Raw genomic sequence first — 72,089 nt, 5'->3', positions numbered from 1 at the left:
TTTAAAAGTCCTCATTATTAGATAAAGTCTAAAATCTTACATGCTAAGTCATAATTATTAGACAAAATGTTGAAAATATGATTTTAAAAGTCCTCATTATTAGAGGAAATGTGGAAAGAGCTTTGGGTGTCCATTGCTCTGTTAAAAGAGCTAGAAATGCAGTCCATTTACCATCATTACTAGAGGAAATGTGGAAAATATGATTTTAAAAGTCCTAATTATTAGATAAAGTCTAAAATATGACATGCTAAGTCATAATTATTAGATAAAAGGTTGAAAATATGATTTTAAAAGTTCTCATTATTAGATAAAGTCTAAAATACAACATGCTAAGTCATAATTATTAGAGAAAATGCTGAAAATATGATTTTAAAAGTCCTCATTATTAGATAAAGTCTAAAATCTGACATGCTAAGTCATAATTATTAGACAAAATGTTGAAAATATGATTTTAAAAGTCCTCATTATTAGAGGAAATGTGGAAAGAGCTTTGGGTGGCCATTGCTCTGTTAAAAGAGCTAGAAATGCAGTCCATTTACCATCATTACTAGAGGAAATGTGGAAAATATGATTTTAAAAGTCCTCATTATTAGATAAAGTCTAAAATACGACATGCTAAGCCATAATTGTTAGATAAAATGTTGAAAATATGATTTTAAAAGTCCTCATTATTAGATAAAGTCAAAAATATGACATGCTATGTCATAATTATTAGAGAAAATGTTGAAAATATGATTTTAAAAGTCCTCATTACTAGGTAAAAGTCAAAAATACGACATGCTAAGCCATAATTATTAGATAAAATGTTGAAAATATGATTTTAAAAGTCCTCATTATTAGGTAAAAGTCCAAAATACGACATGCTAAGCCATAATTATTAGATAAAATGTTGAAAATATGATTTTAAAAGTCCTCATTATTAGATAAAGTCAAAAATATGACATGCTAAGTCATAATTATAAGAGAAAATGTTGAAAATATGATTTTAAAAGTCCTCATTATTAGATAAAGTCAAAAATATGACATGCTATGTCATAATTATTAGAGAAAATGTTGAAAATATGATTTTAAAAGTCCTCATTATTAGGAAAAAGTCAAAAATACAACATGCTAAGTCATAATTATTAGAGAAAATGTTGAAAATCTGATTTTAAGTCATAATAGTGTAACAACCTTCACCACACAAAGTAGTTTTAACAACCTTTTGGCCACGTTATTAAAACGTTGTTAGAAGGTTGTGTACGTTGTGTCAACGTTCTGTGTCTGCTGGGTCAATGCTTGGAAATGTCCATTCACAGCAAGCAATATTTAGCCAGTGAATCATTTAAATGAAGTTACTGTACTAATAAAAACAATATCATCTAACACATAAACATTGTGAATATGAATAAGATAAGATACTAAGAGACTGTAAGATACTAGGTGAATTAAGTTTTATGTGCATACCCTAAAAAAAAAGCTTAAATCTGAACCTAGATTTCAGAATCAGCACTTTGACATTTGCAGTAGGCCTCACAATTTTAATAAGCAGGGATATTTTTTTGACTTCAAATAAATAACCCTTTACGAGCTTGGGACGTTTGCGTTGTAAGAATGTACCTTGAGAATTCAGATATCCAAATGCTGACTAGCTAGTTAATGTTTACTCATTGAAATCACTTTTTATGACGTCATGAGCAATTCAGTTCTTTATTATTAGCAATAATTGTGTAATCATTGATGCCGTCTCAACTATTGCTGCAGTTGAATGTGTCAACATGGACGTAGCTGGGCGTAGTTGTGCCTGGTCGTGGGTTTAATTGGTGCAACAGGTGAGAATATTTATCAGAAGGCTGGACATAGCTAAGCCCAGCGTAGAGCTTACACCCAACTTTCTACACCCAAAACACCACTATCACCACAAACACTTCACTACATTTCTGCCTTTATTTCTACTTAATGTTTCTTTCTGATCACCAGAGAGGAATAGAGAAGGAAACTAATTTTTTAGGAAACATTTTTTTTTATTTTGCCTGAAGGAACAACAAGCATTTCTCAATCATTGACCTTAGTTTGTAGGAGAGAATTGAGGTGGGGAGGTGCTGTTCCACTGGTAGTTGTGAAAGCCAGCATTTAAACCTTTCATTTGATTCTGGCCACAACCGGGAGCCAGTGTAGTAAGATCAGAAGGGGTCTAACATGAGTTATCTTAGGCTGGTTGAAGACGCTGAAGTGTGGAGGTAATGAGTTTTGATCTGTGTTTTCTGTAGAGGTTCCAGTCTCTCTCAGCACTTCCTGAATCTACAGAAGTACCCAACATCCCCTTCAGTTCTCTCTTCTCTTTTGATGGCCTGAGAGAATCGGTCCGTCAGCTGGGAGAGAAACTGGAGGATTTCTGCAAAGAGGAGATCAAAAAGATCTCTGAGAGAGGTAAAGTCCTGGAGATTCATCTGCTCTCAGAAATTAGTCCTCCATCACCTCACATCATATTAGAAATGTCTTAGGAAGAGATGCTTTGACATGTGAATTACTGTCAGGTTGTGTTAGAAAAGAAGACCCAAACATGCAGTCATGCAGAACACAACATTATTTAGGGTAAATATCTGAAAGACGAGACCAGATCACACTCCAACCAGCAGGGCACAGACTAAAGGGGGTTAAGGGGTCAAAAAGCCAGGTAGACAGACAACAGTGCACAGATCATCTCAGGACAGAAGTCAGCAGTAAGCAAGGGTCTGTACCAGTGTGTGGTCCAAACCAGAGGTCAGAGCAGGAGCCAGGCACAAAACCAGCCAGGTGAAGCAGCACGGACCGCAATGTAAAGACAGACCAAAGTCAGGGGCAAACAAAACTCACAAAGACAATATCAATAAACACACACACACGAAGTGGGAAGGACACACAATAAATAGGAAGGAGATGAGAAACAGGTGACCACAATTACCAAAATTAAGACTGGACAGGGGCTAAACGAGAAGTGTGTTAAAGTGGGGGGGAAGAGGCAGGACAAGGGAACCACCTGGCCAACAGATGAAGCCATGTGCTGAAACACAAGAAATAGGCCAGGGGTGTCCAATCCTGCTCCCGGACGGCCACTGTCCTGATGAGTTTAGCTCCAACCCTAATCAAGTTCCTGGCAGGTGTGTTGAGGCAAGTTGGAGCTAAACTCTGTCCCTCCAGGACCAACTTTGGACACCCCTGACATAGGCTATGTTCAGACGGCCAGCAAAAATCAGGTTTTGTTGCATATCCAGATTTTATCCAGATGGGTTTTTGAATGTCTGGACAGCAAATCACATTTAGAGGTGGTTTGAAATGCAATTTCAATCAGATTTATACAGATGCGTGACACTCTGGCTGCTCAAGTTGGATTTCAAAGTATCTTTTGATTACACAATATATCCCAGTCTGCAATGAAAGTGCATCATCTCGCTCTCCAAATAAGCGCCCTGTTGAGTCAGCCATGGAGTTTTCCTGATCTTATTTGATTACTTGCGATTAATGATGCGGACAGTCTGCCTGAAAAGATCTGATTTGCCTGCGGTCTGAACATATTGCCATAGATACACAAAACAAAGACAATTTGGACAGGACTGCCAAGGCAGAACGAGGCCTGACAATGACATGTCCGTTTGTTTTCCGCAGTCACATGCACCAACACTGTTCCCAAGACCAGGAACGACTTCATACAATGTAAGTCACTAAGAAAACACTCGTGTTCTTCCTGTAGAAGGTGTAAGAAGACATGATAAGAGTTTTATAATTGATCATGCAGATGATGATTTCACAGGAAGTCTGGTAAACACTGAGACCATGAAGAGTTCAGCTACAGTTTATAATTCCTGATTCTTAAGAGTTTCATCTCCTTCAGGTTCCCATCGGATCACTCCAGACCCAAATACAACGAACAAACGCCTCCATCTGTCTGAGAAGAACAAAGTGATTACTCATGCCTACATAGAGCAGCCCTATCCTGATCATCCAGACAGATTTGTTGTTTGGGAGCAGGTGTTGTGTAGAGAGAGTGTGTGTGGACGCTCTTACTGGGAGATTGAGTGGAGTGGACGTGTGTCTATATCAGTGTCATATCAGAGCATCAGCCGGACGGGGTGGGGTAATGAGTGCTTGTTTGGGTGCAATGATCAGTCCTGGAGTTTAGATTGCTCTCCTGACAGTTACACATTCAGACACAATAGCATAGAGTCTGTTCTTCCTGTAAAGCCCATCAGCCGTAGAGTAGGAGTGTATGTGGATCCCAGTGCAGGAACTCTGTCCTTCTACAGCGTCTCTGGAGACACAATGAGCCTCATACACACAGTCCAGACCACATTCACTCACACACTCTATCCTGGGTTTAGTGTTCCTCTAGGATCATCAGTGAAACTGAGTTGATGAATCAGAATAGACTGATGAGAGATTCTACCCATAATGCTTTGAGCTCATGATAAATCAGTCTCTTCAGGATTGCTGGAAGAGCTGCTCCCTGTAGCGAAAGACTCATGTCCTCTATCTCATGTCCTGAGAACCTTCACTCTTCCTGTCCTGTTTCCCCTGTAGGCCAAACAATCTCTTGCCACAATCACCAATCGGCCGCCCATGATCCTAATCATTGCACTCATCAGCTCCTCTTCTTAAGCACATGCACACATTCTGTAGGAAACATACTTCTTACCTGCTCTACTCACCTTGCTGGAATCCCCTTTGTCGATTCCAGCGATCTTCTACATTTGCTCCAAGCTATCTCCCGTGAATTCAACTACTCATCTGAATACTTACCTGTACTTACCTCCAACATCTCAACTGCTTCTCTGTGTGTGTGTATCCTCTGCTGTCCTGGTAAAGACAACCTAGTTAATCATCCATCATCTTCTCACTGTCTACTCTCGATCAACACAACTCTCTCTGTATCTGGGTTCACTTACACCTCTGTGTTCTCAGTCTGATATATCCCTGACACTTCTGTTGTCTAAAATATGTATATTTTTTAAAAGTTGTCTGCTCAATTATACTCCTTTCTGCAAAAAAAAATGGCATGTAAACAAACATAGTTTATTTAAAGAACAATCTGACCTAACGCCTGTAAAGTCTGGGGTACCACAGGTATTTGTGTTAGGTCCTCTGCTGTTCTCACTATACACGCTGCCCCTATGTTATAAGAAAACATTGGGTTTCCACTCTTATGCCAATGATACTCCACTATATATTTCTTCTACACCAGCACTTTCACAATTATCCAAGTGAACTCTTTCCCTGCCAGCATTTCTTTTAAATGTTGCCAGCCAACGCCAGCATTTTTGATCATTTTCACTGAAATGTGATGGTCCCAGAATATTTTGATGAATGAATATCTAAACATACAATAGATCAACAAAAAAGAGCTCTGTTTTTAAACAACAAAAACATTTTATTCTAGCTTCATGCATACCTTTTTTTTATCAACAGTTAAAATGTGCTTTTTTATGAAACCTACCCACAATTTAGAGATAGCCCTCGCTGCAGACTCGTATAGACGTGACGTATAGACGTATTGCACGGTTTTTAAAACGCATGCCATAACGTGGTGACTTGAGTTAGGCGGTGATATCACGTGTTTTGACGTCTTGTATGACATCCCACGTCTTTAAAACGCATGCGAAAATTAATCGAAATCGAACCGCAATCGCTATTTGGGTTATGTGCGATTATGAAAGCGCAAAGGCTGCGATTTTAATTAAATAAATGAATGCCCAGCGTGTCAGTGATCAGTGCGAGTTTGAGTTTGATTATAATGTGCGTTTGAAAAAGCACCACATGTCAAACATCTTCACAAACTAGTAATGCGAAGCGTTCATAAACCTGTTCAACAAACTACGTTTAATAACCCGTTTTAACTCCCTTCATATCATCAGTCGAGTGTTTGTGAGCTGATGTGGCTTCTCTTCACAGAATGAGGCAGACAATCAGCACTGAATACTTTATTATTATGAAAATACCCGAGAAGGCTTGAAGAACTCAAATACACCATATCTTGATGCAGTCGTGTTTATTGTTGTCATATTTAATTAAAGCGTTTCTTTTTATTCAGCTCTGCTAACTTACACTGCGCTAGCTTCACACACATTAGGGATTTCCTGACTGTATTACTTCTATGAGGGAAATGTGGAGTTTCTGCTCGAGGGCGCCCTCTGGCTTCCAGTATGAATGAAACTTTTTGGTAACAAATAATACTTCTCTCTAAATTTATATGACAATACATATGTTTTTCTTCAATGTACAGGAGATTTTATCCCCACAGTGGATGCAAAAAAGGCTCATATTTCATATTAAAGACATAGACTTTAAGAATTTGATATCACAAATAAAAAGCACAGATTTTTATAATAATAATATAATTTTTTACAATTAATCCTTAGACCTTTCTAACGATTTTTAGTCATAGGCTGTCTGCATATTAACAGGTACAAGTTTTCTGTAAAATATAAATATTATTATTATTATATTGTTATATTTATTTTTAAATACTCTTTGTTATTTTAACAGTAATATTAATGTAATTGTAATAGTAATAGTAATATTAATGTTTTTGTAATAGTAATATTTCTTCTTTTGTTAAATATATTTTATTTAGCAATTATAATAATAATTATTATTAGTCATATTAATATATAAACACAAAATGTTATATACATACTTTTCATTTGTAAAAATTTTAATCGCAATTTTAACCAGAATAATCGCAATTCGATATTTTCCCCAAATCGTACAGCCCTAGATTTCCAGACTATTGTCCCTATTTCGTTTTCTAAATATAAAATTAATAATTTCTAAATGTATATAATAAATATATAATATATTGGATCAGTCTGCCAGCGCTGGCGATGGTTTTTACTCTTGATCTGCTGGAGTTTAGGTCTGCAGTGATTGGTTGTGACGTTGTTAGGCGGGAGTTGCCATCACAGCGCCCCTGCCTCAAACTGCTTGACTAAAAACACCTGGAACGTTGGCCTTGATTTTTATTTTTACTTGATTCTTTGATGTTTTCCGAGGGCTGGCTTGCCAATCCTAAATATAAAGCCTGGTTAGCAAAGATTTGAAATTTACAAAGAGAGCTATTTGCAAACTTTGTGTCAAATCATTTGACTTCTCCAACATGGGGGAGGCAATTGTAAGCCATATGCTAGGCCAAAAGCATCGTCGTCTCATCATAGCGTCCACCACACAGTCTCACAACGTTAATGGGCCAGACCAGTGCTTTAAGTGGGCCGGTACGCGGCCGGGCCGGTATACACTTCCAAATATAGCTCTTGAGCGTACCGCCACCTCTCCGTGCGCCCAGAACGTGCTTTTAGCGTACCGGTACGCTCATTTGCGAGCAGAGACTACATTGCCCATACACCCTTGAGTCTTACAAGTGAAAAGCGCATGCGTCGCTTTTGCCGCTGTCAGCGTCAACAACTCAAAGTGGTCCGGAGAGGGTGTGTGAAACGCGCAACCATAGCTGCTCGTTTAAAATCTATGGTTAAAATACAAAGCACTTATGCCGCGGTCGCGGTCACAAGTGGTGACGAGGACGAGAGTGGCACCACTTCTACCGATGACAACAGCCGCATGTTGTAGCTGGGTCGTTCCTGTTACAGTGACTTTTCTGTCTTTATGATTTACTTACTCATATTTTCTATAAAATGAGTCACATAAGAAATGGCTTAAATTATAAATGTAGGTCTTCTTTATCACTTAAACAGATATAATAGGTATTAAAAATGCTATTTTGTATTTTGCACACCTTTTTATTGATATATGCATTCAATTTTATCATGTCCTCAGTGCAAAGTAATCAACTTCCACAAGAACTATAAACCATGAAATGATGAAAATCTCAAAATATTTTAGATTATGTTATAGAATAGGCTAAACTACCTCTAGTTATACATATAAATCATGTGAAATATTGTTTTTTTTTTGTTTGTTTTTTTACAATTGTCTTCATTTACTGTGTCCCTGAAGTCATCTTCCACCCTGTAAGTATGTATTTCTCGACTTCCAAAAAAGACAATTTTCAGGAAATTACATACTTAGTTTTGTACGGTTGAATTCCAGCAGGAAAAACTAATTAAGCTTCAACTCTCACCTCTACCTTTTTTTTTGCAATGTTATCCTGCTTGTCCCACTCTTAAAGTTCCACCCTGTTAGGCTCTGTTATGAAGAATGTTTGTCCGGTCAAAAAAATGTTAAAACATATCTGACATAGTTATAAAAGTTCTGTTTATCTGTAAAAGGTTAGTTAGCTAAACGTTGATCCCTCAAAGAGCTACGGCTAACTTATCTTAAAATTTTCCACCCTGTTGATTCCGCCCTGTTAGATCTATAAACCTAACAGGGTAGAAATTCTAATAGAATAAATCGTATTTAGTGTATATTGCAAATTCTATAAACACATATATGCATATATAAATATTACATATAAAACCATGTTATTTAGGTGCAGTGCCACACATTACTGATGGCAAACCATGCAGGACAATGAGGGAAAACTCATCCACTGTTATGGTCTTCCACCCTGTTAGGCGAGTCATTTTTAAATAATAATTTGACAGCAACGTTAAATGTTTTGCATACTTATGTTTTATTTTGGGAGGTGAGGATCATTAACAGCATATACAATATATGTTTTTGAACACATTTTTTTATTATTTACCATCCTGTTGGCAAAAATGGGTACAAAAAGTACCTGTTCTTAATAATCAAGACATTTTGTTATTGAAAATACCATGATGGCATAAGGGACATATACTATCCAAGAAAAACTTGTTATTGTTTCACATTTACATTATTAACATTTTGTGATAACTATGTATATGTCCCTGACAGGGTGGAACACCTTCACGGCCTGTGTCTGAACAATGAATCTACCCATAATTATTATTTTTTTAGTCCCTGAGCTTGACCAATATGTATTCGACTAGTTAAACATGTCACCATTTTGGTAGAATGCTAAAAACATGAAAATCATATACTTTTTTTTCAAACATTTATGAAACCAAAATGTTACCGCATACCAGGAATGACCCAGCTATAGTTCCTAACTGTGTTGCTATTTGATTAGAAAAAAGAAAGAAAAAAGTTAACATTAGCCTGCATGGTAGCCTCATGAGGTGCCGTCAATGGTCTTGCTTTGTAAATAAACCCTTATTGTAACAAATGATATATTTACACAATTACAAGAACTATATGTAAGTTCTAAGGCTGAGAATAAGTTAGAAAGAGCTTTAAAATACGGACCTTCTTGAATTATTGACTAAACAATCCCCCCATAACCACGCCCGGCACAGTACCGGCACTTTATTTTTTCCACTTAAAGCACTGGGCCAGACCAAGGTGGGACCAAGACCGACCACATCAAGTCACAAAGCCCATAATGTACCGATTGGTCAAAGGTGAGCATTTGAACTAGTCAGTCTAACGCTATCCTTTAATTAACTTAACTTACTACTTAACATCAGCAGGAAGTCTAGAAAGCTGACAATCTAAAGCTAACGTCAGCTTATCAATTCAGTAACGTTACCACACCAAGATAATGATGTGAATATAGTGTTGCTGAGAAGATAAAGGCCATTTCCAGAGGGAATATGAAGTATTTGGAGCTGCAGCAGTAGTCACATCCAATAATATCCATAATAAAGGCCTGTCGTCTCACGACGGAGTCTCGAACGTCTTCACCGGCGGCCATCTTGTCACAGGGCTCTGTGGCTCTTGATGTAAGGCGAGTAATCTGAACACAAATACTCTTATCTCGCTGAAATCTGGACGGATTTACAAATGGTTTGGCTTCTTACAAACATTATTAACGTGGTTATAATTATGGATGCTTGAACAAATTATGAATAATTTTTCATAAGTATGCAGTGTCATAACTACATCTCTGACGTTTATAACAAACCAAACAGTTTGAAAATCGGTAGAAAATTGAGCAAGTTATGGTTATTTACCCCTTAACTGTCACCCCCATTTTTGGGCATAGACATGAAAATGCACTATGCAAACTTAAACAGCTGTAATTCATGAATGAGACATAAGGTTGGTCTCTTTTGAAAGAAGACACTTTGGGAATTATTGTTAAAGTGGAATAATTAAAATGTATTAATATTTCTAAAAGTTATTAAAGTTTAAATATATTGTTATGAAAATGTTATGTAATATTTGTTTATTATATTAAATATTTATATATAAAAAAATAAATGTTTCAGCTGAAGATAATTCTTCATGGTTCGGAAACCTGTAAGGTCAACAAAGGACTCACAAGGACTGTTCCAACCACAAAAGAATATTGCCCGTAATGAACTACACAGACCCTAGTGGCATGTTGTTTCTGTGGCAGCATGACATTCGTCACTACAGACAATCAACACAGAGCAAGTGAAATGTGCCTGTAACTTTTTCCCAAGTTACATGACTAGACGATGGGCTTATGCTAAAAAACATAAGCTACAGAATGGACTGATGAAGGTTTAAATTTGTATTATGTGGGAGTTATTAGAACTCCCAAAGGGGGGGATTGTGGGGTTACAAATGTATACATTGTTATATCTAGGTTCAAATGTAATAGAATATAACTGAAAACACTACATTTTGAAGTAAACTTGAGGACGTCAGGCCGTGTAAGTGTTTGAGACATTAAGTCTTTTGTCCTTATGCACTTCACGACTATTTACCATGACAAGTTTAGAGCAATACTGCTTGAGTGATTGGATTAGCATCTCTGCATTTGAATGGCACTGTTCTGCTGATTGAATTACGGCTGATGAGACAGGAATGTTTGGGGTGTGTCCCTATTTTGAATGTCTCCTCCCCTGCTGTATAATCTCTCCCCCTTTGGAATGTATATAACCTATCAAGTATGCTGTTTAAATCAGACTGTTTTCGGACGACCTGCAGCACAGAGAGTTCTCATTAAAAGAATTACTTTTGTTTTGATCCCGACGTCTCCAGGGGTCCGTTCTTCGTACCTCGCTTAATACATCTGAGATGATTTGACAGATCCCAGATCTTTTAATCGTGATAACTGATCTCTGGCTAATTTGGTTCTTCAAATGAATTTGCGGATTGGATTAAAATATCTGGATTAAATGATCTAAGATCACTGCGCGTTCTTGTGTTCCCTGAAGAGGGCAGATGCATCGATACTCGAAACCACGATCAGCAATGCAGCGATTGGCTGGCGTCAAGACAGCAAAGTAATGACATCATATAATTAAAAAGCCACCTGGCAAAAACTTGACAAATTACACAAAAAACCCCCGCGAATTTCTGAACCTTTATAAGGAAACAGCCAAACCAACATAAAAGTTATAATAGATAAATGATAAATGTTTTTTTTTTTAACATGATTACCAATTATTTATATTCACGATTTTATACAGTATTTGTACACCCTTTACATTGTTATTTCAATGTTGTAATTCAATTTTTTATTCAATTTGAAGCAGATTTGTAACATGACAGTATTCAAGTTTCTTATGGGTCAAGATCAAATTATCCTCTCTTGCGCTGCATCAAGCCATCCCATAATATCCGTGATCACTTAATGCACGGCTCAGATTAACTGTACAACAGGTGTGTAAACCAATAAAAATAAAATTATATAAAGTAATTATTCCATCACAAATAAATCGCTCAATCAAGTGGCTGTGTCTATATTATTATATACATTCTCATATACATATACAATATAACATTTTATTATTATTATTTAAAATGATTATTATTGCCCCTGGTTCAGTAATGCACTCTTGTAATAAAGTAGCAGTGGCTGGGACAGATTTTAAGTATTACCTCAAGATGCATCTAGTCCTGTTTACATGAAATAAGCCGCTCGAGCAGGTTTAAGTTTACGGACCTGTTACTATGACAGCAAGTCCAGGATGAGCTTCGAAGAACCAAACAATCCAAGATCATGTCAAATCGTCAACAATCAAATCCAGCTAACTGAGTTAGCGATGTACGAAGAACGGGCCCCTGGTCTCTACTTCAAAAAACAACAGAAGTTCACAACACAGCCTTAATTTCAGCTTGATATCTCAAAAAATGAGGTTTCTGTGAGACTTTCAGTTGTCACATCACAAATGGCCACTAGGAGACACCCTTGTTCATTGTTGATTCTCAAAGGTCACTTAGTTGCTTAAACTTACATCTGACACCACAGCACAAACACAGAGATTTAAAAAAAAAAAAAAAAAAAAACATTTAATTTTTTGTTTTACTTTTACAAACATTTTCACTATTCTATACAAATTGCAACAGAAACACGAATACGACTAGTATGAAAGAAAATAATAAAGAAATAAATATACTGGAAAAATAAATACTAAACAATTTCCAATTTTTCAACTATTTATAAACTATTTACAACTATATACAATTTTTTCCACCCGGTTGCTCTGAATGATCCCACAGGCCCAGATGCCCTTCTAGAGGAGGTCTCTGAATAGTGATGGGCTGGTGTAGAAATGGTCTACATACAACTTGTAGCCAGTTCCCAGCATCTTCTCATCCACCAGCGCCATCACTGATTCATAACTCAGCCCCTTACTTTGTCCATTTTGGGCTTCAGGGGATTTGCCCTCATAAATAAAAAAATCCCACGTGTATCCATGGGCGGAGTTAGCTAAAACGAAAAGCTTGTATCCCCATTTTGTTGGCTTTTCTTTTTGATACTGCTTCAGCCCAATCCTTGCTTTGGATGCCACCATCCTCTCATCTACTGCGATATTTTGATCAGGGTGAACAAAGGTCTTGCAGGCATCTCTTATCTCCTGGTAGACTGGCTTCAGTTTACCCAGGCGATCATAGGCCGGAGTCCCCTTCTTTTTCACATTCTCAGCATCCATCTTAGGATCGCTGAGATGCAGTGCTGCTGAAATGGCCTGAAATTTCCTGCCAGACATAACAGTAGCAGGAAAACGTCTCGGTTACGTATGTAACCCTCGTTCCCTGAAGGAGGGAACGGAGACGTACGTCGGAACTGACCGACGAATTGGGATCTGATCTCAGAGACCAATCTACTTCGAGTGTATTAAAAACGAGCCAATGGAGATTGGCATGCGATCCACGCATTCCACGCACCGCCCCGCAGCGCGGGTATAAATAAGGAAGTGGAATGCTTGATCATTGCTTTTTTCTGCTGAGGAGCCGAACTAGTGACTCGGCCCCCTAGCGGAAGCACAGCACCTGGCGACGGGACGTACGTCTCCGTTCCCTCCTTCAGGGAACGAGGGTTACATACGTAACCGAGACGTTCCCTTTCAGTCGGTCACGTTCGACGTACGTCGGAACTGACCGACGAATTGGGATCCCTACCAAAACGCCAGGGCGCTGGCCCTTCCAGCGTCCTGCTTGAGCGCACTGGACCGTCTTAGATGGTACGGAAGTCAGGGCTCCAAGCAGGGAGGTCAGTCACTGCTGTTTCTGCAAGACCCACTCAGTGTGACTATTGGATAACGCTGGGAAAGCGTGCCCGTCTCGGGAGATGGTACGCTGCGGAGCCACGTCCTTCAGTAGAAGGCTAGGTGGCAGAATACACATAAGGACTAACCTGGCAGGGTAGTGCAACATATGGCAGTCTCTGGGGTGGTTCCAGCCTGGTCCCAGGGGGGAAAGAACACGCCCAGAGACGACAGAGCGGGCTCTGTCAAGGGAAAGACACGGGGCTAGCCGAGTAGGGTAGCTGGTACCGTGGAAGAATACACATATGGGGTAGCCGTGAGGGGACCGCTACATATGGAACCCAGCCTACACACACGTTTCACAAGCATACGGGTGCAGGCCTGGCGTCAGACGGCCGCAACGTCTGGCACCGCAGGGGTGACGGAGGAGCTCGACAGGGTTAGCCGTTTCCGGGGAACACAACTGGAGAAAAATAGACGCACGTATCCGGCCCGAAGGGCGGGAGTGGCGTTGCAAGCCGACACTTAGAACGGGCACTTAGCGCTACTGGCCACTGGGGGCGAGGATGCGGGAAGATACCGGCTCTACACGGAGGCTATAGAATCTAGCGAACGTGTTAGGTGTCGCCCAGCCCGCAGCTCTACATATATCTGTCAGCGAGGCGCCTTGAGCCAGCGCCCAGGAAGAAGCAACACTCCTTGTTGAGTGAGCTCGCAACCCGAACGGGCAAGGCACGTCTTGGGACTGGTAAGCCAAGACGATAGCATCCACTATCCAGTGGGCCAACCTCTGCTTGGAGACAGCCTTTCCCTTCTGCTGGCCTCCGTAACAGACGAAGAGTTGCTCTGAGGTCCGAAAGCTTTGAGTCCGGTCGACGTAAGCGCGGAGAGCGCGGACGGGACATAACAAAGCCTGGGCTGGGTCTGCCTCCTCCGAAGGCAGCGCTTGCAGGTTCACTACCTGGTCCCGGAAGGGAGTGGTAGGAACCTTGGGCACGTATCCAGGCCGGGGTCTCAGGACAACGTGAGAGTTGGCCGGCCCGAATTCTAGGCACGATTCGTTGACCGAAAGTGCATGCAGGTCCCCTACCCTCTTGATGGAGGCCAATGCCGTCAGAAGCACTGTCTTCATTGACAGGATTTTAAGCTCCACAGACTGCAAAGGCTCAAAGGGAGGGCTCTGAAGTGCTCTGAGCACTAGAGCTAAGTCCCAAGAGGGTAACGAGTTTGGACGAGGAGGATTTAGCCTCCTCGCACCTCTGAGGAACCTGACGATTAAGTCGTGCTTTCCTATGTACTTACCTTCGACTGCGTCGTGATACGCCGCTATTGCTGCGACGTACACTTTGAGGGTGGAGGGAGACAGCCTTCGCTCCAGCCCATCTTGCAGGAAAGAAAGCACGACACTAATCGAACACCTTCGGGGGTCTTCCCGGTGGGAAGAGCACCATTCAACGAACAGGTTCCACTTCAAAGCGTAGAGGCGCCTCGTAGAGGGGGCTCTAGCAGAAGAGATGGTGTCTACCACTGCCTGTGGTAGACCACCTAGAACCTCCGCGTCCCGTCCAGGGACCAGACATGGAGTTTCCAGAGGTCTGGACGCGGGTGCCATAGAGTGCCCCGTCCCTGAGAAAGAAGGTCCCTCCTCAGGGGGATCGGCCAAGGAGGGGCTGTCGCGAGGAGAGTTAGTTCTGGGAACCAGGTCCGGTTGGGCCAGTAGGGCGCAACTAACAAGACCTGCTCCTCGTCCTCCCTGACCTTGCACAGGGTCTGTGCAAGAAGGCTCACTGGGGGAAACGCATATTTGCGCAGGTCCCGGGGCCAGCTGTGCGCCAGTGCATCCGTGCCGAGGGTGCCCCCGGACAGGGAATAGTACCACTGGCAATGGGTCGAGTCCGGAGAGGCAAACAGGTCTACCTGTGCGGCTCCGAAGAGGTCCCATATCAGCTGGACCGCCTGGGGATGGAGTCGCCACTCCCCCGGAGGTGTCGACTGGCGAGAGAGCTCGTCGGCTGTCTGGTTCAGCGCACCTGGGATGTGAATGGCACGAAGCGACCTCAGATGCTTCTGACTCCAAAGGAGGAGGTGGCGGGCGAGTTGGAACATGCAACGGGAGCGTAGACCACCCTGACGGTTGATGTACGCAACGGCCGCAATGTTGTCCGTACGGACCAGTACATGCTTGCCACGTAGCGGCCCCTTGAGGCGGCGCAGTGCCAAGTGTACCGCTAACAACTCGAGGCAATTGATATGCCAATGCAATTGAGGTCCCGTCCACAGACCTGAAACTGCATGCCCGTTGTACGTGGCCCCCCAGCCCGTGGAGGAGGCATCCGTGAAGAGCACAGCATGCCTGGACACTTGTTCTAAGGGCACCCCGGCCCGGAGAAACGAAGCGTCGGACCATGGGCTGAAAGTTTGGCGGCAGTAAGGAGTCACTGGGACCCGGTACTGGCCGCTCTGCCACGCCCACCTCGGGACTCGGCCATGGAGCCAGTGTTGAAGCGGTCTCATATGAAGCAATCCGAGCGGCGTTACCGCGGCTGCAGATGCCATATGCCCCAGGAGCCTCTGAAAAAATTTCAGTGGGACCGCCGTCCTGTTCTTGAACGAATTCAAGCAGTTCAACACCGACCGGACCCGCTCTTCCGTGAGGCGCGCAGTCTGGCTGACCGAATCCAGCTCCATACCGAGATAAGAGATCCTCTGTGCGGGACAGAGTTTGCTCTTCTCTCGGTTGACCCGAAGGCCCAACAGGCTGAGGTGACTGAGCACCATGTCCCTGTGTTCGCACAACTGCTCCCGAGACTGGGCGAGTATAAGCCAGTCGTCGAGATAGTTGAGGACGCGAACGCCGCGTTCTCTGAGCGGAACAATGGCTGCCTCTGCGACTTTCGTGAAGACGCGAGGCGACAGGGACAGCCCGAAGGGCAAGACTTTGTACTGATATGCCTTCCCCTCGAACGCAAAACGTAGGAACGGTCTGTGTCGAGGAAGGATAGAGACATGAAAGTACGCGTCCTTCAGGTCGATCGCTGCAAACCAATCTTGGGGACGGATGCATTCGAAAATGCGTTTCTGCGTTAGCATCCGGAACGGGAGCTTGTGCAGGGCCCGATTCAGGATACGCAGGTCCAAGATTGGCCGTAACCCACCCCCTTTCTTGGGTACAATGAAGTAGGGGCTGTAGAACCCCGCCTTCATATCGGCTGGAGGAACCGGCTCGATCGCGTCCTTCGCCAGCAGGACATCGATCTCTGACCGCAAGACCTGGGCATCGCTGCTCCGCACTGAGGTGAAGAGGATGCCCTTGTACTTGGGAGGCCGGCGAGCGAACTGAATCGCGTAGCCGAGTCTGATGGTACGGATGAGCCAGCGAGACGGCCTGGGGAGCTGAAGCCAAGCCCCCAGAGACCGTACAAGCGGGACCAACGGCACCACAGACGTACCCGGGGTGGGGCAGCGAAGTGGAATGGACGGACCCGACTCGGGAGGCCCGGAGGCGGCCCGGAGTGTTGTCCGAATATTCCAGGGCGGGGCAGAGTGTGGGTGAGAAGGCCCGGGGGCGTTCTCGGTGCCCACACTGCTGCCCCCTGGCGAGGGGGAGAGGGGAGGAAAGGAGTGGCAAGGCCCGGGGGCGTCGCGCACTGCCAACCTGGCCCTCTTGGGGCCCAGGGAAAATAGAAACTGCTCTTTTATTGAGAATGTGGGTGCCGCTGGACTCCGGAGAGCCAGCGGCAGAGATGTAACACCAGTCGGGGCCCCCCGGTCCTCCTCCGGGGGGTGGGAGAAAGATGCGGACATCATCTCCCTCAGAGCAGCTCCCGTCTTCCCTGGGCTGCCCGTCTCAGGGCCGCTTCCCCTTGCGCTTGCCGGCTGGTTTAGCGGAGCCCTGAGCGGGTTGGGCGCCTCCCTTACGTCCGGCACCCTGCTTTCCCGGTGGAGGCTGCTGCTTGGGTTTCGCAGGGGCGGAGGCGGACGCAGGGGGACGCCCTCGGCGACGAGCAGGCGGAGGTGCTGCCGACGACGACTGGGTGGAGGCAGCAGCGGGTCGTCGGGGCAGGATGTTTTTGATGGCCTCCGTCTGCTTCTGGGCCACCGAGAACTGCTGGGCGAAGCTCTCGATGGCGTCGCCGAAGAGGCCGGCCTGACAGACAGGGGCGTTGAGAAACCGGACCTTGTCGGAATCACGCATGTCTGCCAGGTTCAGCCACAGGTGGCGTTCCTGGACCACTAGTGTGGACATCGCCCGACCCAGGGAGCGTGCAGTGACTTTCGTCGCCCGGAGAGCGAGGTCAGTCGCCGCACGCAGTTCCTGCATAACACCCTGGTCGGAACTACCCTCGTGCAATTGCTTTAGCGCCTTGGCCTGGTGGACCTGCAGGAGCGCCATAGCATGCAGAGATGATGCGGCTTCCCCGCAGGCAGTGTAAGCCCTGCCCGTGAGACCGGACGAGAACTTACACGCCCGGGAGGGGAGACGCGGGGCACCCCGCCAGTCCGCAGCGGTCTTGGGACACAGTTGCATCGCCACAGACCGCTCGACTGAGGGGATTCCCACGTAGCCCTTAGCCGCACCACCATCGAGAGTAGTGAGGACGGAGGAGTCAGTCGACCGTGAGCGAGCGTTGTAAGGCGCTACCCACGATTTCGTGATCTCCTGATGCACTTCCGGGAAGAAAGGAACCGGGGCGGGGCGCTGAGAACCAGCACGGGCCGTCCCGAGAAACCAATCGTCCAACCGCGAGGGTTCGGGACACGGTGGAGGGTTCCACTCGAGCCCGACACTCGCGGCGGCCCGGGAAAGCATAGCCGTAAGCTCTGGGTCGGACTCGGGCAACGCTGTCACACCCGAAGGGGGCAGCGCAGCCGAATCTTCATCCTCAGAGCCCATTAGCTCGTCCCCCGATGCTGCAATCGACAGCATGTCCTCAGCCGGAGCCCCAAAAGAAACGCCTGGGACCTCCCGGGGGAGGCCAGCGCGCTCTTCTGGAAGCTCCACCGGCGCAGCGGAGGGGGGAGGGGCCCGAGGAGCCGTTTGACCCGTCGGGGAAGCCCTCACAGTAACCCTCAGGTCCCCACCAAGGCCATCAGCCAAAGTAGCAGCCCTCTGCTTTGCAGCGGGAGGACCACTAGATCGGGGGATGCGCAATGGTGCTCCGCCTCTTTCGAGGTAATGGAGTCTGGACCGTAAAACTGCGATGGTCATGTTCCCGCAATGGGAACATGAGTCATTCACGAACGCAGCCTCAGCGTGCTGAACGCCCAAACACGTGAGACAACGAACGTGACCGTCAGCTGGGGACAGATATCGACCGCATCCAGAAACACACGGTTTGAATGACATCTTGAAAAAGACGCAGGGTCAAACCGTGTTGCTCTTTTAGAAAGGAAACTGCTCTTTTAACGTGCTGAAGCACTCAGGGAGATGACCGCGGCACCACACAGTACAAAGGTGCAAGCCTGTGTGTGCACTCAGAAATAGGAAACGCCCAGCGAACCAACAGCTGATCTCCGTCTGAAGCGGCACTCGCTGACGCGCTGTCACACCCGCACTGGAAGCAGATCCTCTCACGAGACTCGTCAAAAACACTCTTCGTAGAAACAGGAAACATTCACTGTTCGGCTCCGAAGTAGAAAGCAATGATCAAGCATTCCACTTCCTTATTTATACCCGCGCTGCGGGGCGGTGCGTGGAATGCGTGGATCGCATGCCAATCTCCATTGGCTCGTTTTTAATACACTCGAAGTAGATTGGTCTCTGAGATCAGATCCCAATTCGTCGGTCAGTTCCGACGTACGTCGAACGTGACCGACTGAAAGGGAACCAAATTTGTTTGGTCTGGACCCACTCCAGTAATTTGACAGTTCTGGTACTTTTACCAGACCCATGTAGATGACCACTGAGACATAGGAGTATAGGTCCTTCAGGGACATGTCCTGCCATGGCTTTCTGGTTGTGTCCTGATGCTCAGCTGCATAGGCATTTGAGTTCCGGATGATGGTCTGACACACCGTGGAAGAAAAGAACTGCTGAAACTGTTCTAGAGCACTGTATGGCTCAGTGGTTAGAAGCTGAGGGTGTTGAAGAATTCAAATTTCTTCACAAAGGATTAGAGATTCCAGAAGAGGCTTTATTCACACCAAACACAGCAATGAAGCCGGAGGGCCGTCAGCCACCGGCCCTCCTGCTACTTGAATTTTCTGTCATATATATACCATAGTTGTCTTCCTATTTTGGTAACCACTGTTGTCTTCCTAACATGGTAACAACCCCCTGGCTCACATATTACCACATTCTAAGTTCTAATTCTGTTCCTGTCCTTCTAAAGGGCATTCTCAAAGTCAGCATACATTTAAACACAGTCAGCACACATTTGAACACACTTGAGATGTCAGCACACATTTGAACATAATAGTGTCTTTTCATTAGCCTTAAACTGCTAATTTTTAACTAATAAAATCTTCTACATTCCCCCCTCTGGGGCTTAACTAAGCCCCACCTTTACTAACCTTTTCCCAGATGTGTAGGTTTCAGAATCCAGTTTTTTCAGTTATGCTACCTAATGACTTAAAATAAGTCACTCAGTTTCACTACCAATGACTAGATTATGCAACCACACACTGGAGGAATATTAGAACCAAACATCTCCTTCATGATTTTGCTTTTGTTCTCTTTTTCAGGAATGGAGTAAAAGATTCTAATTTCCCTAATTCCTATGTCTTATCATCAGTACATTGTTATAAGCGTGAGTGTGCAATTTGTTCAGCCTTGCCTGTGGTTGTCACAGTTATGTAGAATAATCAAACATCAAATCATACATTATACTATCAAAAGTTCTTTTTATATTGTAGTCATCTTCTTCAACCCAGATACTTTGCGCCCTTTGGGGAGGGGTTAGGCTCATCATTCATCTTCTTCGTCCTCATTGGAGGTACTTGAATCAACTTCCAATGCTTGCAACCTCCAGTTTGATTTATCAGGCCAGTCTTTATTGTCCATTGGTTCTCATGGTCCTGAATACCCTCAGATACACCTGGGTCAACTGGACAAGATGTTTCTGTCTCCTCACTGGGCTGCTTTCTTTTTTCCTGTATTCAAGATTCAAGAGTTTTATTTGTCACATACACAGTTATATACACAATATACAACTGGCAGTGAAATGTAAACAGGTCCGCTCCATGGACAGTGCAAATAACAGTTACAAGAAATTAAAATAGAAATAGAATAAAATTAGAATAAAAAGTATTAACATAAGTAGAATTATAAATAAATCAAGTAAAAGATAAAAATAGGAAATAAGATAAATAAAAATATAAAAAATATGTGGATATGATAAGTGAGATAAACTGTAGACTTAAAAATAAGTGGTTAACATAAAATATATATATATGTATATATAAAGAAGTATAATGTGCTAGGTTTATTACAGGTTGTTACGCAGTAACAATAGGAAAGTAAAGTGAAGTGCAGTGCAATTGCAGTATGTGGATGTTAATGTTAAAAAACCGTATGTTTATGCGTGTGCGGGGTGAAGTGAAGTCACGTGACTGAGTTCAGGAGTCTGATGGCCTGGGGGAAGAAACTCCTCCTGAGTCTTTCAGTCTTTGCCATCAGGCTACGGAAGCGCTTACCAGATGGCAGCAGGGTGAATATATAGTAAATATATAGCTTTACATTTTGCAGTTAGTTTCCTCATATAAGATCTTAATTCCATTTGCAATTGTTATAGTCAGTCCTTTGTATCAATCAATTTTAATCAATCTACCTCTGCAATATGGTACAGGCATGGGTCGACCCGTAAGCATTCCATGCGATGTTAAATGTATGATTCTGTTAGTTTGCATGCGACAAGTCATTAGTGCAAGTGAGGCCCTTTAATGCAACCAAGTCTTTGTTGCTGCAATACTTGTTTTTAAAAAAACATTTTTATTTTTTTTATTAAACGCCAACCCGTTATCTGAACTTATTTCTGATGGTATTCCAAATCTAAGAATTTACCTCTTTTGTATGAAATTTGATTACTGTTCCTGAACCCTCATCCGAAGATGGTACTGCTTCTATCGATCAATTATCACAAGCATATATCGTTTACCTTGTACTCGCTTTATCATGTCCACATAATCCATCACCAGGGGCCTCATTTATAAACGTTGCGTACGCACAAAAGAAGGCGTACGCCGCTCTCTACGCAATAATTGGTATTTATAAAAAGCAAACTTGACGGGAAAATGTGCGGTCTTTCACGCAAGCTCTGACCCAGGCGTACGCACAAAAACGGGTGAAATGAGAAATGTTGACACCGTCGGCAGATGGAAGAAACACGTGAAAGTGTGTGAAACTGTAGACCATTGTGTAAAAGAAATGGCAATACTGCCTCTCATAAATAACATGAAGACTTCACAAAGCAAGTCTTACAATGAACAGCCTACACGAACACCCGTTTGATCGATCTGCAGTGTAAAACAAACAAAACCAAACGAAAATTACAACAGAAATGCAAATTAACACATATTTGCAAAAAGAAAAGTGAAATATGTTCTGCAATAATATTGGCATGTTATGCAATTCATCCTCATAAATAATATGGTAAACAGAACGAAATAATGTGCAAAACTGAAGGCTATTCTCGTCAATGTGTCCGTCTGGCGGAGCAGATATAGATTCAAATAGGAAGACAGACAGACAGATAGATAGATAGATAATTAGGGAGATATATAGATAAATAGATAGATTGATGTAGGCTATTCATTGTCCACTGGGGAAAGTTGTTTTCATAGTAAAAATTTCTTCATCAGCTACGGAATCATGGTATTCATGCATATGCCTTTAGTTTGTTTTATTTTTGATAAAATAACGTATAACGTATGTCTCAACCATTCAGAAAGCTGCAAGACTTTCCATTTGCACTGAACTAGCCTATTTCCCATTTCCACGTAGATTATAACCGACATCTGTAGCTTGTCAGATGCAATTAAATGGATGGAAATAAAATGCCCCATCACAATGCGTAATGACGCACAATGGCTGATATTGCGCTCTTAGAAGATGTGGCAAATGGAAGGAGTCAGAGTGAACGCATCTTCAGACAGCAAGAAGACTTGCTGGCAAACGAGGACACACTCAGGCGATAGAGCGCTAGACGCTTTTTTGCCTCGACTTTGATGTCCGACCATTTCTTTTTTATTTCGGCCACGGTCCAAGGTTGTAAGGGCTACAGCATTTACGGCGTCTGCAACATTTTGCCACTCAAGTGCCTTTTTGGCATTAGTAATTGCCAATTACTGTGCCCTCCAAAACAACATTTTTCTCATCTTTTCCACCCCGCCAACGATAACTTCTACTTCACATTGAGTGAGGTTACGTTTTTTTGATTTCATCTCTGTGTTTGCCATGATTTCGCAATCGATGAATATTAACTTGGGGGCGTTTCGCAGACTATTTATAGGCAACTATGGGCGTGACATGAAGCCGCAAAAGCTACGCTACATTTAGAATTGATTGTGATTTATTAAGGGAAAACTGCGTAGGATGTGCGTGCGCACGGTTTTATAAATCCGAATATTTCTGTGCGTACGCACGTCCTATGTTTCATCCGTACGCCACTTCTGACGCAAATCCTACGCAAAGTTTTATAAATGAGGCCCCCAGATGCCTAAAATTGTCTACCATCGCATATAAATATGGAGACCAATATCCTTGTTTAATTTTTCTTATTACTTCCCCCCTCGCGCAGTGATCAAATCCCTGCGCATTTGAAATGAGAATGTTCAAAAGCATTGTTGGTGCAACAATCTGTCCTTCATGTGAACGCCAAATATCGTTTTCATCTCCCCCCCCCCCCCCCCCCTCTGATACCACATAGAATGTTCATAAGGGCCTGCTTGCTGCTGTATTCGAACAATATCTTCCAGTTGTGGTTGTATCAAAACTACTGGAGTAAGTATTGCCACTAAACATCCTTAAATAGCTCACTCTCAACAGTTTCTATTGATTGGGATTTTGCTATCATTTATGTTTGTACTCTTGATTTATAATTATTTCTTGAGTAATCCCCATTAATTTTGTTTCATACAAGACTTTTATGAAATTTTTGTCAATAGAGTAAAAATTAAATGGATTTATTGTTGAATTCCACTGGCATTGTTCAGCTTTTTTCATCATTGGCTGTAAATCTTTTGGCTTCCTAATTCTTTCCTGTATAAAGATATGTGGAACAGATTATGGTACATTGAACCAACTTTTTTATAAATTCATTTTCAGTTATATTCATTGCTGCTCCCTGTTTACCTGTTATGATGTATTTTGAGGTAATCTCAATTTTTTGACTGTCCGTTTCTTTTTGCCATTTCTTTTCTATTTTTTCATCTCTTTCTTCGTCATATATCATAGTACAGTGAAATCCTGACTTTGGTAACTGAGCTTAAGAAATCTGCGCTTCAATAAACTTTCTCCATTTATTAATGATTTGTCTTACATAATTTTCTATTTTTCCTATCCAGTATACATTTGCTTTTGGCTCAGAAATCATCATTTGAGTTCCTATTCCTTGTAAGTCTATATACATTCCTTTTGGAAAACACCAAATTTGAAGTCCTAATTTACATAATGCATCTCTTCCTAACAAGTTTACAGGAGTTTGATTTGATACAAGAACTGGTAAGGTCACACTTTTATTTTTAGTCTGTAATCAAACTGTAGTTGTCAGAGTAATTAACTGTATTTGTCCCCTGTCTTTGCAAATTTTGAGCGGGTCGTTGCCAACCACCCCACCTTTCACCCCTGAGTGACTGTTGCCATGGATTGTTTGGGCAATTGGTTTTGTTATATCCAGGCTGTTCACAACCCTCTCTGTCCTTGGTGGGGGAAGCTGCACAAGTCAGTGGGTTATTTACAGAGGTATTCACAGAAGCATTCACAGGAGCACTGCCATTTGGTCTGACTCTTCTCTTCAATGGGTCTCCTTCTGGATTCCCAGTCTTTTGCTTCCATTTTTTTTATTTTTTTTTATTGTCTTTACACACATATGATTGGACTTTCTGTGTCCCCCAGCTGTCTACTTTGGTTGGATACTCCTTTTGCAATTCCTGTCATATTACCGGACGATATGCATCAAAAACAGTCTCATCCATATAGCAAGAGTTCACAGTTCTGTCTCGTTCAGAGACTTGAAGAATTTCTTCCTTTTTTTGATCCACTTAGAATTTTCGCCAGAAGTGTTTTAATGTCCCCCACAGATCACAATTTGCCCATTGTCTTATCCATTTCCCAGCTCTCTCCTGGATGTCAGGAAGGCAGTTGACAAGCCCCTTAAAATCTTTTGTCACCCATAATCAAAATAGGGAGTTGTTTTACTTCCCTGTTTCTCTTACTTGTGACCACCTTTCTTCATCAAATGTTACCTCCTCTTCATTTTCTATATTTAAACTCTCTAATAATAATTTTTTTTCTATCACTCGCCTGTATTTCTGTGCATTTTAATAATTCTTCTATTTCTTTGATGCTTTTATTTAATTCTTCTATTTGTGTTTCTGTTTCACCTTTTTATTTATTTTTTATTTTATTATTCTTTTCTTCTTCTTTCTGCCTGTTTAACCTCATTCTTAGTTTTTAGTTGCTCTAATACATAACCTAACGGTACATTTTTCTCTTATGTTTTACTTTTCTCTTTTTGTCTCACATCTTGTCTTGTTTGTTTTTCGTTTTCTAACTCCATCTGTCCTTCCATTTGCATTTAGGATTGGGAACTGCCCTTCTGGAGTTACATTTGACAGAGTGTTAGAAAACATGTGTTCTTTTTTCTTTCTACTTCTTTTAAAATCTTCCTTGCCTGTCTTATGTTTCTTAATAATTCTTCTCCTTCTTTTCTGAACAATGCCAGCACTGCTTTTTCCTTTTCTCTTTTAATTTCTCTTCTAATTTCTCTTTAAACTGTTCTTGATTTTGTAATTTTTTATCAAGGTTTCCATTTCTTCGCATAATGTTACATCAAATGTCCCTTCTTTTGGCCATTTGGTTATCATATCCTTTTTTTTCCATTTATTTGATATCTTATCTATTAATTCTTTACACAGTGGGTATTTTGAGCCTAACATTTCCACCGGAGTGGCCATAATTGTCCTTTAATCAATAACTATTTTAATAACCAATTTCTAGACTTGATTTACTTCTTTAACTTACTTTACTTTACTTTCTTTAACTTTAACTTGTTTTCAAATATAATTTTCAAATTAATCACTTATTTATTTATTTTATTTTATATAACTTTGCCTTTTTATTTTTATCATATATAATATCTGTTAATCACCAGCTACTTTTTAATTTTCCAATTTTTAATTTTACTATTTAACTTTACTTTGCATTAATAAAATTATTCACCACTTGTCATATCTCTTCTTTATTTTGTTCTAATTCTGAAACAGTGCTCATACAGACTCTTTTATCTCTTTCTCAAATGAAATGTGCACCTCCAATCACAGAATGCTGGAAGACAACCTCACAAGAGGAAAAGCTTATTTTTAACCACTGACACTCAAACTTGCACACACATACATACTATTCTTAGCCACAGGCAGTCCAGCAAACACACTCTATTCTATACTTTTAAGAAAATAATTATTGTTTTACTCTTAATTTTTTCCTTATTTATTTAACTTAATCAAATCGATACACTTCCTCAACACGATTTGTATTTCTTATTTTTTAATTTAATCAAATCAATGCACTAATTCTTATTGTCAAGTCTATTGATACACTTCCTCAACTCAATAACTTACAATTAAAACTCTTTTTGTCCAATTTATCAATACACTTCCCCAACATGATAAAGCACAATTAAACCTTTTTATCAAGTTTTATCAATACACTTCCTCAACATGATAAAACACAATTAAAACCTTATCAATACACTTCCCCAACATGATAAAGCTCAATTAAAACCTTTTTTTCAAATTTATCGATACACTTCCTCAACACGATAAAACACAATTAAAACCTTTTTATCAAGTTTTATCAATACACTTCCTCAACATGATAAAACACAATTAAAACCTTATCAATACACTTCCCCAACATGATAAAGCTCAATTAAAACCTTTTTTTCAAATTTATCGATACACTTCCTCAACACGATAAAACACAATTAAAACCTTTTTATCAAGTTTTATCAATACACTTCCTCAACATGATAAAACACAATTAAAACCTTATCAATACACTTCCCCAACATGATAAAGCTCAATTAAAACCTTTTTTTCAAATTTATCGATACACTTCCTCAACACGATAAAACACAATTGAAACCTTATCGATACACTTCCTCAACACGATAAAGCACAATTAAAACCTTTTATCAAGTTTTATCAATACACTTCCTCAACATGATAAAACACAATTAAAACCTTTTTTTATCAAAACTATCTGGCTTGACAAGAATACACATAACCTAATTTACGCTTCTACATATTTTCTTAAAATCCCCAAGGCCTTTTTGTTAGACATTATACAGCATGCATTTATTCTGAAATCAAAAATCCTTTTCAGTTCTTTAAATTTGGAGAAGCTGTCTTACCACAACAGGTACATTTCTGGCGAATAACACAAACTTTAAGCAAAAACTGCTTACCGTGGCCACTTGTTTGTGCTGATTCGTCCAGGAACACCCTGCCGCGGTTCTTTATCAGCTCCTGAGCCAGTCCCATCTGGGGTGCCAAATATGTTGAAGAATTCTCTTCTTATAAAAATTTCTTCACAAAGGATTAGAGATTCCAGAAGAGGCTTTATTCACACCAAACACAGCAATGAAGCCGGAGGACCGTCAGCCACCGGCCCTCCTGCTACTTGAATTTTCTGTCATATATATACCATTGTTGTCTTCCTATTTTGGTAACCACTGTTGTCTTCCTAACATGGTAACAATCCCCTGGCTCACATATTACCACATTCTAAGTTCTAATTCTGTTCCTGTCCTTCTAAAGGGCATTCTCAAAGTCAGCATACATTTAAACACAGTCAGCACACATTTGAACACACTTGAGATGTCAGCACACATTTGAACATAATAGTGTCTTTTCATTAGCCTTAAACTGCTAATTTTTAACTAATAAAATCTTCTACAAGGGCCAGGAGTTCGAGCTGGTCTAAATACTACAACTGCTGGTGGGATGTCGGGTTCCTCTGAGCTGTGCCATCTGGCCTCAGTCATACCTGAAGAAACAGCAGGTTGAGTACGTCTCTCTCTTCCTCTGTTCTGAGTTCTTCCTCTTCCTCTTCCTCTGCTTCTCCTGCCTTCTTCACTAAAGCCACTGAAAGTAGATGATGCAGATGAGGTGGAAGGTTCAGGGTCTTCAGCAGAAAAGTCCTCGCCATCATCATCTGAATACCTATTGCAACAATACAGTACAAACTGAATATAGTATACAACTAATATGGTACTTGTAACAATATAGTACAAATTGAATAAAGCATTCAACTAATGGTACATGCAACTATTATACAAACTGAATAAAGCATACAACTAACTTAGTACATGCAATGCATAATTCAATTATATATACACATCTAAATGTATACTTATACGTACAAAGCAATCATATGTTTACGACATATTTACACACAATACAGTAAAATTAGTAACGATTGTGTAATAGAAAAAAAGAAAAGAAAAAAAACACATACCGTTCTAGGGTTGAATCAGACATTTCCACTGGTTCGTCATCACTTGAAAGATTTGGCTCTTCATTGTTTGAAGAATGATTTTGCTCATCATCACTTGACTTACAAGGTTCTTCCACAACTTCGAGCAGTGTAAAACACTTTTTAGGCCTCTGTGGAACCATCTTGTGAGTGTGGCAGTGGTGAATGAAAGTGCAGTTTGTGTGATCCTGCTTTCTGCTTTCATTTCCAAACAGGAGGTTGATTGTGATTGGCATGTGTGCAATTAGACCTAAACAAGCTTTCTATTGGATAACGTTTGTGCTTTCAAAGAGGTGATTAGCCAACTGATATGCTGAAGGCATAGGCCATAGGAACAGGCTTAGTAACAGCTCTGTTTGGCTACTGAGTCTTTCTTGGCTTGATTTTATTGGACATAACATTGTAAAGATGGGCTGTTGCTTGTCAGAAGACTCTACCAATATAGCAATTAGTATATTATAGCAAATCCACACAAAAAAAAGATTTGATTATAAAATGAATATTCAAATTATTATACTAACATTATAATTCTCATTCAAGACAATATACAGGAACAATGAATATATAGATGGATATACTAGATATATCATTATTAGAATATGTTTTATTATGAATCTTTAGCATGAAAACAGAAGTTTCAATGATTAAAAGTGGGACAAAAAGGTCAGAACTCCTGTTATGACATAGATTTTTTGAGGTGCACTCTTGTCATAAATTCATTTATTACTTTTCCTACATAATTTTTAACAAAAAACAGGGGTGACATATCTATTTAGGAGGCTTAGACCTTTCCAACGATATATAGTTTGTCATGATTAGATTAGGATTTAATTGTAAAATATTGAAGCAAACCTAGGCGTCCCGCCAGCGGGTTAAGTTAAGGGGTTTTAAAAAGTTTAAGCACCATTAAAACACAATGAGTGAGCGAGCTGACTGTGACAAGATGGCCGCCAGGTGCAGATGCCGACCTCCATTGGCCAGCAGCGCGGACGAGACATCGTATCGGACGACACAGCCTTTATTATGTATATCTATGGCCACATCGGTCAATTTATCACTCTTATCAGGTGCGTTCACAGAGTACAATTGCGTTTTCACGTGACGCGGTATGAGTGTTGTTTCTCTTTAACGTTACTGTTATATTTGATATTTTCTCAGGGTTACAAATTAAAGTTGTGTATTTCCATTTTGCAAAACTTCGATATTTACTAGAGTATCTAATTCGGGCCGTTGAATGAGCATGTGCATCCGCGTCACAATCAAACAAGCAAAATATCGCAATCATTAAGATTAGATTGTGTTTTTTTGTTAAGTGATCTATTATGACGAGGGAATTAATTCAATATGCGTGAAACGTTATTCCTATTACACAAGTTTGTCTTTTTCCAAAAACAGTTGTATTTTGACCTTCATTAAATGAACGAGTGCGCACATCCGCGCCACTCAAACCAGGGAGCGAATGACATGCTCCTTTAAATTCAACTTCAAAGATTATAGTATAAACCGATGTGTCAGAGGTGGATATATATTCAGGTTATAAAGCGTTTAAGGTTGCTTATCATTCAAGCATGTTGTCAGTTTGAGAGAACTAATGCATGTTGTAAATGTGAGTGGATCTGTAGAATGAATCAATATTTACAGGTGACTGTACGATGGTAAACTATTACATGTAACGTTAGTGCTGAAAAAATATATAATATGGTTGAATACTTGGAGGACTTTGATGGACAACAACAATGTCTTACAAGGCATTCTAATAAATTAAATCATTGTTTAGTGTGGTAAACATTATTATACTGGAGTACATATCTTTTCATTGTTATAAAAAAAGTAATCAGTGACATCTTTTAACTACATTAGCAATTTAGGACTATAACAAATCAAATGCAGAGGTGCAGAGAAGCTGCAACTGAAGTGACATTTAGATGTTTAATGCAGCTGAGGTGGCATGAATACAGTTACAATTTAGCCTATTGGTTAAACAGTCTTTACAAGTTTGCTGTACCTAACAGCCAATTAAGCATTGTCAACTGCCTTTAGCTCTATTTTCTAATTTTCTGGTTAATTGTACATGAAAGTCCCTTCTGTTTCTGTAGGGGTTTACAGTTATTTAAATGTACAAAATTACAAATATGAATAACACTGATTTAGCATTGCAGTTTTAATAAAATGCTGTGCTTTGAACTTGACTGGGTTTGGTGTTAAATTGACTTGTACAAGCAACAGCAGCAACAATTTTCAAATGTACAAATTTAACATGATAGCCTACATAGAGATTTTGACCGAGAGTGTAACAGACTTGTCGGCGCTGATAGCATTGTGGGTAAGTGCGTCACCATGTAGTGCTGTTGTGCTTCGGGAGACCCGAGTTCGAGTCCTGCCTCATGGACTTTCCCCAATCCCGCCCCCCTCTCTCTCCCACATTACTTCCTGTCTAGCTACTTTCCTGTCCTAGCAAAAGGCAAAAACGCAATACTAAATCTTTAGAATGTAACATACTTGTTAGCAGTTGAATTTTAAAAAATGTATCCGAACAAGATAAATATGGTCGGAAAAATCTTTAAGGAAGTCTGGAAATTTGAGTCTGGAAAAGTATGGAGTATTTTGAAATGAAAATTGTGTAGGAACCCTGTCCTTAGTAACAATGTACATAGACCTAATACATAGATCATTTATTTAATAAAATAATGGCAGATGGTATAAATGTGTTATTTTCACGTTCTGTTGCACTTCACTGTGTATATTGCAATATTATTGTAAACATTAATGGCACATTATATACTTATTTTAATAGTTCCTGTGTCATGGTTTTTGTTTATTTTTGTGTATTGTATTATATTTATGGACAGTTTCTGTGTCTTTGGCAATACTGCATGTAAAACGTTTATGCCAATGATTTTTTTTTATGCATGCCAATATATATATATAAAAAATCTAACTGAAAACAGTGATAAATATATTTATATAAGCTCGGGATGGGATTAGTCCTTTCTGTGGTCCTTACTTTTCTAAAAAGGGACATCTGCATTTGAAATAAGTGCCACTTGGCAATCGCTTTGTGCACACATGACTGTTCGTCTTGTTACAGGGGCAACTTCACAAGATTTTTTTGGAGTCATAACAAACAATTACTCTTCCAAGTCGGCTATAATATGACATTTTGGGCTTATACACTGACATATATTTCTTGGATGAGGGTCCTGCAATTGTAACCTCCACACCTCTAATACCTGCTGTCTGCTGCCTTTAATGCACTTCTTCTTTCGGTCTTCTCCAAACCACTTCTGTTCCCCATCTCCATCAGGACTTCTTCATTTAGAATGATAGTGTCATCAGTGCTTCGAGGACAGAAAGCCAAGGATTTAATATGGTTGTGTTCAAACGCCTTCAAACCACTTCCAAATGCAAATTCAGTGTTTGTGTTACACTGGTCCACCTCACACTTGATTCTGTGGTTTGAATTCATGTCCTCTTCTGCATATGTATTGGTAAATACCATTCTCGCTGTCAGTGCTCTGGCTAAGAAAGGGGCATTCAGATGTAATTAGACGTTGGTGGGTACTCAGGGGTTGTACCTTAAGGACCTGACTTTGAGATGGAAGATTAATGGGTGTAGAAGACTTGGTGAAGGCTGAGGTTCAACTTGTAGTAAGGGTGCAGAGTTATCAGACCCTGAAGGTAGAGTTGTATTACCAATCAGAACGTTAGGTGCTGCAGTTCTTTGTGAAGATTGAATATTTTCCTTCTTTTGCTTGCAATTTGTGAGATGAATTTTAAATTGTGCTTTTCGCAGAACAGTAAAAACAATGAAAATGAGAATCATCTCTGCATTTTAAGTTGCACTTGATGATAATGAAATCTGAAAATGTAAACACAACCATTGTAAAATGCATATATAAAATCACAAAAGAATATGTTTATGTTCAAGCACTACACACACCTTCCTGGATAGCTGTCTGCAGATGACGCTCAACATGTTTTGTACAACTCTCTTGGTTTGTTTAACATTAAAGATGTTTAGATATCTGTTTTGGAAAACAGGAAAACAAAAATACTGAGGGAGAACTTTTTTTGCAATGCATGCAATAACAATCAATGACATGACTTCATTAAGTCTTTCTGCTCTATTTTAAGACATCTTTAAAGCCTTAATTTGTTTAAAGGCGAATTAAGACTTTTATAGATCATTTTAAGACCCGAAAAAACCCTGTAATTTCGAATGCTAACATATCATAAAACGTATCATATTTTTAAAAAATCTTAAACATTTATGACCCACTCTATGGCATCCCTTAGAATTAAAAGCCGTTAACACAAACGCACAATTGTTAAAAACAACATAAATAATACTTATTGACTTACTGCCATGGAATCCATCCCTTTCGACCAAACTAACACCATCCGCGTGAGAATTTACGCGCATGCGCAGTGACTCAAACTTGACTTCATTGGTGCGCATGCGTATTAAATACAGATGATACGCCACTTTGCGCATGTGCGGTAACATGAACGTGACGTCTATACGTGACGTCCCCGCGCTACAGTCTGCAGCGAGGAGTAGTTGACAATTTAACAAAAAGCTGAGAAAATCGGATCTGGATCAGATTCAGAACAATGATCAAAACATAGATCGGGTAGATCAAGCCATTCACCCCCCAAAGCCTCCCAGCTGTTTCCTCTTCATGGGTTCAATATTTCATTTGGTTCATGTGCTGTTGAACGTTTGATGATCATGTTAGCTTATATGTGTGTCTATCGCTTTTTTCTGCTTCTTCTTGGCTTGCTTCTGGATCCAGAGATTCTGTACATCGTGGGTTTGATATTTCATTTGGTAACATTAGGCAGTTTTGAATTATGTACTGTTGAATGTTTGATGATCATGTTAGCTTATTTGTGCGTCTATTGCTTTTTTCTGCTTCTTCTTGGCTTGTTTTTGGATCTAGAGATTCTGTACTTCGTGGGTTCGATATTTCATTTGGTAACATTAGGCAGTTTTGAATTATGTACTGTTGAATGTTTGATGATCATGTTAGCTTATGTGTGCGTCTATGGTTTTTTTCTGCTTCTTATTTGCTTGTTTTTGGATCCAGAGCTTCTGTACTATTTCAGAAGATGCAGAACAACACCCCCTGCTGTAAAACAGCGAAAACATGGATTTACGGAAAAACTCATCAATGATGGGGAAAGAGTTAACAGATTGTATTAAAGACTGGATGACCGTTCATTTTCTTCTATTAAAGTCTGATAAAACAGAGATGTTGTCAGGATTATGCTTTGGTCTATTACGATCTAGGACACACTAGATCAACTGTGGGAGACCACAGACATAGGGCAGTTTCAACGGATTTTTAGCCTTATAAACATGTTTGATATTTACAATTTGGCATTGTACGGGCTTGGATGGAATCGGGAGCAGTAAAATAATCGTAATGACACCACACAGTTGAGGCAAAAAGACTCCCGAACACTAGGGCCAAAAGCCTGCACAAATAAGATCTTACAATATAATTAGCATGTTTACAGAAATACTGTTACTTCATGCTCTAGATTTACAGAACAGGATATTAGACAGCACTCTTCCACCTTAGAAACATTAAACTGAACATGTTTTCTGTTTCAGGTGCACACATTCATTGTGTAAAGACTGAATTATTGTAATGCACTACTCTGTGATTGTCCTGCAACTGCTAGGGTTCCAGATCAGCAAAATATAATCACTCAAATTTGATGATCTCTACACCGGCTGCCTGTTAAGTTCGGTATTGATTATGAAATGTTGTTACTTTTTTCTTTAGTTGTTTCGAATGATGTATTACTAATTTCTATATGACAAAAAATGTAAGTCATTTTAGCTGCTATGTGGAAAGAATTCATCGACCCCTAGGGGGTTAAACAATCATCTGCGTAAAAATGTCAAAGCAAAGCATCAACAACATCAGCTTTCTTGCAGAGCATGTTGGAGCCTTAAGACTGGTTTTTCCTGACAGAACATGAGAACAAACACCTTACAAAAAACAAAAAAACCTCACCAATCTCAAAGAAAGAGCATAGGACACTGCCATGCCCAAACAATCTCCTCGCTTATCCCTGGATCCCTCCTCTCAATACCCCCCCCCCCCCACCCCCACCCCCAAACACTGATTTAAGTCACTAAAAAGTTTTTCAACAATATATACCACATCTGATGTATCTTATAAATCTATTGTTTTTCCCCTTTTGTGTTTGGTATCATTTTGAATGTGTCCGTGTGATTGGTAAAATGGTCCTGATTTCACAGCAGTCACTTATATTGTGTAGAAGATTGAAATCTGAAGAGAATTCTGTTCTTTTTGGGCGTTGTCTCTTCAAGATATCAGATAATCATTGCTCCTCCTCTCCCCAGCACTTTGGGCCCAACACTAAAATATGTGTATAGTAAATATTTCCACCTCTTTTGTTCTGGTCTGGGTGTTTAAGGGAAACTGGCTGAACAGCCTTTGGGAATCTGTGAGCAGAAAACACCTACGGTTTACTGAGTCAGAACTCACACACACCGCTGTGTGTGTCTCCACGGTAAGCTATGCATTTCTTTGTATCTTCAAACTTGTAATTGTGTTAAACATGTAGAACACACATCATAGTTGTTTGAGCTACTAAATGTACACATAGACTAGTTGAGTTTCTTCTTTAAAACACAACTGCTTTACTGTAAGTGTTGTTCAAGATTCAAGATTCAAGAGTTTTATTTGTCACATACACAGTTATATACACAATATACAACTGGCAGTGAAATGTAAACAGGTCCGCTCCATGGACAGTGCAAATAACAGTTACAAGAAATTAAAATAGAAATAGAATAAAATTAGAATAAAAAGTATTAACATAAGTAGAATTATAAATAAATCAAGTAAAAGATAAAAATAGGAAATAAGATAAAAATATAAAAAATATGTGGATATGATAAGTGAGAAACTGTAGACTTAAAAATAAGTGGTTAACATAAAATATATAATATGTATATATAAAAGAAGTATAATGTGCAAGGTTTATTACAGGTTGTTACGCAGTAACAATAGGAACGTAAAGTGCAGTGCAATTGCAGTATGTGGATGTTAATGTTAAAAAACTGTATGTTTATGCGTGTGCGGGGTGAAGTGAAGTCACGTGACTGAGTTCAGGAGTCTGATGGCCTGGGGGAAGAAACTCCTCCTGAGTCTTTCAGTCTTTGCCATCAGGCTACGGAAGCGCTTACCAGATGGCAGCAGGGTGAAGTGAGAGTTTGCAGGGTGATTAATGTCTCTGATGATTTTAGTAGCTCTACCTCTGCAGCGTTTGGTGTAGATGTCCTGCAGAGACGGGAGAGCTGAGCCTGAGATGCGCTCGGATAAGCGCACCACTCTTTGCAGGGCTTTGCAGTCGTGACTGGTGCTGTTCCCGTACCACGCTGTGATGCACTGAGTCAGGACACTTTCTATCGCCCCTCGATAGAAAGTTTTCAGGATGGCTGGTGAAACCCTGAATTTCCTCAGCTGGCGCAGGTGGTACAGTCTTTGCCTGGCTTTTTTCACCTGTGTCTGGATGTGTGTAGTCCAGGTCAGATCCTCTGAGATGTTCACACCCAGGTATTTGAAGCTGCTCACTCTCTCTACCGGTGTCCCGCTGATCATGAGAGGGGAGTATGACCGATGCTGTCTCTTCCTGAAGTCCACAATCAGTTCTTTGGTCTTGTTAACATTCAGAGAGAGACAGTTGTCCTGGCACCATGATGTCAGTTGCTCCACTTCGTCCAAGTATGCCGTCTCATTGTTGTTGGAGATGAGACCCAGGACAACAGTATCATCAGCAAACTTGATGATCGAGGTGGAGCTGTGTGTGGACAAACAGTCATGGGTGTAGAGAGAGTAGAGCAGGGGACTCAGCACACAGCCCTGTGGAGCTCCAACACTCAGGGTGATGGAGGTGGAGGTGAACTGGCCTACTCTCACCGCCTGGGGTCTGCCAGTGAGGAAATCTTCAATCCAGAGGCAGAGAGAAGAATTCAGGCCTAGATCCAGGAGTTTGTGTGTTAGCTTAATGGGAACTATGGTGTTAAAGGCTGAGCTATAGTCAATAAATAGCAGCCTGACATAGTTCCCACTTTTGCTGTCGATGTGAGTGAGGCAGGAGTGAAGGACGTGAGAAATGGCATCTTCAGTCGATCTATTGGGACGATAGGCAAACTGAAGAGGGTCCAAAGTGTCAGGAATGGAGGAGCAAATGTTGTTTTTAATGAGTCTCTCAAAGACCTTCATGACTAAAGATGTGAGAGCCACTGGACGATAGTCATTTAGGCAAGAGGGTTTACTGATCTTAGGTACAGGGATGATGGAGGATCGTTTGAAGGAGGTGGGGACAACAGATGTAGCAAGGGACTCGTTGAATATGGATGTAAAGAGCCCTGCGAGCTGATCAGCACAGGACCGCAGAACACGACCTGAAATACCATCCGGCCCAGCAGCTTTCCTGACATCCACACGTTTGAGTGCCCTCCGAACCTCGTCCTCCGAGACAGAGATCACGTGACTGTTGCTGCTCTGAGGGACTCTCTCTGACGCGTCACTCGCCGGAGTCGCGCTGCCGCGATTACCATCAAAGCGAGCGTAGAAAGAGTTTAACTCGTTCACCAGCAACGGATCAGCTCTCACCTCTGCAGAGGATTTAGTTCCAAAAGCACAGATGGTTCTCAGTCCCTGCCACATCCGCCGGGAGTCGTTGAGTTGGAAATGAGATTCCACTCGGTCTTTATAGCGGAGTTTTGCGGCTTTAACGGCGCGCCGGAGGGCGTAACATGAAGCTTTGTACTCCCTCATATCCCCCGTTAGGAGACCGGCATTGTAAGCGGTGGTGCGCGAGTTTACTGCAGTGCGAATTGAACTGTCCACCCACGGTTTCTGATTAGGGAAGGACGTTATAGTTATTGTTTGTGTGGCTTGCTCTGTCAGTGTGTTGATAAAGCAGAGCGCCACTTCTGTGAACTCGCTGACGTCCTCAGAACTCGCGCGGAACATGTCCCAGTCGACGTCATCAAGAGCTGCCTGTAGCGTGATCTCTGAATGGGATGACCAGCGTTTGACTTCCCTCCTCACCGGGGGCTCTTGAACGAGCCTTTGTTTATATTCCGGTGTGAGGAAAATGGCGGCATGGTCCGATTTGCCAAAAGCTGGCTGTGAACGAGCTTTGTAGGCGTTCTTAAACGGAGAGTAGCAATGATCCAGTGTGTTTGCTCCTCGTGTGGGACAGGAGACATGCTGGTGAAAGTTTGGCAATACTTTCTTTAGGTTAGCTTTGTTAAAATCACCCGCGACGATGAAAGCAGCGTTGTATGCGATACTTGGGTTAAAGGTTGTAAATGCTATGCTTATGTAAAATTGTAATACCTGTAACACTGGAATTGTCCATCATTTTTAAGTTACATGCGTGACTGTTGATTTTTTTTTTTGTCTGGGACGTGGAACACTGCTATTTCCTATAGCTGCAGTAAACCACGCCCTTACGAAAAAGACGTTTATTCAAGTGTGCTATTAGTATACTTCTTTACACATTCAGTCTGTTTTTATATACTTCTCAGAAATATACTTAAAATTCCACTTAACCCCTCTGGTGCTCTTCGTCTAGGGGTTGCATTGGTCGTCTTCCCGGTCATAAGTGACCGGACACCTAAAAATTAAACTTCCTCCACCCCATTAAAACCAATGCAATTTATTTTTCTTCAATAATATTTTTTTCTTTTTAATTTTGTATTTTGAGAGGATTTAATGGTATTTTTTAATATTTATGCAATAATTATGGTACAACATTTTTTTGTGTTTTTTGTTGTTGCTGTATTTCAGGTTAAACTAGAGACTAGGCAGATTTTTTGAAGGCAGATTAGCCCCTCTTTTGGAATTATTTAAGAAATCATGCAACCATGGGTGTAATCACTAGAGGTCTCTATGGAGAGGCTTATGAATTCACTAGTTCTCCTTTGAATTATTTTTATCTTTATATAATTATGTTTTTGTTGTTGATGGATTTTAATATATATTTAAAAAATCTCAAAGACTATTTATTATAAAGTTTTAGATATTTTTTTGTTTGTTAGAAATATAGATTTACGACCACTTAGCATGCTCAAATCATGCCCTCAATTTTTTGTGTGTGTTTACATACCTAATGCTAGAAAAGTCACCAAGTTTCATATTTTTCTGAAGAAGATGTGATTTAAAAAAATTCTAAATGTGGTTCATAGGTTCAGTTTTTCATAGGTGTGTGTGTATAAGTGTGCGTGTGTGTGCGTGTCAATATCACACTCGCTGATGTTTTGGAGTGTCACCCCTTTACTGTTGTGTACTTTTTTCAGCATTGTGGCCGATTTGTAGATTGTACTCACATATATTTGGTGAATTTTTGTGTTTTTGCCGATTTCCCATTCATTTCCTATGGTCGGTCATTTATGACCGAATACAATGAACGCTACTTTTTTTTTTTATGACCAATTAGCATGCTCGAATCATGACCCCAATTTTTTTTGTGTGTTCAACATTTCTAAACAGAAAATATTCCGGTCAGAAATGACCGAAGAGCACCAGAGGATTAACTTATACTGACAGAAATGTATATTTGGCCCATACTTATACACAGTGGATCTGACTATTGTGCTGAAGATCAAGAGATTGGAGAATATGAAGTGTATATATGTATTTACACTGCAAGGAGAAAATATTTTGCAACATCAGTGCAAATTTAAGCTCATATGTAGTCATTTTTAAAGCTTTATCTATTGATTCCAAATCTTATTTCCATTACATATTATCAGTAAATATTTATATTGATTTAAGCAAAATGAATAATAATACTATGTGTAAAATATTAGGGGTATAATAATGATATAAATAACATAAATCATATAAAATAATCATTGCTAAAAGCCAGACGATTTTGTGTTGAGAATTTGGAGCAAGAGAAACAGGGGGAGTATCTTTATTGCGTCAGAGGTGTGTCACTTTGCTCACAGCTGATTGGTCCAGTGTCAGTTTGAGATCTTGAGATCATAATCTGCCCCGGAGCAGGTTAGCCATGGAGTGCAAGATACAATGGCAATGAACACTGCTAAAAGCCGGGCCACTTTCGGGCCAAAAACCCATGGTATTTTTTTTGTTTTTTACAGAGACGCTCCCCAACATTTCACTCATGTGTCTCTTGAAAAACAGGTTTCGCTTGTTTTCCTGTTGTAGTTCAGCTTAGTTTTAAAGAAAAGCTTTCCCACAGCCAAGTTTCACCATTTCAGGGGTAGGACAAGAATCTGTCAACGGTCCTCATTTTTAATAACAAGTTAGTAAATAGTAAATTGTTAATGGCAAGTTAGTAAATACTGCTTCATCAAATAATGACCCCTCTACATTTAAAGATCCCATTTATTCAGTTTCAGACAATATTGAGACATTGTTTATCACAATAGGTTTTGTGTTCATTAATAAACCTCAAAGGCAATACTTCAATCTTTTCAAAGTGATTATAGTTGATGAACACAAATCTGATCAGATGCTCTTCTTCTGCTTGTCCTGCAGAAGTGAAGGATGATGGCGTCTGTGTCAGAACATCTTCTGGCCGCTCTGGATGATCTAGACGCAGATGAACTCAAGAGGTTTAAATGGCGTTTCAAGAATCATTTCTGTGTTTCAAATGCTGCTCTGGATAAGGCAGACGCTCCGGACACAGTGGATCTGATGATTAAGCGTTTTGGGCCAGAAGAAGCTGTGAAGATCATGGTGGACATCCTGAGGAAGATGAACCAGAATGATCTGGCTGAACAGTTGGAGAAGAAACACAAGCAAGGTAACAGGTTAAAGTTCAAATCAAATTTGATTTGATGTCACAGTATTTTCATTCTGATCTTTCTCTCTCACACAGCTCAGGCTAAGGCCAGTATTGAGGATCCTGTGCTTGCTGGAGCCAGTTCAAAACCGATATGGGGTAAATAATGACCACTGTCTGTACAGAGAAAGCCCAGATTCAGCCGCTCCATCCTGGGTTATAGAACGACTCATAAATAAATAACTGCTGGCTTTCAGCCTAATCTTTCCTCTCTGCTTTGCTGATGTGTTTGTGTGGTTTAATGTCACATCTCTTTCTCTCTCACACAGCTCAGGCTAAGGCCAGTATTGAGGATCCTGTGCTTGCTGGAGCCAGTTCAAAACCAATGGATGGTAAATAATGACCACTGTCTGTACAGAGAAAGCCCAGATTTGAGTTTATTGATATTTTAGTCATATTGACTCTGAGTAGGTGCAAAAGAAAGTATAATTGCAAGCAGCAATTACAGTCTGAAGTGATATGATTACTTTATTATTTGTTAAATAATTATTCACTCTCAAATCAATCATTGATCAGCTCATGTATACAGGACCCGAATCACATGTAACACCTCATTGTTTTTGTGTCAAACAATAGACAAGAAAATCGCACAAGATTTGGACAAAATAAGGGTGAGTAAATGAGACATAATTAACATTTTTGGATGAACTAACCCTAACTAGGCTATGTTGAAAAAATCCTGACACTTGTGTCATGTTCATTTATAAAATCATTAAATTTGTGGTTTGAACCTATTATCTATTTCTATGCTCGAACATTAACCATTGTGTTAGTACTTTAACTGTATGTGGGGTCCATGGTCCATGTAGAAATGAGAATGGGTTCATTTTTATTATAATTTTTAAGAAACAGAAAAATGAAAATGATTCCATAAAGCCAAATCGTCCCCTTGGAATTATAAGGTTCTATCTGACATTTTTGTCAAAATTGAGTTATTCACATATTCTTATTCTGTGACAACTTCTTTACATTATGTGATGTTGTTTTTTTAGGTTTTTTGGAACTTTTTATTTAGAAAATAAAAAGGTTCTTTCTACACAGTCAAATGGAATGCAAAAATGTTAAAGCTCAATATCTCCAAACCAGTCAGAATGCAGATAGAACCTTATAATTCCAAGGTGGCGAAATGCCATTTTATTGGTTGTATATATACAGTATATTCTCATGGCTAATGCATGTTATTTATAATAAGGGTGTACCATATAGTACAGAAAACTGGGGAGGGTTGACTAAAGGGGCTTTTCGGGGCCACCAACAAATGTGACACAAACCAGCATAAACTAAATTTTTACCCATTAACCAAAAACAATTCTTGTTTTTCTGTTTCTTAAATGAAAGTTTCTGTTTCTCATTATTTGTCATTATTTCACTTCAAGTAAAAAAATCAAATGACCAGAAGCTACACAGACCAACCTGGAAATTTTTTGAAAGAAGAAAATTAGAAACTGGTGCATTATTTAAAAAAATGTTTTAAATGTAATGAAGGGAGTCCACTGGAGGCAAGTGTTGAAGAATTCAAGTGCAGTTTGAGAATGTGAATCCAAACATAAACCAAAAGGCAAAAGAAAGACTTGACTTGAACATAAAACACTGGTTACATATAACAAAGCTAGACAAAGACACATGGCAAACATGAGGGCTTAAATACAATAGACAAGACACACAAGCAGATAAGCAGCGTGAATAAAGCTTTTTGCCAACCAAAATCTATAAAAAAAGGCGCCTCTCAGTGCAAAAACGTGTTCTGTGTGATCGGGCCCTAAGACACTGCCCGGGTGGCAGTTCAGGAATCCATGGTGATACAGGCAGGCCCCCCGGAAATTAATTTTCCCACCAGGCAGTCCAGAGCGCAAGGGTTTGCTTAATCCACAGGGAAAAATGTCTTTTAAAGCCACATCATTAAAATCAACGAGATGCCAATGTTCACAAAACTCTTGAACATAGTCCTCGATGGCTTGATTACCTTGATGGAGGTTAAGCAGACAAACTGCTGGGTTCATTGTTGAGGGTCAAATGGAGTCCACTGGAGGTGTTGATGAACCCAAGTGCAGTTTATTGAGAATGTGAATCCAAACATAAACCAAAATGCAAAAGAAAAACTTTTGACTTGACTTGAAAATAAAACACTCTACTCACTAGATGGAGTAATGTAATTTTACCACAGGATGTCTGCGATATTAATGGCCTCCCTGTCGTCATGTGCGCATTAAGTTGCTTCTTGATATCACGTGCAAACACATATAATCTATATATAACCTATATATAACAGCTAGGTCCAGTCGAATGATTTATTAATGAATTAAATTCTGATTGGATTCTGTTAGACACTTACCTAAAGCTAAAATAAGTTTCTGGCCTCTGAGAGGTGCTTGCGACCTTTCATTTTTTCAATCTGAATGGTAAGGTTTGCCATAGACTTGTCCCACCGCCAAGAAAGCAACTGAATGCTTTTTCAAGCGCCTCCATACTTGAAAAACCGTGGAAAACTACTTTAAACTGGAAATGACGGTATATTTACGTACATATTTACAGCGTGTCTATTAACCGCAGGATTAGTATTACCTGAGGTAATTTTTCCGGTCTTTTTTACAGGAGGTAAAAGTTGCCGTAATCTTTACTGACATTGTCCGTAATGATAACTGAGATGCCACATTCGGACGGGACTAAAATCACTCTAAAATCACAAGCTCTGGTAATAATTACCTTACCCCACCTCTCCATGTTAAACTTATCCTGTCTGAATTGGGCTAAAGACACAAAGCAAACGTGAGGGCTTAAATACACAGACTAAAGACAAGACAAGGGACACCTGTGAACAATGAACAAGACTGAACCACTGAGAACATAGAGCACAAGACAAAGGAGCTCATTCCAGGATGACATGAGGGCAAGGAAATCATAAAACATGGGACCAGGAACATGAACGTGACATGAAACAAAACCAAAACACTAGACATTACAGTAAAGCAAGAATTTGGCTTGACCTTTTTTCAGAATTAGAAAATGACGAGATTGTGGTGTAGAATAAATATAACATGGGTAGAAATTTAGCGAAAAATTCTTCATTTACTCTGAACTCTTTTAACACTCCCAAACTAGGCAGAACCAATCACCCATAACCCAACCAGACATGCATTGTGACTGTAGAACAGTCTTATCTTTTTTTGTAAGCAGAGTTTCTCCACCATCTAGTGGACACAACAGAGTTTTAATATTTACTTTCCATATGTGGGCGGGAATGAAATATTATTGGTATTTCATTTTTCTGCTTTCAATGTTCCATCAAAAAATGGATGAACACAACCAACACGGACCGATTGGATTGTCATCCAGATCAATTTGAAGGTATTGGTTTGTGCTTCAGAAGCAGCTGAAGGAGACGCAGAGGGGGATCCAGCAGAGGATCCAGCAGAGAGAGAAAGATCTTCAGCGTTTGAGAGAGGATGTGGAGTCCTATAAGGTGAGTTTGAGAAGCCTCAGCTCTTCCAGACCCGCTGAAGCCACTGTGTGATTGTGTTGTGTGTCTGAACAGCATTCTGCGCTGGCAGCCGTGCAGGAAAGCGAGAGGATCTTCACTCAACTGATCCGCTGCATTGAGAGAAGCTGCTCTGAGGTCAGCCAGCGGATCAGAGATCAGGAACAGTCTGCAGTGAGTCGAGCTGAAGGAGGACTGGAGCGACTGGAGCAGGAGATCAATGACCTGAGGGAGAGAGACGCTGAGCTGCAGCGGCTTTCACAAACAGAGGATCACACTCATTTCCTGCAGGTAACAGATCCAGTGGACTTGAGGGAGGAGTTCCTGCTGGGACAGGAGACCAAATGCTTCACCAAAGCAGAAAGAGCAGTTGACTAGAATCAGCTGAAGAGACAGCACGTAAAAATTTATTTCTTCCCTGGGAATCCTCTCCAACCTGCACATTTTATATATCTCCTTTGTCTAAGAGGGCTTTCACACTGGGCACGTTTGCTGTGGTCCAAGTCCGAGCACGATTGCTCCCGGCTCCCCGCAGTGTTGGTCTGGTTTCACACTCAACTTATCGAACCCTGGTGCCTTTGTGTGCATCTTGCGTAATCAAAGCCGTGCACGGCACGATAGTAAACAGGCCGCGGAAAATATATAGTTTTTTATTAATTTGGTGCTATTATGCGCAGCAGAGTAAACGACACTTGGGTTTACTGTATGTGCATCGCATTAAGGTGGCTTTCAGCTGCTTGCAAACAATCTTTTGAGGATTGTCATTCATTAGGCGCTCTGATTGCACTCGCTATGTGTGAATACACTGTAGGCTCACTCTCGCTCGTATCTGAGGTAAATAATCGACACTATCATCCCTTACATGTGTTTTATTGAAATAAATACATTGTCATCGGCTACATTGTCATCTTTCCTTATCAAGTGCGCACCCAAGTCTGTGTTGCTTTCACATTCACGTGAATCGCGGCACAGTTCAAATGTGCAACCAAACTCGGATCACCTCCTCTAGGTAGTCTCGGGTTCTGTACCAATTTTTCAACTGAGCCCTGTTTTAAACTAAACTGACATTGTGAAAGCACCCTAAAGTCTCGGAAACTCTATTATTAAGCTGATGACCTGAAGCAAGTGTGTTTGATTAAGGAGACATGTAAAATGCACACTGTTGCAAGACAGGGTTAAAAACATCTGGAAGATCAATTTAGTGTCACCAACCCTTTAAAACTGAACAGCTAATCAAGGTCCTCAGGATTAATATAAAGTTACATGTAGGTGAGTTTGATTAAGGATTGGAGCTGAACTCTGCAGGGAAGTTAACCTTAACAGCCAAAGTTGACAATCTCAATAAACATGGTGCACTCTATTTCCTCCCAACTGTTTAATGAAATCATTTATGGCCAGAATGTATTTTAACATGGATCTTTTTATGTTTAGTATACATTTCATCATTCAGTTCAGACTTGTGTTTTCTGTAGAGTTTCCAGTCTCTCTCAGCACTTCCTGAATCTACAGAAGTACCCAACATCCCCTTCAGTTCTCTCTTCTCTTTTGATGGCCTGAGAGAATCGGTCCGTCAGCTGGCAGAGAAACTGCAGGATTTCTGCAAAGAGGAGGTCAAAAAGATCTCTGAGAGTGGTAAAGTCCTGGTTCATCTGCTCTCAGAAATGAGTCCTCCATCACCTCACATCATATTAGAAATGTCTCAGGAATAGATGCATAGGAATCTCTTGACATGGGAATCACACTGTTCATGTCTCTTCCACAGTCACATTCACCAACATTGTTTCTAGGACCAGGAACGACCTCTTACAATGTAAGTCCCTAGAGCTGCATTCAGATCACCAACAACTTTGTTGCTGAACTTCATTAGACTCATAGACTCCTAGTGCTGTCGCTCTAATGCTATTGGAAGACTGCTTATGTGGACATATTATCTCAAATTAAATAAATTTTCCACTTATCCCTTTCCACTTTAATTTACAGTCGCAGATTCACATTTACCCTGTAATTACACAAAATAAGAGGAGGACAAGCACCACTTTAATTTACAGCCCGTAGATTCACACTTACCCTGTAACTACACAAACAAGAGGGTAACAAACACCACTTTAATTTACAGCCGCAGATTCACACTTACCCTGTAACTACACAAACAAGAGGGGAACAAGCACCACTTTAATTTACAGCAGCAGATTCACACTTACCCTGTAACTACACAAACAAGAGGGGAACAAGCACCACTTTAATTTACAGCAGCAGATTCACACTTACCCTGCAACTACACGAAACAAGAGGGAACAAACACCACTTTAATTTACAGCCGCAGATTCACACTTACCCTGTAATTACACGAAATAAGAGGAGGACAAGCACCACTTTAATTTACAGCTGCAGATTCACACTTACCCTGGAACTACACAAAACAAGAGGGGAACAAGCACCACTTTAATTTACAGCAGCAGATTCACACTTACCCTGCAACTACACGAAACAAGAGGGGAACAAGCACCACTTTAATTTACAGCCCGTAGATTCACACTTACCCTGTAACTACATGAAACAAGAGGGTAACAAGCACCACTTTAATTTACAGCCGCAGATTCACACTTACCCTGTAACTACATGAAAAAAAGAGGGTAACAAGCACCACTTTATTTTACAGCTGCAGATTCACACTTACCCTGTAATTACACAAAATAAGAGGACAAGCACCACTTTAATTTACAGCCCGTAGATTCACACTTACCCTGTAACTACACAAACAAGAGGGTAACAAGCACCACTTTAATTTACAGCTGCAGATTCACACTTACCCTGCAACTACACGAAACAAGAGGGGAACAAGCACCACTTTAATTTACAGCCCGTAGATTCACACTTACCCTGTAACTACATGAAACAAGAGGGTAACAAGCACCACTTTAATTTACAGCTGCAGATTCACACTTACCCTGTAATTACACGAAATAAGAGGAGGACAAGCACCACTTTAATTTACAGCCCATAGATTCACACTTACCCTGTAACTACACAAACAAGAGGGTAACAAGCACCACTTTAATTTACAGCCCGTAGATTCACACTTACCCTGTAACTACATGAAACAAGAGGGAACAAACACCACTTTAATTTACAGCCGCAGATTCACACTTACCCTGTAACTACACAAACAAGAGGGGAACAAGCACCACTTTAATTTACAGCAGCAGATTCACACTTACCCTGCAACTACACGAAACAAGAGGGAACAAACACCACTTTAATTTACAGCCGCAGATTCACACTTACCCTGTAATTACACAAAATAAGAGGAGGACAAGCACCACTTTAATTTACAGCTGCAGATTCACACTTACCCTGCAACTACACGAAACAAGAGGGGAACAAGCACCACTTTAATTTACAGCCCGTAGATTCACACTTACCCTGTAACTACATGAAACAAGAGGGTAACAAGCACCACTTTAATTTACAGCTGCAGATTCACACTTACCCTGTAATTACACGAAATAAGAGGAGGACAAGCACCACTTTAATTTACAGCCCGTAGATTCACACTTACCCTGTAACTACACAAACAAGAGGGTAACAAGCACCACTTTAATTTACAGCTGCAGATTCATACTTACCCTGCAACTACACGAAACAAGAGGGGAACAAGCACCACTTTAATTTACAGCAGCAGATTCACACTTACCCTGTAACTACACAGATAATTACCCCTTAATTAAAAAAATACTTACAGTATAAATAATGTGTTAATTTTCCTGATAGTTACCCCTTGATTCCCCCAATATTACATATTGTTCCCTTATACCTACACATACTTACTTTATAGTTACACTATAATTACCGAAAATTATGCTGTAAATTCTCTTTAGATAACGGGCCGGAAAGTACTGCGTAAGTAAAGTGTTACCAACATTTCTCAAATTTGTAGCATAGATGAACAGGTTTAGATGAATAGCTGCTGTCGCTCATGTCACTATCACCAGCTCTCATTTAAAAAGAAATGGGATCATATCGCTTTGTTGCTGATGATGTGAATGGGCTTAAAAACAGAATTCAGAAATGAGTGTGTTGAATCGAGTGAACAGTTTTAGAGTTGATGAAGAAAATATCTGGTAAACTGAACTGAGACACGGCTGATATATTGAACATGAAGAGTCCAGCTACATTAAAAGATCAGATTCATTATCCCTCATTCTGATGTGTTTTCTGTCCACCAGATTATCATCAGTTCACATTGGATCCAAATACAGTGAATAGATGCCTCCGTCTGTCTGAGAAGAACAGAACGATTACGAAGACTGACACAGAGCAGCCGTATCCTGATCATCCTGACAGATTTGACAGAAATTATCAGGTGTTGTGTAAAGAGAGTGTGAGTGGACGCTCTTACTGGGAGATTGAAGGGAATGGGGATTATCTGTCTGTATCAGTGTCATATAAGAGCATCAGCAGGAAGCAAGGGGGTAGTGAGTGTGGGTTTGGAGCTAATGATCAGTCCTGGAGTTTGTGCAGCTTTGACTACAGTTACTCATTCACACACAATAACATAGAGACTAAACTCACTGTAAAGCCCATAGGCTGTAGAATAGGAGTGTATGTGGACCACAGTGCAGGAACGCTGTCCTTCTACAGCGTCTCTGACACAATGAGCCTCATCCACACAGTTCAGACCACATTCACTCAGCCGCTCTATCCTGGGTTTGGGTTTAATTTTACACACCACACTCTTAGTTCTGGATCATCAGTGAAACTGTGTTGATGAATCAAAAGAGACTAATGAAAGATTCTGCCCATAATGCTTTGAGCTACATGATTAATCTTCATTACATTAATACGACAGCTGAATTTCAGTCACTGAAATAACGTGTGTGTGTGTGTCTGTGTAGTAAATCCTCATATAGACAGTGAGATCAGTGTGTGTGTGAGTTGTGGTGAGTGACAATGAATACAGTATGTGTGCTTTTCTCATGTTAATTATGTTGATGGTGAAGGGATGGATTCAGGTGCTCCACCTAATTTTCTTTATATTGTTTTCATCAATGATTAATCTGTATTTATCCTTCATTTAATCACTGAATAATGTTTATAATAGTGTGCCTGGTTTGATCTAATAAAGTTGTATTTTGATTTTATTTTTTTATGTGTGGATAGCATAATTTTACACACACGTAATGCTGTTGTTATACCATTGAAAAGGGGCAGAAGATTAAAAATCACAGAAAACTTGTCGATGTTTCCCCACTGCAAACTTTATTTGGAATCATTTTGTAACAATTGACAATAAATAACTTAAGCATCATTGGCATTCTTTATTAAATGCACACATTCAACAGTGTATGACATACATACAGTATGCTGTTAATGAAATGCATACACTTAGTAATTTATCATCAATAACACTATTTCAAGTGTACAAAAAAGTATTTTAAGCCATTTTACAATTATCTGGAAAACAAGTTTTTCTTTTCAATCATAGATATATGTAAACTAGCACTCTTTCAGTGAATTATTTCATCTGAAAATGCACTGATCACGTTTCTCAATATATTCACCTTTTTATAGTGAATAAACACATCAGCACAAAATAAACAGAATTAAACATGAAATGCAAACATATATACAAAATATGTCATGTTAACATTCTCTCCATGTGTGCCATTACTACTCAAAATGGAGCTCTGAGCCCCTGCAGGGGGACTGGACAGAGCAGCCATCAAGCTTTTTTGTCCAATAATTAGAAAAGCTATATACCCAATAATTAGGTTAGCCAGTAACCTAGAATACTGTCTAACACTTGATGACTGCTCTGTCCAGTCCTCGTCGTCAGTGAGGAACCTGGGTGTGCTCTTTGATACCAATCTCTCAAAGCCACGATTCTAGCATCTGTAAAACTGCATTCTACCATCTTAAAAATATATCTACATTATGGCACATGCTCTCAATGCAAAATGTTAAACAAAAGGAAGCAGAATCCTCTCTGGACGTGGACAGGAGACGTTGCTGGACGTGGACAGGAGACACGTCGCTGGACTCTGGACGTGGACAGGAGACATCGCTGAACTCTGGACGAGGACAGGAGACGTCGCTGGACTCTGGACGTGGGCAGGAGACGTCGCTAGACTCTGGACGAGGACAGGAGACACGTCGCTGGACTCTGGACGAGGACAGGAGACGTCGCTGGACTCTGGACGTGGACAGCAGACGTCGCTGGACTCTGGACGTGGGGAGGAGACGTCGCTGGACTCTGGACGTGGACAGGAGACGTCGCTGGACTCTGGACGTGGACAGGAGACGTCGCTGGACTCTGGACGTGGACAGGAGACGTCGCTGGACGTCGCTGGACTCTGGACGTGGACAGGAGACGTCGCTGGACTCTGGACGTGGACAGGAGACGTCGCTGGACTCTGGACGTGGACAGGAGACGTCGCTGGACTCTGGACGTGGGGAGGAGACGTCGCTGGACTCTGGACGTGGACAGGAGACGTCGCTGGACTCTGGACGAGGACAGGAGACATCGCTGGACTCTGGACGAGGACAGGAGACATCGCTAGACTCTGGACGAGGACAGGAGACGTCGCTGGACTCTGGACGGTGGCCGTGGTGACCAGGATGGTTGGAGACTTGGGCGTGGATGCCATGACAGTTGAGGATCCCACACCACAGTGGTCCGTGGTCGGATCCTCCTCCACTTCCCCTACAGTTAAGGGAGATCCACACAACCGCAGAGAAAAGTCCAAATACTGTGCCATGGTCAAGCCAAGACCTCCCTCTGGCATCAGTTGGCCGATGTCTTCAGCCCACTCCAAAAACATTCTATTGGCATGTCCTCATTCAAGGGAGCAAGGTGGCAGCATGCTAAAAACTCCCCCACATAGTCCTCAATGGGGCGGCCATTCTGGGAAATGGCGCAAAGAATGCTTACCAGGTCCCGATCACCTGCTAGATCCATTAAAAGCGGTCAGTTGTTTTGTTACACCCGGAGAAAGCAGCCTGAGGCATGGATCTACGTGCAGGGGTTTTAATAAAGAAACAAGTAACAAACAAAAGGAAAAGTGGAACACAAGGAACAACAGCTAACTGAAAACAGGGACCATAACATTCAACAACTGACAGAGAGCAAATGAAACACACAGGCAAACAAGATACACCTGGGGAGACTAATCAACATGAAAAACTACAAATAACTACAAAATAAAGCAAAGATTAAAACAACAGAAAACTGGCCGAAGTTTCCCCACTGAGAACTTTATGTGGAATAGAGAAACTCTCCCCCTAGTGTTCACTACTAACATTAGCGTAGTGACACACTGTGTGACACAAAATACTAAATACACACAGTGAACATGTTTTTTACTTAATTGAATGTAAAGTCGACTTTAAGAGTTTTACAACCACTTTTGAGCAGGTTCTACCCATTTTCCTTTCAGGTTAGCACAAGATATAGTTGGGTTCCTCAAGACCAGACGGTGTGTGTTCATTAAGACAGACCAGATGATGCTTAGTAGTGTAGTATAACTTATTCACCTTACCCCTTGGTAATGTATTGTTTGTATAAATGTTTAGCTCTTTATGTTTATATTGGGTAAGGACGGGGATCATACATTTTTATACCGAAGGTGCGGAGGCCCTTATTGTATCTGTTCCTGTTCCTATTATTATTAGGGGCCAAGCACAGAATGTGGCACCTATTTTATCCGTTGGCGTTATTATTATTATTCTCCCTTCTTCTTGAGTCTATGGTAGCCCATAGAATCACTTGCGGGAAAGTTATGAAATTTGGCACACTGATAGAGGTCAGTCCATTCTATCACTATAACAAATTATGAGTCTCAAAACCAATCCCTCTAGTGCCACCACCTGTCCAAAATTTCACTTGTATTTATGCTAATAACTTTTGAAGCATAATAGGTAAAAACAAAATTCCTTTATCCTCTGATCCCCGAGCTCATGATGATTCGATTGCACCCTATGACGTCATATTCCATCATAAAAATATGGCCGCCATTTTGAATAGTCCAAAAAACCTACTTTTGCGAACTCGTCCTAGACGGTTTGTCCGATTGGCACGAAAATTGAACCAGATCATCTTCAGGCAGTGGCGACAAAGTTATGGAATTCAAGTTGATTCGTCAAACCGTTTTCGATTAACGCACAAATTTTATGTACTGCTTGCAAAAACAGACTTAAGGCTGTATCTCCGCAACGCTTTATTGTATTCAGACCAAACTGGGTACATGTCATCATGAAGCATTTCGGCGCAGCGCCACCTACTGGTCCGGAGATACGGAAAATGGCTATTTTTGCTTATTACTTCTGAATGGTTTGTCCAAAAATAATAAAAGTGGTCTCGTTAGATTCAGGGTGTCATGCCGAGCCGACTGATATCCAATTTTCCCAGCTCGGCCATTTTGAATTTTGTACCAAAAGGCTGTATTTTCTGAATGCATGAACGTATCCTTACGGAACTCGGTATGGGTCATCAGTCCGTTGCCCCGAATGAGCCTGAGAAGTTTTGAACCAGTGCCACCTAGTGGTAAAATAAAAATTTCAAATGCTTATAACTCTGGGTGTGGTTGACTTATTTTCACGGGAGTCATCTCATTAGACTCCTGAATCCTTGCCGAGTCCAGCAACACCCAACTTGCCAGGTTTTGGTTTGCGCAGCGTTGTAATTTAGCGCTTAAAAACATTTAAGCATATCTTCAAAACCGCTAGTCCGATCGAGACGAAACCAGGACTTCGGTGTGCTCAGATGTGTGCGTGCTGTTCAGGCTGAATCGTAATCGCGTGATTCGCGTCAAGACACATCTGATTGGCTAATAATACACACTGAAGATAAATTAAATAGTTTTTAATTAAATAATTACTCAAATGATCCCTCTCTTCATCCCACACCCTAAACATGACATACAAAATGTCGTGGAACAGAAACAACAACATCACAACAACTACGGGGTAGTTCCCGCGTCCATGCTTGAGACATAAAGTTACATTATAGGACCCGCTAGTCTCGATTGCAGTATCGATAAGCTCGTACGTCATTGATGTTTGTGTTTTGAAAAATCTTGGTCCTTTTATAACCGGTTATCGATCCCCATCCCTAATATTGGTCAAATAGATTTGAAAGTAGGAAAAATGCATGCGTGCATTTCAAAAGCCAGTCTTGTTTGGCTTTTGGTCGGTTTGGTTCTGAGGTTCAAATTACAACATAGGATCAAAGATTCTTTGGATGAACAGAATTTTCATTCATTAAAGTGTGGAAAAGTGAAGCTGATCCAATGATGGCAAGTCAGTCATTCACCAAGGAACTGCTCCGCCAGGGTGAGAATTCCCCAACTCTCCATCTGACTGTTGATGTGCTGGCTGATGAAGATGAGCAGCAGAGTAAATACACTGATTACCTTTTACAAGGAAGCAAGACCTCAGTGGGCTGCCCCTCTCAAGTGCAGACTTCAAGGGATTATTTTGTTTAAATTTCAATGCATACCACTGCCATACATTTGTTTACCATTCTGTCTTCAAGATTTAACAATTTGCTGCACAATGTCTACATTTGGTTTTAGAGAGCTTGATGGCAGACTACCTTCTTTGGACTTGCTTTGTATTTTAGGCGATGCTGCCATTGGCAAGGGTGTTAACCGCTACCTGTTTTTATGCACAAAGTCAAGCATGGGTTTCAACTGGATTTAGGTTTGTATTAAATCATTACTTCTAATTCAAGTCAACATGTTTTGGATGTTTAGGCTTTTTACTTTTTGAAAAAAGTGAGTACACAATCTTGAGCTTTAATGCGTCAAGCAGTGCATTCAACATATTTCTCACATTTCTGGTTGGTGCCCTAGTGGTTACCGTTATACTTAATAATTAATACATTTCATGAACCTTACTTCATATTCTTTGTCCCATCCCCAAACAAATTTTACAAATTTTCACAAATTTTGTCATTTGTGCTGATGAATTTCAAAACTGTCTGAAGGGAGAAAAAAAAAGTTGAACTTTCTTTCACGCGTACATAATTTTTTTGTTATATTATCTTACAGCTGCAAAAAGAAGAGGCTTTAGCAGTGGAAGAAAGCCCATGTCTCGCCTAGGATCTACCTGTGCCAAACTACAAAAAAAAGGACTGGCTCTTCCAAAAACTACTAATCCATGCTGTAATACACAGTCATACAATCGATATGTTTGCACTTACAAATTGTTCAGCTATGCTGTCTGTTGAACCATTGTTTGATTAACAGACATTTGGGTTGAGTTTTATTATTTGTTTATCCTATAATCTGAAATTAATTAAATATTATAGGTCATTGGACGGGTTAGCCGTCAAATCAAGCAGCTGCGCAAGGGTCTGAAGGACACAGGGTTGTGTATACGTCCCATATAGTATACAAACTTCTTATATTTTACTGCAGCATTTTGGAGATATGTCACATTAATCGACTTAAGAGGAGTGTAAAATGAGCCATTCCACCGAATGGGTAACATTTAGTCCCCAGGACATTTTTTGGATAAATTTGCATGGAAATTAACTCTAAAATACATTTTATAATTAAGCAAAGTGTCCTGAACATTAATCTAACTGCAAATGTAAAATATAAAATTCAAAACATTATTAACTACTGAGATTTCTCATTATTAACTACTTAACACTAAAATAAAAATGTATTTGTTACATGTCCCCGGTATCTAAATCTAAACTTTATCATGAAATATAATCATTCAGAAATCTTACAGTTTTTTCATTGTTGTGTGACTCCATATACCATCTATGCTTAAAAATATATATTTTTAATAAAAAAAATCCATAATATGTTATATAAAATACACATTTTAGTCGTGTCCCCAGGTTTTCACTGAGTCCTGTTATCCCCTCTAAAAACTTGGATCATGCCACTAGACGAGCTTTTCAACAGGATGTTGCATCATCTGGATCTTATGTAGAACATGGGAAGACCAAAAGTAAGTCCTCTCATTTTTATTTCTGTATATTTGATGAAATTGTAACTTTGACTAAGAAGGTCATATCGCAACGCACTGTCCTGTTACCTACATTATTTCTTAGAGGTTATTTGTTTATTTTAAAAATATTAACTTTAGGTAAGTCACTACAATTTTCTCAGTGTCCTCATGCTATTAGCTACTTAGCCAAGTGGCAATTTGGCACGTTTTTGCTCATTTTTTGCTTAAAAACTCAATCCTGTTACTTTCAGTCCTGTTACTCCTATGAAAAAAAACAGGACTGAGTAAAAGTAACAGGAGTGAGTAGAGTCCTCTGTTCTGTTGATTTAAAAATTGTGAATATTAGTTGATATAATACTCACCTGATTTATGAGTTTTACAGTTTGAAAAATTGACATTTAGCACACACGGCTATGTACACTCTCTCTCTCTCTCTCTCTCTCTCTCTCTCTCTCTCTCTCTCTCTCTCTCACACACACACACACACACACACACACACACACACACACACACACACACACACACACACACACACACACACACACACACACACACACACACACACACACATATATACACTCATTCCTGTTACCAAGTGTTCATTCCTGTTACAAAAATGTCCTTTTTTTCTTAAAAAAAAAATGTTAGACAACTGCTTTCATCAGTTTAGTTTGGTCCATCATTTATACAATTGTTTAATAAAACTAATTGTTTTAAAAAATAATAAACTTGTGGCTTCAGTCTTCTTTAAAATGAAAAAAATTTTTTTTTGTATTTTTTATTAAAATACACCATGTCTTCATATAGAGTGTTTTTTTTATTCTCAAATATTAATTATTTGAACATATAACCAACAATTTCTTTAAAATATTACTATTTACTATATTTAGTTTTGGTAACAGGACTGAGAAAACATCCATCTATCTTCTGCTTAGAAACCTAGTAAAGAACTAAATAAAGTTACCTGGGATTGACCAATACACATTTTGAAGAGTTAAATATGTTTAAAAAATTTTTTTTTTAATTTTTAAGAGTTACAACAAGGAAATGTCACCCATTCGGTGGAATAATTTCACATAAGTAGAAAAAAAACAATGGTCAGTTTTTATAGGGGAAGTCCCATATACACACACCTCATTTTACCTGTTATATTTGCACTACATTGTTGCTGTGCAACACATATTTACTTCAGGATTGTTCAGTTCATGTTATGTGACACAAATGCAAATATTTAGAATTGTCATAGTTTCCCATCATTTATTACCACATGTTATGCAACATATGCCATTCATAAGGTTTATGTCATGTTTTATGGTTTCATGACAGCACTAGGGCACATATTAGTCAAGGCACAGCACACAGACACAGTCTTGTCATGGAAAATCATCACGGTGGAAACAGTCTCTGGTCTATGCAGAAGATGTGTGCAATGTGCTGGATTGGCAGATTCTGCCTCAGAGTCAAGAGGAGCATCTGAAAAGGCAAAGGTTTTCGGACAGTCTGTGGCAGGCAAGGAAGAAGCTGCTGCAGCAAAACAGCAAAACATGGAAGCCCAGTGTAGTTAATATGAGGTGTGTGTACTGCATGGGGCGTCCTCTATAAAAACTGACCATTCGTTTGTTCTACTTATTAAAAATGAGTCTTTATAGGCCTCTGAAGTCTAACAATGTGACATATCTCCAAAACGCTACAGTAAAAAGGCTTGATATGAGGTGTGTGTACTGTGTGGGACGTCCCCTATAAAAAGTTTTTGATTAATGTGAAAGAAAGATATATTTGAAAGAAAGACCATTATTACAAGACTATATTAGACCAATAGACCGTTAGATAGATAAGAAAAAGAAAGAAAGAAAAAAGAAACAGAAAAAAGAAAGAAAGAGAAAGGAAAAGAGATAGATAGATAGATAGATAGATAGATAGATAGATAGATAGATAGATAGATAGATAGATAGATAGATAGATAGATAGATAGATAGAAGAAACAGAGAAAAGAAAGAAACAGAAAAAAGAAAGAAAAAAGAATAAAAGAAACAGAAAGAAAGAAACAGAAAAGAGTAAAATAAACAGAAAAAAGAAAGAAACAGAAAAAAGAAAGAAAAAAGAATAAAAGAAACAGAAAAAAAGAGAAAGAAAGTAGATAGAAAAATAAAAGAAAGAAAGAATAAAAGAAACAGAAAAAAGAAAGAAAGAGAAAGAAAAAGGAATAAAAAAGAAAGAAAGATATATTAGACCGATAGATAGATATAATAAAAGATAGAATAAAAGAAACAGAAAGAAAGGGAAAGAAGAATCGTCCTCCATTTGTTATACGTTGTTCACGCTGATCGTGAGAGCGATTATGACAGTCTATAGGCTAATAATGCAGCATGTGTTCACCATTCTGCCGAGTTTATACATTTAATTACTTCTAAAATACACTACACTACCACCACCTACAGTCTACCGAAAATACTACTAATCCCACAATCCCTTGCGTTACTGTGATCAGCTGACGTCCTGATCTCAAGTGTCACACCAAATCAAAATGCCTCAAAACAGCGGTGGTTAGCTAACGTTAGCTTAGCGAGGCTAATAAGGCTGGGGAAGGATGGGGAAGTGTCTTGCTTAACTGTCCATATATTATACATGATGTATTATATTCATACATGTGTGTGTTGGGTCAGTGTCATGTCCTATTAGCATGGGCTTATGCTAGTATTCAGAATAGATCATTACCTCCATAACGTGTTGACAACCGTCACAAATCTGACTATGTTTTTGGTTTACAGTGTGTATGAAAGGGCAGTTTTGTGGGAATGCCCTAGTTCAAATATCTTATGCTGCTTCTCCTTGGGTGCAATTATGTGAAACCAGTGGAGGACTACGGAAGTGGACATCTGGACACTGGTATCTGGGCACTGGTATCTGGACACTGGTATCTGGGCACTGGTATCTGGGCACTGGTATCTGGGCACTGGTATCTGGACACTGGTATCTGGGCACTGGTATCTGGACACTGGTATCTGGGCACTGGTATCTGGACACTGGTATCTGGGCACTGGTATCTGGGCACTGGTATCTGGACACTGGTATCTGGGCACTGGTATCTGGGCACTGGTATCTGGGCACTGGTATCTGGGCACTGGTATCTGGACACTGGTATCTGGGCACTGGTATCTGGGCACTGGTATCTGGACACTGGTATCTGGACACTGGTATCTGGGCACTGGTATCTGGGCACTGGTATCTGGGCACTGGTATCTGGGCACTGGTATCTGGACACTGGTATCTGGGCACTGGTATCTGGGCACTGGTATCTGGGCACTGGTATCTGGGCACTGGTATCTGGGCACTGGTATCTGGACACTGGTATCTGGACACTGGTATCTGGGCACTGGTATCTGGACACTGGTATCTGGGCACTGGTATCTGGGCACTGGTATCTGGACACTGGTATCTGGACACTGGTATCTGGGCACTGGTATCTGGACACTGGTATCTGGACACTGGTATCTGGACACTGGTATCTGGGCACTGGTATCTGGACACTGGTATCTGGACACTGGTATCTGGGCACTGGTATCTGGACACTGGTATCTGGGCACTGGTATCTGGGCACTGGTATCTGGACACTGGTATCTGGACACTGGTATCTGGGCACTGGTATCTGGGCACTGGTATCTGGACACTGGTATCTGGACACTGGTATCTGGGCACTGGTATCTGGACACTGGTATCTGGGCACTGGTATCTGGGCACTGGTATCTGGACACTGGTATCTGGACACTGGTATCTGGGCACTGGTATCTGGACACTGGTATCTGGACACTGGACACTGGTATCTGGACACTGGTATCTGGACACTGGTATCTGGGCACTGGTATCTGGACACTGGTATCTGGACACTGGTATCTGGGCACTGGTATCTGGGCACTGGTATCTGGACACTGGTATCTGGGCACTGGTATCTGGGCACTGGTATCTGGACACTGGTATCTGGGCACTGGTATCTGGGCACTGGTATCTGGGCACTGGTATCTGGGCACTGGTATCTAGACACTGGTATCTGGGCACTGGTATCTGGGCACTGGTATCTGGGCACTGGTATCTGGACACTGGTATCTGGGCACTGGTATCTGGACACTGGTATCTGGGCACTGGTATCTGGACACTGGTATCTGGGCACTGGTATCTGGGCACTGGTATCTGGACACTGGTATCTGGGCACTGGTATCTGGGCACTGGTATCTGGGCACTGGTATCTGGGCACTGGTATCTGGACACTGGTATCTGGGCACTGGTATCTGGGCACTGGTATCTGGGCACTGGTATCTGGGCACTGGTATCTGGACACTGGTATCTGGGCACTGGTATCTGGGCACTGGTATCTGGACACTGGTATCTGGGCACTGGTATCTGGGCACTGGTATCTGGACACTGGTATCTGGACACTGGTATCTGGGCACTGGTATCTGGGCACTGGTATCTGGGCACTGGTATCTGGGCACTGGTATCTGGGCACTGGTATCTGGACACTGGTATCTGGGCACTGGTATCTGGACACTGGTATCTGGGCACTGGTATCTGGACACTGGTATCTGGGCACTGGTATCTGGGCACTGGTATCTGGACACTGGTATCTGGGCACTGGTATCTGGGCACTGGTATCTGGACACTGGTATCTGGGCACTGGTATCTGGGCACTGGTATCTGGGCACTGGTATCTGGGCACTGGTATCTGGACACTGGTATCTGGACACTGGTATCTGGGCACTGGTATCTGGGCACTGGTATCTGGGCACTGGTATCTGGACACTGGTATCTGGGCACTGGTATCTGGGCACTGGTATCTGGGCACTGGTATCTGGGCACTGGTATCTGGGCACTGGTATCTGGACACTGGTATCTGGACACTGGTATCTGGGCACTGGTATCTGGACACTGGTATCTGGGCACTGGTATCTGGGCACTGGTATCTGGACACTGGTATCTGGACACTGGTATCTGGGCACTGGTATCTGGACACTGGTATCTGGACACTGGTATCTGGACACTGGTATCTGGGCACTGGTATCTGGACACTGGTATCTGGACACTGGTATCTGGGCACTGGTATCTGGACACTGGTATCTGGGCACTGGTATCTGGGCACTGGTATCTGGACACTGGTATCTGGACACTGGTATCTGGGCACTGGTATCTGGGCACTGGTATCTGGACACTGGTATCTGGACACTGGTATCTGGGCACTGGTATCTGGACACTGGTATCTGGGCACTGGTATCTGGGCACTGGTATCTGGACACTGGTATCTGGACACTGGTATCTGGGCACTGGTATCTGGACACTGGTATCTGGACACTGGACACTGGTATCTGGACACTGGTATCTGGACACTGGTATCTGGGCACTGGTATCTGGACACTGGTATCTGGACACTGGTATCTGGGCACTGGTATCTGGGCACTGGTATCTGGACACTGGTATCTGGGCACTGGTATCTGGGCACTGGTATCTGGACACTGGTATCTGGGCACTGGTATCTGGGCACTGGTATCTGGGCACTGGTATCTGGGCACTGGTATCTGGACACTGGTATCTGGGCACTGGTATCTGGGCACTGGTATCTGGGCACTGGTATCTGGACACTGGTATCTGGGCACTGGTATCTGGACACTGGTATCTGGGCACTGGTATCTGGACACTGGTATCTGGGCACTGGTATCTGGGCACTGGTATCTGGACACTGGTATCTGGGCACTGGTATCTGGGCACTGGTATCTGGGCACTGGTATCTGGGCACTGGTATCTGGACACTGGTATCTGGGCACTGGTATCTGGGCACTGGTATCTGGGCACTGGTATCTGGACACTGGTATCTGGGCACTGGTATCTGGGCACTGGTATCTGGACACTGGTATCTGGGCACTGGTATCTGGGCACTGGTATCTGGACACTGGTATCTGGACACTGGTATCTGGGCACTGGTATCTGGGCACTGGTATCTGGGCACTGGTATCTGGGCACTGGTATCTGGACACTGGTATCTGGGCACTGGTATCTGGACACTGGTATCTGGGCACTGGTATCTGGACACTGGTATCTGGGCACTGGTATCTGGGCACTGGTATCTGGACACTGGTATCTGGGCACTGGTATCTGGGCACTGGTATCTGGGCACTGGTATCTGGACACTGGTATCTGGGCACTGGTATCTGGGCACTGGTATCTGGGCACTGGTATCTGGGCACTGGTATCTGGGCACTGGTATCTGGACACTGGTATCTGGGCACTGGTATCTGGGCACTGGTATCTGGGCACTGGTATCTGGACACTGGTATCTGGGCACTGGTATCTGGACACTGGTATCTGGGCACTGGTATCTGGACACTGGTATCTGGGCACTGGTATCTGGGCACTGGTATCTGGACACTGGTATCTGGGCACTGGTATCTGGGCACTGGTATCTGGGCACTGGTATCTGGACACTGGTATCTGGGCACTGGTATCTGGGCACTGGTATCTGGACACTGGTATCTGGGCACTGGTATCTGGACACTGGTATCTGGACACTGGTATCTGGGCACTGGTATCTGGGCACTGGTATCTGGGCACGAAATATTGTTCAAGCTTTAGGAATTATTGAAAAGGCCTTTTTAAAACACTTGTCACATGTTGTTGTACCAGGAGTGACAGTTCAACCCAACCATGGCGGTTTCTCCCGGTAATCTGCACTCGCACGTTGTGCTGTTTTTAGGAGGCTTATTAAATTAGTAGTATTAAGTGCTCTTCGTTTAGGGGTCACACTCGTCTCCTTCGCGGTCAAAAGTGACCGAAGCCTTAAAATGTGTGCTAAATGTTTTTTGTTCAATCATATTTTTTGATTATTATTTCGAATTTTGAAGTGATTCTATGGTACTATGCAATAATTATACAATTTTAATGAGCAATTTTTTCCATTAGAATTAATATTAATTTTTTTCCCCAAAAATGCAACATTTCACATTACAATGGAGTGCAGGCCTTTAAAATCCATTGTCTGAAGTGAGAATAGCGACTTCTGGAGCCGTTAAAAAAATAAAAACATGTAATGTCATGTAACCATCTGTAGGCTATAGCTTTTGTGTGTGTGTGTGTGTGTGTGCTTGTTTATGTGATTTATGAGGACACAAATTTGTATAATGACATGGGTATTACACTGGTATTACAACATCAAGGTGGTTTATGAGGACATTTCAAATGTCCCCGTAAATCAAATCGCTTTAAAAACATATTAAACAATGTTTTATTAAAAATGTAAAAATGCAGAATGTCTCCTGTGAGGGTTAGGTTTAGGGGCAGGGGCAGTGTAGGGGGATAGAAAATACAGTTTATACAGTATAAAAACCATTACGCCTATGGAGAGTCCTCATAATGCTGTTGCACCAACAAGTGTGTGTGTGTGTGAGTGTGTCTCTCTGAGTTTTTGTATTTTTGCGTATTTCCCATTCATTTCCTATGTTGGTCATTTTTGAGCGCGAAGGATACATCATACAAGTGTGACAATTTTTTTACGACCCTTTAACATATCCGAATCATCTCCTTGATTTGTGTGTGTGTTCACATTGCTAATGCGACAAAAGTCACCAAGTGTCATCCCATTCCGATAAGGCAAAAAAATTTTACATTTCAAAACTTAAAAGTTTTCGGTCATTTTTGAGCGAAGAGGACCAGAGGGTTAAACGCAGCTCTTTAATGCCAGTAAACACAATCTGAGTGCTTTATTTTGGGTTCATACGATCTCCTGTTTAGTCTGGTTTCTTTGTATATATGGTCAAAGTAATGTCACAGAGCAACTCCTTTGGCTTCCTGCAGCTTTGCACATTCCTCCACACACGACTGTGAAAAGCCGCGATACATGCGGATTTCTCACTAAAAATCATTCCAATATGTTTTTTCTGCTTGCAAAATGCTTGTGTTGCAGACATTACAAAAGGCTGTTGGACTGCTTTTGTTTTTCAACTTAAAAATATTTCCACACTGCAGACATTTTAGCTGCATCCGGACAGAAATTGCTCTCCGTTTCTGAGACTTGTAGGAAATCTAAAGCAACACAAAAGATCAGGCTTAGGTTTGTGCTCAGTTATAAACAATGCCTTGATCAGAATTGTTTATCGGATCGGGACATCCCTACTAATTTTTTGTGTGGTTAAAGACAGAAATCAACTGTTTTGTCTGTCACCAATTAAAACATTGCACATGTCAAATCAAAGGCCTCGATCCACATGTTTCTTTTCTACAGCAACTGTTAAAGCAACACATCTTCGAGCGTCTGCATTCACGGCTTACGCATAGAACAAAGACCGCTGGACATGGACTACCTAGATTTCATCTGCACCCAAGAAATGGTTTTCATCAGTGCCCTATCCAGACTCATTGAAATGCCCCTGGAGGTAATGAATGTGCACCAACAGCCGCCTAGAGTGGTACAGGTGTTAAAAGGACCTTTTGCTGGCCGTCCAAAACTTCTTTTATCAGAAGAGTTTCTCTCTCATTCATCTGATTGACATTGGATTGCCAGTTCCATGCATCGCCAAGCTAGCGGGGGTGTCCCGTGTGCAGCAGGATGCAGGAAAACTCTATTTCTGTCAGAGCACTTAAATGAGGGATTAAATGAAGGATGCCTCATGCCGCTTACCGTATCGTCAAAGGGACTTTGTTAGCAGAGGGACATCGGGTGCAGTGGAACCGGGTGAGGGTAATGGGGGTGTTGTCTCAGATGACGCAGTTGGGCTGTGGTTTAATGGTTTTATCCGCAGGTACAACATTGTCATCTTTGGAGGGATTGATGGTATAGTTTCCATGTTGGTCTGAGTCTGTGCATCTTTGCCTGATGACCACATCACAAAGCTAACAGTGTGACATAAAACCATTCAACTTTTCTATAATATTGGGAATAGGAGTAAGCCTACACAAGCCCTGTCAGGGAAATGATATATTATTTTTGTATACATTAAAATATATTGAATGGTCTTCTGCAAAAAGCAGCCTATTGTTGTTCACAATTATGTCGGATGATATCCCTTGGTTTTTATGTTGTACTGATGTGTTTTGTTGATGTAGAGCTGCATCAAATAACCTGTCAGCCCCCACTTTGGCCTTTTTCTCAGAATCTGTGGATTCCCACTCAGGTGAGATTTCATTCAACCATAGACATTTTCAACACAATACTTTCATGATTGTCTGCCCTGAAATCACAATGTATGGATTGTATAGAAAACATAGATCTCTGCAGAATATAATTAGTGTCCACAAGTGTGTGAAAAAAAATGACATTTGATGTTGCATTTATTAATTCACAGTAGTCCTATTTGTATATTGCTAGATGATTTCAGTCCTTAATAATGCCATCTAGTATTTTTTTGTTTGTCACATGGTTAACCTATGCAGCATTATCAATGATCTTTAAACAAAATGCTATATTATTCACTGATTTAATGTTTGCCGAGTAAGAGCAGAGAATGTGGCAGTGGCACGCCTAATGATGTCTGTACGAGGGCAAAGGTGTGCACAACCAAAGGTAAGATCACACAAACTGGAACATAGTTTACGTGTTTATCATACTACAACAGTTTAATATGCAGAAAAAGTAAAGAAATTTGTGTTTGGTAAATTATTTTGTATTGTAACAATGCTTCTTGGAAATAAATTTTACACCATTGGGAAGCCTGTTAATGTCCCTTTTTTGTTAAAACGGAGCAACATTTGTAGGGAACATGCATTTATGGGATGAGCAGCAGAGCTCAGTGTGTCGGTTGTCCTCAAATCTTTTCTGACAATGCCAAACAGCTTTTCTTTGCTGATGCTATTGACCCTTGTTGAGCATGTGCCCTGCTACAGAGGTCCGTTGGGGTCTGCCATGTTGGACTGATCTGGATAGGGCTACTTCAAGCAGGTGTTCCACAAAATCAAGTTGCTTAATTCTTTGGAGTAAGCCCCAGTACAAAACTTCTGCAAACTTCAGGCCAAGCTCCATATAAGGGGTGATGTCAGAGAGAGAATGCTGAGAACTCATTTGCCACAAATGCTGGCTGAAGAATGGGAATCCATCCCACAACAGTGTGTGACCAGGATGATTGTTGCCTCTGGCTTGGCGTGCTCAGTTGGGGACACTACATTTTTCAACTAAATATCGAAATAAATCAAATTATTAAATTAAATTAACCACATTAACTAAATTACTGATCTAAAGCCCACACTGTCACTGTATGATAATTGAAATGAACTGATGACATCAGCGTTTTCTCCAGAATGGCTATACAGCTGAATAAAATTATGCTGCATTATTTTCCTGTTTAACACTGTAAAGCTGCTTTGGAACAATCTACATTGTTAAAAGCGCTATATAAATAAAGTTAACAAAAATAAAATAAATAAATAACCATCTGAATAAATCAAATTTTACTCGAGTTGTTGAAGCGTAACATGTAAAAAAACACGTGAATATGGGCCTGAGCTTATAATGACAATTTTTTTTTAAAAGCTACACTGTGTGATATTTTCCCCCATCTAGTGGTGAACTTGTATATGACCATCCAGTGAATATTAGTTTCTGTTCCTCTCAATTCCGATTTCGTTTTAACTCCTACGGTGGCCGATTTAGTCCAAGATTAACATGGCTTCCAGTTCGACCTCGTCCACATTGGACACGGTGCCATCGAGTGTTAAAACGCCAAAGGTGAAGCTTGAATTTACGGGTATGTCCCTCTTTGGCTAATGTACTTTCAAGATGGGGCAACATGGCGACCCGCATTCGAACCCTCACCCGTATGTATTTTCAATGCATATTATAAACTTACGAGAATACTTTATTACTTGAAAGAAGTAAATATACATTAATGAGCACATATATTTCTGAAAGAACTAAGTGTTTTTAGCTAAGAATAAACTAAAAAAGTTACACAGTGTAGCTTTAAAGTTTAGGATGTCAACATTCTCAGGGGAGAGAGTAGATCTCTCACACTTGTCAGCATTGCAATTCTCTTTGTAGGCCTATACACTATTTTATAGATATAATGTTTAAACGCACTACACTTAAAAAAACATTTTATTGAATTCATTACTTTATATTTATATAGCCTAGTACCTATTTTAGATGTACATACTACGTTGCTCATGCAAGTTGCAAAACAGGCAATAGACTATGTTAAAATAACAAACATTTTAAATTAAAACTTACAATAGCCAAAAACCGACTCTCGTCTTTTCTTTCGTTTTTAAATCTTTTTACAAGAAATCCTGCAGGTCATAAAGAACTTTGTATTTCCACCTCCAAGAAAGGACAGGTGCTCTCCATTATTTCTCCTTGTTTACTTAAAGGCCGTTTTCCTGCTTTACTCGAGGAAAAAAGCCATGTGTTGACTTTGAAACAGAGTAGACTTTACATTATATGCATCTGTGGTGGAATTACTAGATTTTCGCATCGATACATGTTTGTTTTAATGCGGATGCGCTGTCACTTTAATTCAGTGCCAGCACATCAAACAATAGACTCTGTGCGGAAACGATCGCAGCACAGCTGAATGGAAATGATCAGCACGGATGTATGGCTACGCGCTCCAGCCTCCTGGAGAATATGTGAAACGGGCGTCAGCAGGTGCCATGCTCGATGTATGCACCACTTTCATACGGCTTTCTCGTGCCACAGTGCCTACATGTTTTGTCCACCACCCTTCCGTCATCATTATATTTTACAGGGAAGCCACAATGCTCCCATACATGCGATTTGAATGATGCGGGAGGCTTTTCAAGTTCTTCTACTTCTCCGCTATCCACTGTTGACTGATTAACATGCCCTGTTCATGTGAACACATGTGTTGCTCTGAAACTCCGCATCGAGTTTAAAGGAACGAGATCACTTAAAAAGCAATATCGGTCTTTTAGTCTGCGATTGCTAAACAATTCAGATTAATCAACAAGTTTAAAAAAATGTTCAATAAATCCGTGGGTCACGTGCGTGCAGAACCGTGGGTCGTGATTCGTACGGATAACGGATCAACTGCGATCCGTTACACCCCTAGAAAATTTTAAATGGAACAATTGAATATTAAAATTATAAATAAAAAAGAATTGTGACCAACTCTAACACAATGTTTGAGTTTTGAACATTTTTCAAACTGGCATGATGGGCTGGTGATGTGACGCGTAGCGTGGGTCAGCCTAGTCTGGTTTGTAGTAGCTAGCCTAACCATCCACACTGGCCTTAAAGGGTTAGTTCACCCAAAAATGAAAATTCTGTCATTAATTACTTACCCTCATGTCGTTCGACACCCGTAAGAACTCCGTTCATCTGCAGAACACAAATGAAGATATTTTAGTTGAAATCCGATCGCTCAGAAAGGCCTCCATTGGCACAATGCACGTTACACTCTCAAGACCCATAAGAGGTACTAAAGACGTCGTTACAAAGTCCATCTCATTACAGTGGTTCTACAATAACTTTATAAAGTGACGAGAATAGTTTTTGTGCGCAAAAACCCCCTAAATAACGACTTATAACATGATGACCGATTTCAAAACAAGGCATCAAGAAGCTTCAAAACGTTATGAATCAGTGAGTCGATTCAGCGGTTTGAATCACCAAAGTCACGTCATTTCAGCAGTTTGGCAGTTTGACACGCGATCCGAATCATGATTCGACTCGCTGATTCATAACGCTTTGAAGCTTCATGATGCATTATTTTGAAATCGGTCATCAGTATATAAGTCGTTATTTAGGTTTTTTTTGCGCACAAAAACTATTCTCGTCGCTTTATAAAGTTATTGTAGAACCACTGTAGTGAGATGGACTTTGTAACGACGTCTTACAGGTAAAAGAGTTTAGACAGAGGGTAGTAGCTAAAGCTAACTTAGTTCTAAAAAAAGTTCCTGGATGCGGTGTACTAGCTTTTACACATGCATTTTGTTATCTAAAGTTACATTTTGCGAAATTCAACACAACAGCGATCAACTTGAGCTAAGCATATTGAGTATTTATCATCTCTACTAATGGTTCGCTAAGTGTATAAAATTGTAACTTTATGCTAAGTAATGTTATGTTACCTATATTAGGCAGCTACATGTGCTAGTGAGACATGCTTCATGAAAACATAAACCAAAAAAATGTATAATCAAAATGAAAGACGACCTGTCCAGCAGAAATACAGCCTCTTGAACTCAAACGGGTGCGCCAGGGTTGCCAGGTTTGCACAACAAAATCTGCCCAATTGCTACTCAAAACTAGCCCAAAACAAGCCCAATCGTGTTTCTCCCGTTTCTCCGCGTTTGGGGGGTAAAATATGTGTCTTTTTGGTAGGGCTGCCTCCTAAAATTCGCAAATCCCGTTGCAAAATATCACATAATTGGGGTCGCTTCAACCCGCGGACATGAAAAACAGCCGCGGCAACAGTTTTTGAAGTAGCCCGACTTGGCAACACTGGGGTGCGCGCATGAGGGCAGATCCTGGAGCAAAAGCGGTGGTAGCCATGGTAGCGAGAGAGAGTGACAGTCGCCCAAGCCAATCACTTGTTTCGGCCCGAACGAAAATAATGAGCGGTGTTTATTGCAGATTAAAAAGTCTAGAGTCACTCGATTTTTATACTCTCTTTTTCAGAGTACTTAAATTTTAATTATGTATTGACATATAAAGAAAGTTTAAACAAATTTGGACAAAAGTGTTTTAGATCATTCTTACCTACCCCACCTTTAAGACATAACTGACTGTTTAAATCAAGTGAATACCTCACATGACAGTGTTTCTGAGATAACTGTGCGCATTTTACAGAAAGATAATTGATTTCGGGATCGCATGCTGTCTGAGAGAGGCTTATTTTAACACATGCATGTCCCACTCATTATTCAAGATTCAAGATTCAAGAGTTTTATTTGTCACATACACAGTTATATACACAATATACAACTGGCAGTGAAATGTAAACAGGTCCGCTCCATGGACAGTGCAAATAACAGTTACCTACATTCTACATTCATGCATGTTTCTTTGTCAAAATGGCAAAAACTTTTAGTACAGTCAGTGCTGCGTTATATACACTATATTCATATTCCCATTCCGCGATATAAAAAGGTAATGTTAACGTTAACTGCAAAATCGCTAACAATAGTCAGTATGATCGTCATAACACCCAGCCCTATCTTAACAGTATTACAACACAACAAAACACAGAAACAGAATATGTAAGTTAATCACGATTAGCATATGACTTTAATGCACTAACGTTATATCTTGATGAGCAGTAGAAACAATATAAAGGGATTTACGTTACCTTCTGCCGTCTGCTGTCCGCCATTGGTAACTTAGTCTGTTCGTATTCATGTTTTTTCATTCTCAGTCGACATCCCACAATCAAAATTCGTCCAAAATAAGATTTTAACAGATGTAAAATGATCCATGCAATGCCATTAATGGACCGACGAAGCAGTCCTGTTGAAGATTAGAAGCCGCGCCCGTGAGCCACTCCAACGGCAACGGCCGGGTGTATATTCAAACTGAAGGTTTTCTTCAGATTTCTGGATGACGTTCAGATTGACCAATCACGCTCAAAAGAAAGACAGCAAATATCCTTGCAACTATAGAACAAAAATTTGTTTTAAACTACAGTTAGAAAATGTGTACATTTATTTTTATTTGCTGTTATATTTAATTAATTGGTCAAATGGTGTTTTGTGGTGTGGGCAGAGGCCTGAAAGTTTCAATCTGGAGAGCAGTGCAGATTTGTACTCTTTAAAAACATTTATTGTTTGATATTTAGTTTGCTATATAGGCCTAGTTTGTTATATTTGTATCCAGAATTGAATGTAAAACCAGTTTGAATGTAAAAATACACCTACACTGTAAAACAGAAAATTTAAGTAAAATATCTTAATTTAAATAAGGAAAAATCTGTAAACTAATAGTGTTTTCTCTAAAACTTTTAATGTAAATTTCTGTGAAGTTTTTGAACTTTATTTGACTTAAAGGGGTCATAGAATGCCATTTTTGTACAAGTTAATATGATTCTTTAGTGTCTAAATGAAAAGTTTGTAATATACTTTAATTAAAAATTCTCATTAGTATTGTAAGAAAACACTAATTTTACCTGGTCAAAACCAGCTCAGTTTTCAGCAAGTCATTTCAGTGCATGTGACTTTAAATGATAATGAGCTTTGCTCACCCCGCCCCCTCTGCTCTGAGGGGCGTTCGGTTCGACCAGAGCCATATAGAGAGAGAGTTGCGACAACGGAAGTTCAAAACGCTTGATAGTCACGTGATTCATGTAGACCTCGAATAGTTCCAGGAAGTGCTTTGACGGGCAATTCAAATTGATAGTCACAGTGACAGAACTGCGCTTTTTGGTAATTAATAGTCAATAAATGCATTGATTTTCAATAATTTTATTACACATCGACTTGTGTATGTAGCATGAGTATGTAGTTACAGCGATGTTGTTTTTAAAATATATATTTTTTTAATGATGAATAATCTACACAAGCAGGCTTTAATGTACAAGTTATTTTGATTAAAATGTGCTGATCATTTAAAATCTTACTGATTAAACGTCTTACCTTTTAAAAGTGCATCACAAACGGTCTGTTCTGCTGTTCTCTATGGCGCGGCTGCTACTTCCGGGAACTATTGAGAGTCTCCGCGAGCCGCCATTGCTGTAAAAAAAACCGTTCCATTGGAGTCTATGGAGTTGTCGCAACTCTCTCTCTCTATGGCTCTGGGTTCGACCCGACACAACACCACAACACACGTGGAGTGTTGCCTTGACAACAGTTGAGGATATATTTTCGAGAAATAATGGCAACGGGAGTCTCTGAGGACACATCTGAGCAACCTTATCATTTTGAACCGGAGTCGGACCAGGAACAGATGACGAACCCATCGAAGTTCGAACAGGACGTTTCTGAATGGTTGGTTAACGTCATGTCACTTTGATCTATCTTTGTACTGGCAGAGTAGCGTAGTCGCTATGTGTTTACTGATGTGTTAGTTCATTGACAGATTTATGTTATTTTATAAGATTTTTTTTTACATTACTTCTTATTCAGTAACAGACACCGTTATAAACCATCTACAAAAGTAAGCTTAGTGTAGTGTTACCACGTTAACTTTATCACCCGAGTACACAGTTTGTAATAACAAACATAACGCGTTGTTCATTATAAACGTGGGATTATGAATTATATTGAGAACGTCATACACAGAAAGCATGCCGTAATGTAACTTACCCTGTAAACTTTAGCCTCATTCATCGTGAAGCGTGCAAGCGATTTGCAAAGATTAATATAAAGGTTAATAAAACGTTACACTCACATCTTCCTGAGGTGCAGCAGGAACACGATCCTTTTTTCAAGAGCAGCTTATTAGCAAAACCTGCTTTATACTGACGCTCGTTTATAAAGCAGTCTGCTGAGAAATGATTCGCGCAAACATTGACGTTGATCGGGGAGAATATTCCCTTCTAAAACAAAACTCAGCAGCCACTGGGTCTTACGCGGTTCGGATTTAGGAACATCAAAATGACTGCTGTGTTCGTTATTACACCCAACAACACAACACCACAATCGCTTAGACGCCATTCTGCTCCAGCGTATCAACAATGGCGGACTGATGACAGCTCGCTCAGGGCGGGTCTGTGTTGAAACGCTGCTGTCAATCAACAATCTTAGGAGGGGCGTACACCGTGTAACGTCACTCGATCAGACGGCTCGATTTGAGACAGGGGAAAATATATAAGGAGATTAAAAAAAAACACTGGATGTATTTTTATCATTATAGGATGGTTGTGTACAGGCACTGCCAACACACATTTCCGTATAATCAACTTGTAAAAGTGCATGTACCATTCTATGACCCCTTTAAGATATTTGACTTTAATTTTACGGTTTTTGTTTGGCAGCCTTAGCTGCCAGTCATTTGACCCTTTTTTTAGGTTTTTATTTTTTACAGTGTAAATATAAAACTAATAAGATTTACTTTAAAATGACAAAGAATAATGTTAAATTGTTAGCATGGACATAAACCTTTAATATAATGAGCTAAATATTTTATTACAGTTGTTAATTTACAGATATTGTTTGTAATTTTCCATGAATTTGTTATTTATGAAAACAGAAAAATAATACAGTGATGTATAAAAAATGTTTATAAAGCAGTCTGTAGCAGTCTCTTTTATAAGAGCAGTCTCTTTTATACAGGTGCTATAAAGCTGTATAAAAAATGAGAATTACTGTAATTTGTCATTAATGATATAATCCTTAAAATAACAGTCAAGTTGTTTATTTACAGCTATTGTTTGTAATTTTACATTGTTAAACATCATTCAAAATTGCAAGAAAATACTGTAAAAAGTTTTTTTCTGTAATATTAGGATTTCTTTTTACAGTGTAACCTTATTGGTTGCACCTCCATTGTGTCACCACATCTATTGTGAGTGGTGGATTTCAAACCTCAAAACGCCCCTTTTTTGCATCTTGTTAAAGGGGCCATATGCAACTTTTTCCCCAAAATAAACGTAACAATAGCCTTTTTATTTGACCATTTATGACTCAAACATCTCCTGATGAGCATACTGACACCTTGTCCACTCACAGTGGGTGCCCCTATTTTCTGGCGGGTCGTTTTTTCCTGCGCTGTCAGCGGATGTGACGTCACCACCGCTGCGAGAGCGAGCAGAAAATAAGAGCA

At 40.7% G+C, this 72,089-nt stretch overlaps 2 protein-coding genes across 2 annotated transcripts in view; both read left to right on the top strand.

Annotated features, from left to right (window-relative positions):
• LOC307126422 (tripartite motif-containing protein 16-like protein) overlaps positions 1-5,015 on the top strand; it is a 19,938-nt gene extending 14,923 nt beyond the window's left edge. The window contains exons 3-5 of the mRNA XM_079816927.1: positions 2,250-2,409; positions 3,625-3,672; positions 3,851-5,015. Coding sequence (XP_079673053.1) covers positions 2,250-2,409; positions 3,625-3,672; positions 3,851-4,371 — 729 coding nt within the window. The 3' untranslated portion in view covers positions 4,372-5,015. The remainder of the gene's footprint in view (positions 1-2,249; positions 2,410-3,624; positions 3,673-3,850) is intronic.
• Positions 5,016-34,559: 29,544 nt separating this feature from the next.
• On the top strand, positions 34,560-48,745 carry LOC307126421 (tripartite motif-containing protein 16-like protein). The gene is made up of 10 exons (XM_079816926.1): positions 34,560-34,644; positions 39,657-39,924; positions 40,000-40,062; positions 40,233-40,295; positions 40,540-40,574; positions 43,328-43,423; positions 43,496-43,729; positions 44,911-45,070; positions 45,201-45,248; positions 47,665-48,745. Exons 2-10 carry the CDS (start codon positions 39,666-39,668, stop codon positions 48,204-48,206), a joined length of 1,500 nt encoding a protein of 499 aa, XP_079673052.1. The 5' UTR covers positions 34,560-34,644; positions 39,657-39,665; the 3' UTR covers positions 48,207-48,745.
• The last annotated feature ends 23,344 nt before the right edge of the window (positions 48,746-72,089 follow it).

Source organism: Gobio gobio, assembly GCF_949357685.1.
Source record: "Gobio gobio genome assembly, chromosome: 5".
NCBI classification, from domain to species: Eukaryota; Metazoa; Chordata; class Actinopteri; order Cypriniformes; family Gobionidae; genus Gobio; species Gobio gobio.
This window is presented reverse-complemented; position numbering and strand designations above follow the sequence as displayed.

Excerpts from the sequence above, each read along its gene's own strand:
- LOC307126421 (XM_079816926.1), top strand. The coding sequence starts at position 39,666 with ATGATGGCGTCTGTGTCAGAACATCTTCTGGCCGCTCTGGATGATCTA. Across the intron at positions 39,925-39,999 it reads GGAGAAGAAACACAAGCAAG|CTCAGGCTAAGGCCAGTATT; the intron begins GTAACAGGTTAA and ends TCTCTCACACAG. Across the intron at positions 43,730-44,910 it reads ATCACACTCATTTCCTGCAG|AGTTTCCAGTCTCTCTCAGC; the intron begins GTAACAGATCCA and ends TGTTTTCTGTAG.